A 72,089-nucleotide genomic window follows, 5' to 3' on the forward strand; every position below is an offset into this window, starting at 1 on the left:
GGTGGGAGGGAGGTCCAAGAGGGAGGGGATATATGTATACACATAGCTGATTCACTTCATTGTACAGCAGAAACTAACACACCACTGTAAAGCAACTATACTCCAATAAAAAATAAAATAAAGTAAAATAAAAATTTTTTTTAAAACATACCTGCTTGGAAAGAATGGGAAACATACAAGAGTCACAGATCCGGAGCAGTTCTGAAATCCTGCTGGGCAGACTTCAGGAAGCCTCCTGCTCTGGGTAACGGGGAATAAATGTCCTCTCAGAGCAACCAATGCTAATCCACTGTTCTCATGACCCCAGCCAGGGTCCCCCTTTTGGGAGCCATGACCTTCCTTAGACACTTATGAAGTATTAGGGATTTATGCCCTCCTGGGTGTTGTATCTTTTTCTTAGTCTACTTTCTGTTCGTGGAAGGTTGGCATCCCAAGGGTTGTTTTAAGCCTCAAAGGTTTTCTAGACCAGGCTCATGGTTTCTTTGGCATTGCATTTCACCCAGTAATATAATAGGGTTCTGATCTATTTCCACTGACCACAACCAAAGTTCTTTTTAAGATACAGTTCTCAAATCTGTCCTTTTCCTTGCTTTCTCATGCCTTGCTTCTCTGTCTCTCTTAAGCCAATGGCAGCTATCTTGAGACTATATGGGAAAATCAATGAGAAGTCTGCTCTTTTCATTTGATCTATGCCCTGCATCATTTTTCCAACTGACAGGTTTTGCTGGGCCTTTGCCACTTAAATCCTTATTGAATCCCATCTCTTATTGTGTGATGTCTAAAGCAGCATGCTATTCCACCCTCAAGGCCTCACATTTCTGGACTCTCTCTCCTTAATTTCTGCTTGCAATCCACCTTAGAATTTTCTGAGCTCATCTCATACTTATAATACCTTGCCAAATGCAGCCACGCTACCATCATTCTATTTTCCTACATCTTCCCTGGAATGACAAGTACACTAAGTGCAAGCTCTGCATTTTCAAGTCACCACAAGCAACAACTTTACAAATACCTTGTCACTGAATACTCTTACCTCCATCTTTCCAGTCTCCAATTCACCTTCCCATTACCTGTCCCCGATCACTAAGATATCATATATTTTATGTTTTTGTTATGGAGCACTCCACTTCTTACCAATTTCTGCATTAAAATAATTAACAGTAGCTGTCAAAACAGATAAATCCTAAAATTTCAGTGGATTAAAACAATAAAGGTTTATTTCTCATTCATTCAAAGCCCAAAGAAGATGCCCTTTTCCATCTTGGAGCTACAGAAGAGCCAATTGCTTCTAGACCCCAAGTGATGAGATTTTTAAAAGGCACTGAATGGTAAAGCCCAGTAGAACTTAGGTAGAACGATCAGATTAAAGGTGCGCTTCCTCTGGCGGTCAGCACACGGCAGCGCCTGGCGTGGGGCCGGGGACGACCTGGAGGGCGTCCGCGTGCTGAGTCACATCGCGGACGGAAGGCAACGCGCATGCTCCGCTGTCCTTTGCACCCAGCCTCCTCTCCTAGGTGTACTCCCCACGTGCTCAGAGAGAGGCTGCTTGAGCAGCCTGGGTCCTGGAATGAATATGACTTGGAGCAGTTGTTCTGGCCCACAGTGAACATAGAACGTGAGCAAATGACAAAGATTCTCTCCTCGGCCAACTCTATTCAGGCTCCTGGGAACTGTCTTCTCAAGTGGACTCTGACTTGAGCTTCAGTGTTCATCTTTGCATTGTCCAGTTTTTGCAAGAATCCTGCCAAGTCAGTTTAGCCAGAATCCTCCATCCTGCATATCTGATGGCTCTCAATATTCATTCAGGTCTTCATCCTCCACCACCACCCCCAGGTGAGGTGTGGTCACCCTGGCCTGCCTTCAGTGAGAATCCTGTTAGGTCCTATCAGCCAGAATCCCCCTTACTCCTGATATTTCTCCTTAGCAATTTTCCATCCACTGATCCCCACCCTGCTCCTTGGCTATAAATTCCCACTTGCCCATGCTGTATTTGGAGTTGAGTCCACTCTCTGCAAGGCCTTGTTGTGGTGGCCCCTACACCCATCGAAATACCACCACCCTCCTTGAATAAAGTCTCCTTACTATTCTTTTTTTTTTTTTTTTTTTTGAGGTACACAGGCCTCTCACTGTTGTGGCCTCTCCCATTGCAGAGCACAGGCTCCGGACGTGCAGGCTCAGCAGCCATGGCTCACGGGCCCAGCCGCTCCACGGCATGTGGGATCTTCCCGGACCGGGGCACGAACCCGTGTCCCCTGCATCGGCAGGCAGACTCTCAACCACTGCGCCACCAGGGAAGCCCTCCTTACTATTCTTTAACAAGGGTCATGAATAATTTTTTTTTCTTTAACAGTTAGAACATTATTTTTTCTTTACTATAAGAAATAACCATTTGTTCCTGAGAACGCCGGAGATCTTGGGATTGTTTATTACTACAGCGTAACTTAGCCTGTCCTGACTGGTAACACCAGTGAAGGAACTGAAGATCATGGTCCTGAAGAAGAGAGACCATATGGGAACACAGTCATTGTCATCAACAACCTGAAGAGCCCAGTGGAAAAGCAGCACCAGATTTGCTCATGTGATGCTCCCAAACTGAAAGTCGCGGGGAGGTGGCTCAGCCTAAAGAATAATATTCTGAGAGTTAGTACCAAGTGGTTGGTCTTTGCAGTTCACTGGAGGGTTGTAAGCAGAGGTGTGAGATGGGAGGATAGGAGACAGCACTGAGGCCTCTTCCAGGGCTGAGATGCTGTGGTTACAGGGAGAGTCTATATTGTAGGTGGCCTTATACCCCAGCATTTCCACCTGTCAGTGAGGAAAGCACAGAGACTTAGGACTATCCAGCACCTCAGGTAAGCCAAAGAACCCCTCCTCCCGGGAAGCCCAAAGAGCCAGGATGCAGTCCTTCTCAGGAAGTTTATATGGTTTTTTTTTCCATTAAACACAGCTATCCATTGGGTGTTTGTGTCACTCTTCCCCTTTCTCTCTTTGTCTCTGTCCCTATCTCTCTGCTTCTCTCTCTCACTGCCCTGGTTTCTATGTGCATCTGGATCTCCAGGGTGTGTTGTCTCTGTGTCTTTGTGTTTTTCTTTTACCTTTGTATGTTCCTGCCTCCACCTCAGTCTCTCTCTCTCGATTCCTGTGAATCTTTTCTCCTCTCTCCCAATCTTCACTCTATCTCTCCCCCACATACACTGTCTCCATCAATATACCACTCAGACATTTTCTGATGACCCCTTGAAATTAGTCCTTGGGCTTCTCTCCCAGCAGAACTGGGACTAAAACCATTTACTTGTTCAGCCACACCTTCTGCCTTTGATTCTCTTTTTATGACTTCCTTTTCATCCCTAGGTTGTAGCTCCTCCCCCAACCAGACATTACTCATCTCCAGCCCCAAAGGCTGAAAACTTGTGCTCAACCTCTCCCTTCTAAATTCCAAAATCATCTCTGGCCCTGGTTCCAGGGCAGTGCCTTGCCCTCCTTCCCTGCCCGAGCTCTCTGTCCAGTTCCAGAAACATTCCCCAGAAAGCCCGTGACGAGGGTGTGGCCACTGCGGACTTTCTTGGGGATGAAGGGTGGAGGTTTACAGACTCTACAGAGAATGTCCCTGACCACGGACACCCACCCCGGCCTCAGGAGCGGCCCAGCCCTCTGCTGTAGCCTCATTCCCGCCCCTCCTCCACACAGTCCTCTGGATGTGTCTCAGGGCTCCTGCCTCATGCCTTGGGGCTCACCCTGACCTCCACTGGCCACACCCTCCACACGCGGCAGTGTGACAGGATGGCAGAGGCAGCAGAGCACGTGCTAGGACCTTGGGGGTCTGGGTTCAACGTCAGCTCCAGCTTTACTGCTCACTTTTTGGGTAATTCTGAGCAAGCTGCATCACCCCTCCACTGTCTCTTTCCTACTTTTAAACATTGGAGTCCTAGTGCCTACCTGCCAGAGTTGTGTGAGAATCAAATAAGATCGTGTATAGGAAGTTCCTGATGCAGAGCTGGAATAAAGAAGGTGATGGGGAAACATTTACTCCTGTTCTACCTCGTCACCACCCAAACCCCAGGTCCCTCCTCGTCTCCCTGGCTGACCTGCCGCTGGTAGACCCCGGGACAGCAGTACTATTGATATTTGCCACCAGTGTCTACTCTGATGGATCAGCAGGCACGCAGTTCCAGTTGTTATTTACTTTGCATATCCCCACCCCACGATCACCACCACTCCTCCCCATTTTCCCCTTCCATCTCCATCCATGAAATCCACTTCAAAGGCCAAACCAAACCACCCCCCACTTATCTCTGAGCTTCCCTGGACTCCTCCAAACAGTGATAATCTGTCCCCACTTTGAGATCCCAGTCACTGGGCGCTGATGGCAAGGTGAAATGCATGATGCTCCCTCAACATTCATGTAGCATCTACACTCTGTCCTGAATTTGGGAGACTTGGCAAGGAAAAACACATAGTCTCTACCCTTAAGACATTCACAGGCTAGTGGGCGGGAGAGCTGTGTAGATGAACCATGACAATGAGGTGTGGTAAGGCTTCAGTAACTGAGGTGTGGGCTAGACATACTGAGAGGAGGGAGCTCTAACTTTGCCTGGGGCTACCACTGTGAACACAGCTGAGCCCGCTGCTCCTCTACGGCAAGATCCACTTGACGCAGTGCTGCACGAAGAGCCAATGCTGTCCGTGTTGAGAGAGAATAAGCCAAGGACAAAATAGTAATGGTGGTCAACCCCAGCTCTGGGTCACATCTGTGTATCCAGTTTCTGGTTGAGTTTGGGCCACAGAGTAGGTATCCGAGGAATCAGAGAATGCCCACAGCCACAGCCAGGCCTCACAACTTAGCAACATTCTTGATTGAATACTATAAAAGCCAGAGAAGGAAGAAAGAGTTCAAGGAAATAGTCTAGTTGTTTGGCCAAGACAACTCAGTTTCCATCTTGCCTGCTCCAAATTTGCTCCAACCCTCTCTTCACCCAAGCACTCTCCTCCCAACCAGAACATGTCATCTGTCCAGAGACAGCTCTCCACCATTTTCTTACCATAATCAAATGGTCAACAAATACACAATCATAACTCCAGGCCCTTTTAAAGGAATGCTGATTTAAGGAAAGACTTAACAATGGGACCAGGTTCAACAAGACTTCATTTATCTAGCAACACCAGCTGCTGGACCAGAATCAAGAACTAAGAAGAAATAAAAACATTCCTCTGTGAGGCCAAAACAGATACCTTGAAATCTATGTACTAACACCCATCCACATGATTCGTTGGAAAGTCTATTAGGACCACACGCAGCACCCACTGATTCTTATTTCTTGTCTATTTTTGCATCTCAAAAAGACAGAATTGGAATTGTCATAATCCCTGGATCATGTCACACACATCATGGTCCATGCTTGGACTGCCTTTTAATTAGTTAATTAATTAGTTATAACGTTGTAAATACCAATTAACCAATGATGTAAAATGAAAGCCAGGACCTTGAGGGGTATCATATGACACTATATGAAACCTCTTGCAGCCACCCATTAACTGCCCCAGCTCAGGTATCCATCATCCTGGGTCCTGTGTTCATCATTGCTTTATTCTCCTTTTTAATTAGTTGTATGTATTTCTGTGTGTGTACAGGCACATGCATGGTTTTTAACTTTATATAATCTTGCTGAATATAACCTCTTTATATAACCTTGCTGTATATAACCTTTCACTTTATATCATTTTGCTAAGATTCATCCATTTTGAGGCATGTTGCATTGTTCCTCCATTTGGAAGGCTGTATAATGCCCCATTGGGTGGCTTTGCCATACTTTATTCATCACCTTTCCTGGTGACATCCAGGTTTTTTCTACCGTGGTGACTGTTACGACAAAGGTCATTGTACGTACCTCCTGCTGAATGTGTGCAAGAGTTTCTCTTGAGCAGATGCCTAGGAGTGGACCAGTTGGCTCTAACCTGCTTGAGAATTTTGATAAGTCTAAAGGGCATAAAGATGTAAATGTAAGACTGGAAACCATACAATTCCTAGAGGAAAACATAGGCAGAACACTCTTTGACATAAAATAGTATCAATGTTTTTTTGGATCTGTCTCCTAAAGCAAAGGAAATAAAAGCAAAAATAAACAAATGGGACCTAATTAGACTTAAATCTTTTGCACAGCAAAGGAAACCACTGACTAAATGAAAGACAGTCTACTGAATGGGAGAAAATATTTGCAAATGTTATGACCAATAAAGGGTTAATATTCAAAATATATAAGTAGCTCATACAACTCAACATCAAAAAAAAACAAACAACCCAATTTAAAAATGGGTGGAAGGGACTTCCCTGGTGGTCCAGTGGTAAAGAATCTGCCTTCCAATGCAGGGGACGCGGGTTCGATGCCTGATCGTGGAACTAAGATCCCACATGCTGTGGGGCAACTAAGCCCGTGAGCCATGACTACTGAGCTCATGCGCCCTCAATGAGAGAGAGAAAACCCGCACGCCACAACTAGAGAGAAGCCCGTGTACCGCAACGAAAGATCCCACGTGCTGCAACTAAGACCCAACACAGCCAAGAAAATTAATTAATTAAATAAAAAATTTTTTTAATGGGCAGAAGACCTGAATAGACATTTCTCCAAAGAGGACATGCAGATGGCCAACAGGCACATGAAAAGATGCTCAACATCACTAACCATGAGGAAAATGCAAATCAAAAACACAATGAGATAGCACCTCTTACCTGTCATAAAGGCTATCATCAAAAAGAACACAAATAACAAATGTTGGCGAGGATTTAGAGAAAAGGGAACCTCGTACAGTGTTGGTGGAATGTAAATTGGTACAGCCACTGTGGAAAACAGTATGGAGGGCTTGCAAAAACCTAAAAATAGAACTACCATATGACCCATATGATATATACTCCTGGGTATATATCTGAAAAAAACAAAAACACTAATTTGAAAAGATACATGCACCCCAATGTTCAGAGCAGCATTATTTACAATTGCCAAGATATGAAAGCAACCCAAGAGTACATCAACAGATGAATGGATAAAGAAGATGTGGGGTATATATATATATATATATATATACACATACATACACACGCACACACACAGTGGAATAGTACTCAGCCAAAACAAACTAAAAAGAATGAAATTTTGCCACTTGTAACAACATGGATAGGCTTGGAGGGTATTACACTAAGTGAAATAAGTAAGACAGAAAGACAAGTACTGCGTGATATCACTTATATGTGGATCTTAAAAATACAACAAACTAGTGAACATAACAGAAAAGAAACAGACTCACAGATATAGAGAACAAACTCTTGGCTACCAGCGGGGAGAGGGAAAGGGGGAGGGGCAATATAGGGATGGGGAATCAAAAGCTACAAACTTATGTATAAAATAGACTACAAGGGTATATTGTACAACACAGGGAAGATAGCCAATATTTTGTAATGACTATAAACCTTTAAAAACTGTGAATCACTATATTGTACACTGTAACTTATATAATATTGTACATCAACTCTACTTCAATATAACTAAATAAATAAATAAATAATTTTTTTAAAAGAAGAAACATGATTTCATCAAATGACTCATTTCCCAACAGAACTGGAAAGGGGAGGCCCTGCAACCAGGAACACCATTCCAGGAAGGTGGAGCTGTGCTCTGGATTAGCAATCTCCCAGGAAGACTGTGGATGTTGCACAAGTCAAAACACACTTAGAGGTCAAGAAGTAATTCCTGAAAAATGACTTTTTCCCAATTTAGGAAGCAACAGGGGAACCTCGGCCTCCCTTTCCCAGCTGCCCATGCTGATCCCTCATTGCACATCGTGGGGAAATTGCCATGGTACAGTATGGACAAGGGTTACTTAGCAGACAAGGATGTGTAGAGATAGATGGGTGGGGGGAACAACCAGTGAGAAGATACAGAGAATCAGAGAGACCCTGAAAACGTTAATGCCAAAAGCACCTCAGCAATCACAAAGTTCAACTCCCTGTCCCCATTTTACAGGTGCAGAGAATGAGGCCTGAAGAGTAGAAATGATTTAGTCATCCTGTCTCAATGAGATCAAGAACTGTAAAAGACATCAACTCCAATCATCTCTCTAATGATTGAATTTCTCCTAAAATATCCCCCAATAAGTGGTTATTCAGGTCTTGTATTTACTCATAAGACAGACAGCTCCCACCTTTGGAAGCACCATGATTTATCATTGAAGAGTATTGACACAGGCTTAAAATTGAGCTGAAATATGCCTCTCAGTACCTTCCACTCATTCAACTCTGTGGATGCCACATAGAATGGTAAAATAAAAATAACAACAATGATAATAATACAAGTTCACAATCCAAAATCTAAAACTGTGAGACACAAATGTAAAACACTGTTATGATGCCTTTGGCAGCAAAGCTGACCTGAAAGGGTGAGTGTGTGTGTGTAGATAAATCCCACTCAGTATGAGTATGTTGGACTTACAGAAATACCTCCATGTTTGATTATAGAGTACTTTTCCAGACCTCACTGGGAGTGTTACATAATATAAGGCATTTGGAATGTACTTTTACAGTGAACCATATAAAATTATTATTATTGTAGGTCAAGAATAGTCAGATAACGGCAATTTCGTATTCAACTTAATGCTTTTCTAAAACCTGGTCCCGAGGATTTTGCATTAAGGACTTGAGGACCTGTGATTTAAAAAGGAGCCTCGGGCTTCCCTGGTGGCACAGTGGTTGAGAGTCTGCCTGCTGATGCAGGGGACACAGGTTCATGCCCGGTCCGGGAAGATCCCACATGCCGCGGAGTGGCTGGGCCCGGGAGCCACGGCTGCTGGGCCTGTGCGTTCGGAGCCTGTGCTCTGCAACGGAAGAGGCCACAACAGTGAGAGGCCCGCGTACAATCAATCAATCAATCAATCAATCAATAGGAGCCTCCATTTTTTTTTTTTTTTTTTTGCGGTACGCGGGCCTCTCACTGTTGTGGCCTCTCCCATTGCGGAGCACAGGCTCCGGACGTGCAGGCTCAGCGGCCATGGCTCACAGGCCCAGCCGCTCCGCGGCACGTGGGATCCTCCCGGACCGGGGCACGAACCCGTGTCCCCTGCATCAGCAGGCGGACTCTCAACCACTGCGCCACCAGGGAAGCCCCGAGGAGCCTCCATTTTAAAGCACTAACTATGTGATAGGTACTGCCTCAGAAGTGACTCCAAATTTAATATCTCCACCCAAGCCTCTCCCCAGGACCCCAGTCATCCAACTGCCTCCTCATCACGTCCTCTCCACTTGGTGTCTAAATCACCTTAAAGGATGCACATCTTGATCCGAGATCTTGAACTCCCTCCCCCCGTCTTCCTTGTCTCCATGAAAGGCATCTCCCTCCTTCCCATGTTCCAACCAAGAACTTGGACTCAGACGTTTCTCTTCTCTTTCCCGCTCATTCACGTTTAGCTCGATAAGAAATTGTATCTGCTCTACTCCAAACTATATCCTGAATCTGCCGTTTCTTGCGATCCTCCCCACCACCACCCTATCCAATCCACCATCACTCCTCACCTAGGAAACTGCAGTAGTTTCCAACATGGGCTCCCTGATGCCACCCTCCTGTCTTCAGGCTACTCTCAACAGAGCAACCAGGATCATCCTTCTGAATCTGAGATCGGAACCCGCCACCCTTCTGCACCACACCTTCCAAAGACTCCCCAACTCACTGAAGGAGAAGCCAAGTCCTACCCAACTCTCACCCCAGAAGCCCTGTGTGGTCACCCTCCTCCAACACTGCTCCAGCCATCCTGGCCACCTTGATGCTCCTTGAACACGCCTGCTTCAAGGCCAGGAGAAATCTTCTACCAGACACCCACAGGGCTTCCCCTCACTCCAGGTCTTCACTCAAATGTCCACTCTCAGGAAAGGTTGCCTCTTCTGACCACCCTATTTTATTTATTTATTTATTTATTATTTTTTTTTTTTTTTTTGCGGTATGCGGGCCTCTCGCTGTTGTGGCCTCTCCCGTTGAGGAGCACAGGCTCCAGACGCGCAGGCTCAGCGGCCATGGCTCACGGGCCCAGCCGCTCCGTGGCATGTGGGATCTTCCCGGACCGGGGCACGAACCCGTGTCCCCTGCATCCGCAGGCGGACTCTCAACCACTGCGCCACCAGGGAAGCCCCGACCACCCTATTTTAAATTGCAACTAAGGTAACTCCCTGGCTCTCTTTTCTGTTTTTTAATTTTTTTCTAAAGCACTAAGGCCATCTACTATACTATAAATGTAACTTATTTTTGCTGTCTACTGGCCATCTCTGCCCACTAGAATACGAGCTTCATGAAACCAGGGATTTTTATCCGTTTTCATCGCTGCTTTATCCCATCACCTAGAACACTATCTTGTACCCAATAGTAAGCACTCAAGTACAAGAGCTCATTATTTATCTGTAAGCTATTTACCTCTGCCTTAGAATCCACTGAGAATCAAGAAGGAAGGGAGAAGTACCTTGTAGCAGCCAAAACAGATGTCTGTATCACAAAAAAGGTTATACAGATGGCAAATTAGTGCATGAAAAGATGTTCAATGTTGTTAGCCACTAGGGAAATGCAAATTAAAACCACAGTGAGATATCACTATACACTTAACAAAATAGCTAAAATAAAAAATAGTAGTAACCCCAAATTCTGGAGAGAGGATGCAGAGAGGATGTTGGTCCTTTCACACATTGCTGCTGGGAAATAAAATGATACAACCACACTGGAAAAGAGTCTGGCGGTTACCTACAAACTAAATATGTGCCAACTGTATGACCCAGCAATTTCACTCTTGGGCATTTACACTAGAGAAATAAAAACATGTTCACACAAGAACCTGTACACCAGTATTCATAGCAGCTTTATTCATAGTAACTCTAAACTGGGAATAATCCAAATGTTTATCAGTGGGTAACTAGTTAAACAAACTGTGGTCCATCCATACCATGGAACACCATTCAGCAATTAAAAGATATGAAGTATTAATCATACAATAATTTGGATAGACCTCAAGGAAATGATGCTGAGCAGGGAAAAAAAGCCAGTCCCCAAAAGACACAGACCACATGATTCATTTATATTACATTGGCAAATAACGTAATTCCAAGTTGGAAAGTAGATTTGTGGTTGCCAGGAATTAAGGAAGGAAGAGGGGGAGGATGGCAGCTGCGACCATAAAATGCAGCACGAGGGATCTTTCTGATGGGAGATTTTCCATATCTTGACTATAGTGATGGTCACAGGATTCTATACATGTGATAAACATCACAGGACTAAATACATATACACAAAAAAGTGCATATAAAGCTGGTAGAATCTGAATATCAGTGTCAACTTCCTGGTCGTGGTATTATATCAATATTATACTTATGCAAGATGTTGTCTTTGGGGAAAGCAGAGTAAAGGGTATATAGAATCTCTCTGTATTTTTTCTTACAACTATATGTAAATCTACCTCTACAGTTATCTGAAATAAATGTCTGTAGGTCCATGCCCTAAAACTCTTACCGTCTTCCCATAGGAAGTTCCCCAGGCACAAACTCAGAATCCATTGACCCTTACTTTAAACAGAATTATAACAAGCTTAGTTACCACATTTTGCAGATAGCTAGATACATTAGAATGAGGAGAGTCTGCTAGAGTTCTCAAGGTCACACAATAAAGGGACTAAAGCCCAGGTCTCCAAATCCCCAGTCTGGTGTTTTTAGTATTCACCATCTTTTAAGGCCTTCTTATATTATGGATGATAATACATACCTCTTCATTTGAACCCATACATTTACCACTTTTGAGACCCTGGTTTGATCAAGCACACCAACTTTCTAAAAAAGAAATACAAGGGTAAGAACACATTTGTAAATCCCTTCAAGATGATTTGATGTTAAGTGTGATTTTGGGTTTAAAAGTTACAACAGCAAAGAGTTAGGTTAGTTTCAAGGAAAAGTTTCTTATTTGATTTGTTAAACCAAAAAAGGGTAACCACGGAACACAAAAAAAATCATCCTTTGCTGGAATTCTTTGAAAATATGTTAGATGCTTATTTCAACAGATGTTGGTTAAGAGTCTTCTGTGTGACAGTTACTGTGTTAGAAGCTACAGGGAAGGGTTGTGACTGCCCTCTTAGATTTGTTACCTTAATGAGGGTGATGAAAAACAACCAATCACAGTCTAGTATGAAGTAGTCAATCACAGAGGAAGAATGGGAAGCTATAAGAACACAGATGAGCATCTCATCCCATCTTGGAGGCAGGGAGATGCAGGAAAGTTTTCTACATGAAGTTGAAAAAAATATGGGAGCTTGGTGATATGAAAGGAAAGGAATGGAAGATTTCCCAGTGAAGGGAACAGCAGATATAACAGTGCAGCTAGCCCACAGTGCATCTGGAGAAACTGCAGCTTGGAACGTAGTAAGAGAAGAGCTGGATGCTGAGGAGGGATGATGGTGGGCAGGTCATGAAAGGCTTTTCCAAGTAGCCTGAAGGGTTTAGGCTATGATATAAGCAGAAATAGCCACTGAATGGAGGCACTAGTCAGACTGGTTTCCACCACATGCCGCAGGACATCCTTAAGCTTTCCTCTTTCTGTAACCCATCTTTTTGCAGGGCCCTCTATTCTTGTCCACTATCACCTCCCTAAGTTTCAAGACCTTGTTCCAATACCACCTCTTTCTCCAGGAAGCCTCCCAACCCCTAACTGGAAGGGATGACCTACTCCGGGTAGACTGGGTATGGGTATCTGTGTAGGTGCACTGTATAGCATCACATACAGTAGAGCATAATAATCAGGATGCTCTGGAACCAGCTTGCCCCAGTTCCAAGCCTGGCTTTACTGCGTACTCTCTACGCTCCAGTTTCCTGCTCCATTTTCCTTATCTGTCAGGTGGAAATAACAACATTCCTATGTCAAAAGATTATCTCAGGGTGGACTAATTTCATGGATACATTTCACTCACTCAGAAGAGTGACTGGCCCAAAGCCAGCGTTTAATCAGTCTTAGCCTTTGTTACATGTTGTGGCCCCCATACACACCCAACTGTAGGCTCAGTCAACTTTGGACTCATCGGAGGGTAGAAGTCAATGTCCTCCCCTTATGGACAGTCACCTCTATGACCTCATACTCCTTCCTCAGGCAATTGGTCAACACAGGCTAGAAATACGCTTTCCTTTCACAGGCAACCGTGTAGTAGAAGCAAGAACCTTAAACCATGATTTGGAAAAACTAGATCCTCTTCCTGGCTCCTCTGTCTTAATCCCTGGCTGACCTAGGGCAAGTGCCTTCTCCTTCCAGAACATCAGTAGTCCCATCTGTGCAATGGGAACGAGCTCCTAGGAGACTCAAAAAGACAGAGGGCTTGGCAGCACTTAGCAAACTGGTGATGCAAACGTGGTTTCCATCTCCCAGTCTGCAAGCCACACCACCCATACTCACTTTCACTTCCGGAAGAAGCACACTCCCCAGACTGGCACACTGGCAGGCCTCCAGCTCAGGGAGCAGGTATATTTTCACTGGCCCCTCCCACTGACTTCATGAATTCATTTTCTCCTCCTCCAGGGACTTTCCTAACTTCCTTCTGTAAAGGAAGGACGGTGCACATAAGCACACTGTATATATAAATATGCTTGGGAAAGCTTTCCTCTTCTTCTCTCCTTCTCTTTTTTTTTTTTTTTTTTTTTTTTCTTAAACCAAACTTGGTTTCTGTTGTAGGCGGTGCATTCCCTAGCAGGGTAGGGCGGGGCACAGTGCGCTGTGGAAAGTGGAGGGGGGAGGGCAGGGGGAGGAGTAGGCAGTGATTAATTCACCCACTGTGAGAGCTGGGCTTCTATTTAATGGGGGGTCTCTCTGTCCTGAAGGAGTTAGAGGCAACTCTAAGACCATCAGGGGCATGGCAGTGGATCTAGGGCCGGGCTTTGGGGAAACAGCCAGCGTTGAAATGCTGCCCGAGGACGGCGGCTGCAGGCCCAAGGCCAGAGCTGGGCTCGCATCCAGGAGCAACAGTGCACGCTGGGCTCTGACCTGCTGCCTCGTGTTGCTCCCCATCCTGGCAGGACTCACCGCCTACCTGCTCGTTGGCCAGCTCCGGGCCCAAGGAGAGGACTGTGTGTTCCAGGTAAGCAAGACTCCGCAGTGACCTGGGGGATCAGCAGACCCCCCTGGGGCCACCTGGCCGCTATCGCAGCTCTGGACAGAGCTTCTTGGCCCATCATGGTCCCTGCTTCCATATGCAAAGGAAAGGTAGAATGTGAAAAGTGGAGAACTCCAATTTGGTTTTTATTCTCAGTATTTCTGGGAGATGAATTGTGCCTTTTTAGATTTATATGAAAACAACCACAAGCCACTTATTTTAGTTAATTATTATCATAGTGCACTGATAATTTGGGAACATTTTCTTTTAAAAAAATGAAAAACTTAAAAAAAAAACACTAAATTACAAAACTAATACATAGTCATTGAAAAAAAGGTAGAAAACACAGATAAGGAAAAGAAGATAATTATCATTACCCATAACTGCATAGAGTGACCATTATTAACATTTGGCAATATATAATTCCATATTTTTTAATAAGATAGGATTATTTTGAGTCTCCTATTATGATTTTGTTTATTGTTAGTAAATTCACAGCAGCATGATGATATAGATGGTTGTACTGTATTCCTATGTACGTATATGCTATAATTTAATCAACTCCCCTTTCTTGGGTTTAGAAATATTCTTTTTCGAAGCTCAAGAAAGAATCTCCTACCTGATCATTTATCTCTCTGGTCTTGGTAGGGGTGCGGTGTCAGGGAGCTTAATCAAAAAAGAATACAGAGTCTAGGGAAAACAATGGTGCAATGGTGGGCAGGTGCTGACAGGTGATGGGGAAAACATAGTTCTAGACTAGGAACTTCAAAAACCTTAAAACCTGAAGAATATGTCATTCAAGGGATACCCTTTAAAAACAAAAACAAAAACAACTCTCCTACATAATCTCTGGTAGCCAATTTAACCTCGGTCCAAAGTATTAAATTCCAGAGGGGCAAACAGGTTTTTCAGTTGGTTTAATTGGAAACCTGTTTTCTAAGCACTGCTGGCAACTTCAAAGCAGAGACCACGAGCAAGCCATGGTTAATGTGTAACTTTCACCACCCATGAGGGTCAGCGAACAGACTGAGATTCAGACAGCAACATCCATGGCCACATGCCATCATTCAGGAAATGTAGAAATATGCAGACGACCGGAAATGCTGTTCATGTTACAGGAGAATGGGAGGGCATGGGGGTTCAGGCTGTGACGCCTAGACCGCCATGGGGCTGGTTCCAACAAAGTCAAACTGCAGCGTGCAGTCAGCATTCTGGACTCAGTCCCTCTTTAGCCAGAAAGAGATGGCTGTTCTTGAATGAGGCATTAAGTGGCTTCCAGTAACCTGAGCTCTCCTGCGTTCTGATGAAAAACACTCCCTCTGCCCCAAACGATGTCTGAGATTGCCCATGTTGTGTTGATCTAAAAGTCCATCAGGTGGGATGTCACGGTACAGCAGAGGCCAGTGATGTGCTTAGGAGGAGAGTGTGAAGCACAAGCTGGCAATGCCCAGGAAGCCCCTTGAGGGAAGGAGCTGCACGCCTGCCCTGTTGCAGGCACTCAAGAGATGCAAAGGCTGGGCTTCCCTGGTGGCGCAGTGGTTGAGAGTCCGCCTGCCGATGCAGGGGACACGGGTTTGTGCCCCGGTCCGGGAGGATCCCACATGCCGCGGAGCAGCGCGTCCAGAGCCTGTGCTCCGCAATGGGAGAGGCCACAACAGTGAGAGGCCCGCATACCGCAAAAAAAAAAAAAAAGAGAGAGAGAGCTGCAAAGGCCAATACCCCATTCTGTCATGGGGACCTTTGGAGCTGTGGTTTGGCCAGGCTATATAACTTACGTCAGAAGAAAAAGAAAGAGAAATGGGGCTAAGGCTGGGGCACATGCAGCAATCTGAGTACTGAAAAGAAACACCTGGCCCATTCAAAGAAGAGATTTAAGTAAGAATGCTTAAAGAGTTCAAAGAAAGGTCAATTTACTGAGTTGCAGACAGATGAGAACAGCAGGGCCGGAAGCATCCTGGGGTTACCAACAGTATGAAGCTGGTCACCACCGCTTGGCCTGAAGAGGCAAATAGAGGGAAAAGTTTTAGAGGAACCCAAGGAGACCTAAAACATAGGAGAGGGCCTGCCTGGAGGAGCTGAGAGCTGAGTTGAGGAAGGCCATCTGCCAAAGCAGCAGGGAGGGAACAGAAAGCAGGGAGGGAAAACTCTGACCAGTCTGCCCCCAGCCACTCATCCCCTTGGCCAGACTCAACTGGAAGCCGGGCTCAAAAGAGCCAAGGAGCAAGTGTGCCAGGAGGTCAGTGAGGGCTCAGGGCATAGAGTGGATCCGGAGGGGCTAACAGACAATAACCAGCTCAAAAGAGATGCAAGAAGATGGGATTCAAGTAGGAAAACCAGGTCACCGGGACAGCTTGAGGACATAACAATGAAATGTCAGGACTCTTAGTCACAGGAGTTTGACTCCCAGCTCCGTAACCTCCAGCTGTGTAAGTAAGCACGTGGTTTCTTTTCTTTTTTTTTTTTTTTGGAGTCTGTTTCTCTTTCTACCAAAAAAAGATACTAATATCAGTACTCTGGCAGCACTAATAAGGTACGTGCAGGAGCAGTTTATATGTTGGGCATGTGGAGAGAGCTACAAGTACGCGGTAACAGGACCCGACGGCACCATTTGTCACGCAGAGTTCATCCAAACTTCTCCTTGTAATTGAAGTGGCCATCTGTGTTAGGTAATTGGCTTTCTCCAGGGGAAAAACCAACTTCTAATTTCCTTATGGTAGTTTGGCAAATTGGAGCAAGGTGCCCACCTAAATTAGGCACCTGTCTTCCTACAGAAACTAGGAGATGGAGGCATTACCTCTCCTGATGTTCACATTTCGGAGAGATGTTCCCAGGTCACGGGGGCGGGGTGGGGGGGAAGAAAAGGCCTATCTGTTCTTCAAAAGGATTTATATACATTTCAAAGCAAGAAGAAAGTACTTACAAGTTTTCTAACCAAAATGCTCTAGGAAAAAGGAAGGGAAAGAAATCTCATCCCTTATTTTCAACAGGGGGAACTAAGCCTCTTATTTTTCATTTGCACTTGTCCTTATGATCTAGATCCCACCGTTAGTAAGACCTAGATCCAGAACTCAAACGCAGATCTGTCTCCCTCAAAGCCTGGAACATTCCACAAGCCCTGCAAATACAAAGCCCCACTGTGATCTGCCCGAGTGGACTCCCCCAGACTCACCCAGGGGCCAATAACCACCTTTGCCGCCGCCTACACCCGCTTCCCCTGTGTCCCAGCCTCGCTCCCTCCTCCTCTTCCCCTCCCGCACGCAGCCCCACAGTCCTCCTCCTCTGCCCACAGCCTTCATGAGATCCATGGAATCTGAGATTGTTTATGCAATGAGTTTTCCATTCCCGCAGTGGCCAGGCAAAAGGCAATTCAATCCTAACACAAGAGAAATTGAGAGAGGAGGGTCACACAGACCTTCAGATACATTCACAGGCCTGGAGAGCAGGCTCGGCAGCAGCAGAGGATAATAATGACAATAAAAACGACATGATATGAGCTCGCACCTCAGACCTGTAGGGAGCTCTCACAAGCAGGATCCTGCTGGATACTCCCACCAACCCAGAGATGCAGCAAGAGGGTGAGCAGTGGCATGTGGCAGACGAGGAATTTGGAGAGAGGGCGTCTGCGTGAGCACCCAAGGTCCCAGCCGGGGAGGGATGGGGCCAAGCCTCAGAGCTGGCAAATCCAGTTTCTCTTGGTTTCCCTGTTGCCTCCCTTCCACCTCCTCCCCAACCACAGTCAAGCTCTTGATCAACGAAAGTACTTTCCATCTGCCCTTTATGTGGATGAATGAGGGGATCACCCTCACGTGCTGAGGAGGATAGGGAACAGGAGTATTCTGCAAAACAAGAAATTCTGTAAAGATGGGCCTGGCCTTGATTCTCCATATAGGAGCCCAAATTATTCTCTGGAAGCTTTCGCTGCATTGTGTCACCTCTGTGGCTTCATCTTCTACCCCTTTGCCTTCTCTCCTGCCTCTGGCCTCTCAGCCACCCCGGCTTCCCTCAGTTCCCTCAGGACTCCAGTGCTCTCCTGTTCCCGGTCCTCACCGGGGCTGTTCCCTCTGCCAGGGCTACCCTAGGGACTTCCTCATTCCATCCTTGTAGCAACCAGAGGAGGCCAGCATCCCTGAGAATCTTTTCTACTCTAATTTAGAAGGGAGTTGAGGCTTGAGAAGAGAAGGCTCAAAAGGACTTGAAAGGAAGAGAGTGAGCAAAGTACAGAAGCTCCCCGAGTTTCAGTCTTCCCATAATACCCACCCTACTGAAGTGCAGTGAGGATTCTAAGGAATCTCTATAAAGCCCCTCACAAGTGCTTGCAATATGGGCACCAACTGGGTATTTGTCCCTTTCTTTCCCCTAAGTGGAAAAGCTCTTCACAGATTTATAGAAATTAAGAGATGGAAGTGCCCTTAGTCCCAGGGTCAGCAACTATGACCCACGGGCCAAATCTCACTCACTGCATGTTTTATAAATAAAGCTTTATTGAAACACAGCCACACCCATTTGCTTACGTACTGCCTTGGCTGTTTTCACACTGAACAGTGGAGTTAAGTATTTGTGACAGAGGCCATATGACTTGCAAAGTTAATATTTACTAGGTGGCCCTTTACAGGAAAAGTTTGCTGACCCTTGATCTAGTCTAATCTCCTCGTTTTATAGTTGAAGAAACCAAGGATCAGAGAAGGGAAGGAAAAGTTCAGGGTCACAGAGCAGGCTGGGGGCAGACCTAGAACTAGATACTATTTCTATGTTGCCTGGCCTCGTTCTACCAGAAAACAGGACCAACTCCTTTCTTGCTGGGTCCCTAGACCAGACTGTGGAAAAGCAACAGCAGCTTGTGAGTAATGTTCCAGGTTTTTATTAGCAGCAACAAAAACGGTCACCAGGACTGTTAAAAAATATTTTAAACTGGACTCTTCCTTCAGGGGGTGTGTAAGGAAAAAAGATTCAACACAACAAACTTATTATCCAGTAAGTTGCAGAGCAGAAATCAAAACTAGATTTGAGAAGGTTGGGTTAACTGCCTTTAGGTGAAGTGACCATAAATATAGCATCAATTAAATATATCATGGTCCTTTCATGCAATGGAAAATTAAAATGAAGCATCTCTATGTGTAAGGATGGGGAATTTCTTGAAGATGTATATTAAGTGAAAAAATCAAAGTACATAACAGCATATAGAATGTGAAACACTTCATTTTCTGAAAAAATAATGCACATTAATATATATGAATGTATTTATAAATGCATAGACTATCTCAGGAAGATGAACAAAGAGTCTGGTAACTCTGTTAGCATCCAGATGGGGAAACTGGGTGGCTGGGTAACAAGGGAAATGGGGACACATTTTCGAACCTATATCCTTTTGTACAAAATGTATATGTTACCTATACAAAAAAAATACATATATATATATATATATATATATATATATATAAAATAGAGAGACACAGTAAAATGTTTTAGGATCTTTAGACTCCTAGAGAATGTTAGATAGATGTGCAATGTGGAAAAACCATGGGTCAAAAGTTCAAACCCAGTTTGATTTCTGGCTTAGCCACTTCTTAGCCATGTTACCTAACCTTCCTGGCCTCAGCTTTTTAATGTACGTAATAGAGATAATTAGAAATAAAACCCTTAAAGTATCTGGCAGGGGGCGGAGGATTAGCAATTGTAACAGTTATGTCCTCGGAACTTCCCTGCTCATGGAAATTATGTCAAAAAGAACAAATTCTGCAGCTGCCCTGGAATCTGCCATCACCAGTCCAGAGAGCAGGTTCTGGCACTGGAGGGCTTTTCTTGGCCTCTGATATTTGTGAGCTATCTTCATGCCTCCTCCTCCACCCTGGTCTTGTACCCTCAACCCACGCTTCAATCCATCCTTTACCGGCTGCACTTGACATGGCCTGGCCCTTCTTTTGGTCCTTAGTGGCATCCATTGCCTTCAGGACAGGCCCATCGCCCCCGCTCTGGCCCACAGGTCCCCAGAGGCCAGGCCTTTGTCTTCCCCGAGCACTGCTCCAGAACACAGGACTCTATGCTCCAGGCATAACTGAATGCACCACACTGGCTCAGCCCACAGAACAGGCACTCAGCACTGTGCAACGAAGAGTCAGGGATGCCAAGGGAGGCACTGCTTCCCAGGGCTGCACCACTGTCAGTCTCTGTCTTTCCCTCCAAGTCCTACTTCTAAGAATCATCTGCACACATTTTCCTCACCTCTCTTTGGTCCCCTCCAATCTCATTTTCGACCCTTCCTGAAAATCCACGCAAGGCTCCTAGCCCTTGTTCCCTGCACTTCCTTTCTCCTACACATTCCCCTGAGACGCCCTGGTTTCCATCCAGACCAGCAGGACCCCATAGTGATGCCAGCTCAGGCTTCAGAGGTACACAGATTAGAAGGAAAGCCATGGCCCCACCACATCACAACTGTGACCTTATAATAATTTATTATATATCAGACTCCATTCTAAGCTTTTTCATATTTAGCCTTTTGAGAAGAGTACATGAGATCATGCTATAAAGTTCTTAATGTGAGGTCTGGCATATAACACGTGTACTACATGTTTACCATTGGTACTTCATGCATCATCTCAGTTAATCCTTGAAACTGCACAATGAAGAAAGTGCTACTGTTATCTCCGCTTTAAAGAAGATGAATCTGAGGCTTAGAAAATCGAAACCACATGTCCAAAGTCACACAGAGTGTGACACTGGGATTCAAACCCACGTGTATGTTCCTCATAACCACTACGCTAGTGTGCCTCTGCGTATAAACCCAGCAAATTATTCACTTTCTGGCGGTGGCCAGGGAGATTTAAAAATGATACCCTAGAAAATGCCTTTCACATAGTAAGTGCTCATAAATGCTAGTTCCCTTCCTCCCCTGGGGACGCCTAGCTATCCCTGGCATACAGAGGGCACTCACTAAGCATTCCCCGGTTGGAGAGAAGGCTGGAGAGATGCACGAGGTACCTGACCTCCCTAAGTCTTATACTCCCTGTCTACAAAATGGGGAGTGTAACACACTTTCTTCATAGCATTTTGCTGAGAATTCTGCAAGGAGAAGTCCGGAAAGCTACTGCCACAAGGTAGATGCTCCACAGACATTACTTCTCTACTGACTCCACATCTGAGCCTTTCATTTCACTCGAGCTATTCCCTCTGTTGGATGAGGACAGTAACGATAAGCCCCTTTGCAAAACACTGAGCACGCAGTGGCTGCCTCTGCTGTAGCCTCAGGGAGCCCTGGCACAGCTGGAGGAGAAGCCCAGCTCACTCCCAAGGTCAGGCCAGGGGCAAAGGGCAGAGAATCCAGGGAAGGTGAGGGTGCGCTGTCGAAATGAAAGGAAGGGAGGGCAAGCGAGCAGGGAGTGTGAATCCCACACCTCTGCTGCAGCTCCTGGCTGGTGATTCCACGATCCACTCATTCCCCCTTTAAAATCAACACGCACATTGCTCAACCCCAGCTTCCTCATCTAACAGACCACAGGCAGCCCAGCAGCCGCAGCACCGTGGCTGTAAGAGGTCATCTCCCAGCCTGGTGTCCTTAATGAGGCCCAGGAGCTGATAGCAGCAACAAGCGTGGAGTATGAACGGGGGGAGGGATATCCCATTCCCTAAACTCCTGTAGATGCTGAAACGGCAGGAGTCCAGAAGCAAACTGTGGACTGAGGAAGCCCCTCCTGTTGGGAGAAGGGGGAAGCCGTCCAGAGCTCCGAAATGATCTCTGCGCCGCTGGTCATAAAGAGACACACAGGTGGCGTGGTGGGACCAAGGGGAAGGTAAATGGAACCAAAAACACATACCACAGGATTGATTGAGCACAAACACAGAAGGAAAATGAACTGGCTATCCACTCTATGTGTCTGGTCTTTCTTAGCCATCACAACAGTCCTGGGAGGAAAGAATCATTGTTTACTTTTATTGATGAGGAAACTTGAGTCTTACTGAGGTTAAGTGACAACTAGGAAATAATAGAGCTGGGATTTCCACATTTGCTGGGCTGCGAACACCACATTCTTTGCTCTGTACCGCTCTAAGTGTTGCATGTAAAGCCCCGTCCAGTTAAAGACCTAAACGTAAGGCCAGACACTATAAAACTCTTCGATGAAAACGTAGGCAAAACACTCTATGACATAAATCACAGCAAGTTCCTTTTTGACCCACCTCCTAGAGTACGGAAATAAAAAGAAAAATAAACAAATGGGACCTTATAAAACAAAAGCTTTTGCTCAGCAAAGGAAACCATAAGCAAGACGAAAAGACAACCCTCAGAATGGGAGAAAATATTTGCAAATGAAGCAACTGACAAAGGATTAATCCCCAAAATATACAAGCAGCTCATGCAGCTCAATATCAAAAAACAAACAACCCAATCCAAAATGGGCAGAAGACCTAAATAGACATTTCTCCAAAGAAGATATACAGATTGCCAACAAACACATGAAAGGATGCTCAACATCATTAATCATTAGAGAAATGCAAACCAAAACCACAATGAGGTATCACCTCACACCAGTCAGAATGGACATAAAGGAAAAATCTACAAACAGTAAATGCTGGAGAGGGTGTGGAGAAAAGGGAACCCTCTTGCACTGTTGGTGGGAATGTAAATTGATACAGCCACTATGGAGAACAGTATGGAGGTTCCTTAGAAAACTAAAAATAGAACTACTATATGACCCAGCAATCCGACTACTGGGCATATACCCTGAGAAAACCATAATTCAAAAACAGTCATGTACCACAATGTTCACTGCAGCACTATTTACAATAGCCAAGACATGGAAGCAACCTAAGTGTCCATCGACAGATGAATGGATAAAGAAGATGTGGCACATATATACAATGGAATATTACTCAGCCATAAAAAGGAATGAAATTGGGTTATTTGTAGTGAGGTGGATGGACCTAGAGTCTGTCATACAGAGTGAAGTCAGGAAGATAAACAAATACCGTATGCTAACGTATATATGTGGAATCTATAAAAACGGTACTGATGAACCTAGTGGCAGGGCAGGAATAAAGACAGATGTAGAGAATGGACTTGAGGACATGGGGGGGAAGGGGAAGCTGGGATGAAGTGAGAGAGTAGCACTGGCATAAATACACTACCAAATGTAAAATGGATGGCTAGTGGAAGCTGCTGCATAGCACAGGGAGATCAACTAGATACTTTGTGATGACCTAGAGGGGTGGGATAGGGAGGGTGGGAGGGAGGCTCAAGAGGGAGGGGATATGGGGATATATGTATACATATAGCTGATTCACTTTGTTGTACAGCAGAAACTAACACAACATTGTAAAGCAATTATACTCCAATAAAGATGTGGGGAAAAAAAAACAACACCGTCCAGTGCACCTTAGAGGAGAATGAAATGAAACAACCTTGGAATCAAACATGTCCAGGCTGGATTTATCCTTGTGCAAGTACAAACAGGAAATTGCAAGAGGAAAAGGCAAAGGCACATGTCTGCATATTTCTCCTAGAAGTGCTGGGAGGATGTTATGGATCATAAAACATTTATGCCTTTGCAATTGTGGCATTTATGATGGCAAGAAATAGATATCTCTTCCTGTTTATGAATATACTAGAGAGTGAGTACAGAATATGGGAGAAAGGCTAAATGGGTCATTAGTTAAAATACGCTCAGGGGATTTTTCTGGGGAAATGCCAATAAGAGAATCTCAAAGACCACATCGCTTCAGGCTCATCCATTATGTAGTCAGCTAATGTTTATGGGGCTCCTCATATGTGCCAGTCTGTACTTGGTCTAAAGGTTTAGCTCCCAGGCCTTTCATGTACTCTTTGCCTTTGGCTTACAAAGACTATAATCAGGTGATAACCCCTTCTGAGAGCAGCTGGAGTACTTACTAGACAAGGAGCACACATAAACACCAGTAGGGCCTGGCACAGGGAAACCCTCAGCTAGACAGTAGTCTCCTCCTTCCCTCCTTCCTTCTTTGTTCCCTGTTGGAAGTATTAGAGAATTCCGAAAATGCTTAAAGTAATAGGTCATGGTTAGTTTGAGTTGGGGTTTACCAATCTATATGCAGCACCCCCCCCCACAAAAAAAAAGCAAGAAGAAAAAAGGAAATAAAATCAAGTGAGAGTGAAAATTCCCTGACCTATAAGAACTAAGGGGTGAAAAGCACCAGCTTACTTTGCTTGGGCTAATAAATACCAGGGTGGCAGGCAACCCACTCTCCCACTAATATGTATGCCCATCGGCAGACACATTTGCCTTTTCTGGCTCTGATCCCGGCCAACTGTCACAACTCTCAACAAACATTTCTAGAGCCATGGCTATGCCCCAAGTAGAGCCTGATGAAAAACTTTGGAGGCCCCAGTACTAAAAGATTATGGCTACCCACCTCTACATAATCAAGTTTTTTAATTTAAACAAAAACTCGAAACTTTGCATGTATTCTAAAATTAAAGGGTCTCTCTTTTCTAGTTTTTTTAATTGTAAAACTCTGGCTAAAGTCACTGAAGCTGAATTTTACTCCATCTTCTGCTCTGTTTTCTGCCTGTCTTACTGGTGCCTGAGCATCAGTGTATTTTGCCAAATGGATAATCCAGTGGGAGTGCCAGGCACTGTCTGAGGTGCTACAAATATAGTGGTGAGCAAGACAGGCAGAATTCTACAGGCAGCTGGAGTTCTGCTAGAGAGAGAAAATCAATAGCATACAAATAAGTAATATCACTTGAGGGAGTAATAAATGCTCCGAAGGGGAAATAAAATTGGACCGTGGTTCTCAGCCAGTGATTTGAGAAGGTATTTAAGGGGAAATAAATCACATTCTTCAGGGGTGTTCTTGGACTCCATGTCTATTCAGATTTGGAAGTTAATGTTGTAGTGACCAGCATCTCTCGGGAGACATCATCTCCTTGGTATCCCAGAATAATCAGAAGTGATGGAGATGAGTCAGAGTTGGAAGACAGTAAGCCATTTATTGACTTTTTTTAATAAGCAACCATCTTGAGAGCAGGCATTGAGCCAGCTCACATGCATAAACCTTTCCTCAAAGACCTACTAGTTCATCCTCTCAAATCTCCTCTTCATTCATTCCTGCTTCTTATCACAATAATCTTCCTCCCATAATAAACAGAGTGATTATTAAGAGAAACAGCAATGGAAGGCTTTAGACGTTCTTGGAAAGAGAGTCCCAGCTGATGTTCTTCTTGGAGACTCTTGGAATGTTGCGTTCTTCAAACCTACCAACAGGCACTATCGTAGCCTCCAGATGTTTAGTAGTATTCTGGGTGGGCCACTCAAAACCCACACACATCCATCCATATATGAAAATAAAATGTGTGTCCGAGTTACAGAAATCCAGCAGAGCAAATAAGGAAATGTGTTCACTCCCGAATTCTTGCTAATGACAATGGGACACTGAGCCAAAAGAAATGCTCCAGACTCTTAGCTGAGGGTCTGCTTAGACAAAAATAAGTAGGATGTTCAAGAAGGTTTCTCAGCAGAGGAAGAAATGATGTAGAAGGTGGCCAACCAAGGCAGCCATTTCTTACACAAGGGGATGCAACCAGGCTCTCCCAAATTCTTTCTGAGAGTTCACCTTCAGTTTTCTGCCTTGCCAAAGGATCGAGTCCTTTGTCAGCTCTGTCAATAGCAAGTAAGGAAACAGCCTACAGAATAAGGCCATTTCTAGGCTGCTTCTCCACCTCCCATCAAAGTTATTGATGCTGGATAAGTAGTCATGTCAATTGGGTTTAGGTTTTCAAGACTATGGTACTCATGACCCTATGCTAAAAGCATATAATATATTCACTTGGCAGCAGAAATACTTGCAGTTTCCCAACTGCTCCTGTGCTCTGTTGGGCCTCCTCACTCTTGCACAAGCTTTTAGCCTTGTCTGAAATGGTCATTATCTTTATTACCTGGTTAATACCTGTGAGTATTATATACCTGTGAGTATATATAAGACGCAGTTCAGGTTTAATTCCCCGATTCTCCCACTTCTGGGCCAGGTTCCTGTTTTCTGGTTTCTGTGTTTCCCCCACTGTCACAGTGCATGGAACCACTAGTACTTATCCATCCACCTCAGCAGATGAGGGGCTTGCCTGGAAGTTATAAGGAGCAATGGCTGAGGGCTTGGGATTCTGGAGTCAGTTGACCTGAGCTAAAATCCTGCTCCTCCACTTTCCAGGTATAAGACACTGGGCCAGTTTCTTAATGTCCTAAGCCTAATTTTCAGTATGAGGATATAAATACCACCCACCGTAGAGAGTCACTGCCAGGCTGAAGGAGATAATGCATGTGAAGGGCTTATCACAGCCCAGTGCCACTACTCAGCGAATAAACGGTAGCTACATTTACTGCCTTTTTCATGTCCCTTAAATCATTCACTGCGGTTGCCTCTTATGGCTGGAGTACAGAGAACTTGGAGAAGGATAAATAGTAGGTAACAAGACTGGGATGGCAGTTGGCACTTTGAATGCCAATATAAGTATTTGGGACTGTGTTAAAGGTTATGGGGAGCCATTGAAGGTTTATGAACAGAGAGGCGTCTCCAAGTGATGCTTTAGAAAAAGCCCTCTGAAGGCAGGCTAAGAGATGGGTTCAAGAAAAGGAGGAACCAGGTGGAGGAAGCTCTGTTAGGAGCCTATGGGAAGAATCCAGGAGAGCAGCGTGCTGAGGCCTGGAGTAGAGACATGAATGAGAAAAACTCCAAAATAGAAATGACAGCTTGGGTTTGTGGAAGAAGAAAGAAATTTCAGGCTTGGTAACTGAGGAGAGGCAGTAGTGTTGCCATCAACAGAATTGGGAAGTGGAAAAAAGAGCACTGGAAAGGGGAGAAAGTCAGTCAGTCATTCAAAGACAAGATCTCCGCCTTCAAGAGGGCTTCCAATAGAGGTTGGGTAACATGTCTTGGAGTAAAAAGAGCCTGGTGGTCTGGGCTCTAATAAGATCACTGTTATCACAGGACTGCTCACAGACCTAGACTCACCAATGACACAGCTGCATCCACACAACCACACATGCGTGTAAAGAATCCATGCACACAACACCAGACCATAGACACATGTAGACACACAGATGCAAAAACACACTGACTCATACCCTCTTCCACTGATGAAGCTGTCTTCTCTCATACTCACATGGACATACAATTTCTCATTCACAAGTACACACACACACACACACACACTCACACAAACACACATGAATTTTAAGTTGTAAAATTGACAAGTGTTCATGGTGACATGAGGATCAGTGGTCTTGGGGACTGTGTAGTTATGAGGATCAAATCAGAGGACTCTGGGTTGAGTCAAAATTGTATCAGAGAAGAGAACATTGGAAAATGTAAGAGAGTGATGTCATTCCTAAACTAAGAGCTTAGTTTTGCTCCTGAGTTTATATGCAGGTCTTGTGAATGGTGGTTCTTCATTTTCCATGCATTCTTTTTATTGACTCATACATTTTCTTCATCTCAAATCTGGGAGTTATCTATCGCTGGGGTTGTTATTATTCCCATTCTTCAAATGAAGACACCAAAACTCAGAGCAGAAGTGTCTTGTTCAAGATTATATTGTTAATAAATGCTGGAACCAGGATTCAAATTCAGGTCTGTCTACCCCCAAAGCAGTTACTCTTTAACTACCATGTGGTATCTGAAATGGCTCACAAACTAGGGCTGCAAGAATAAAAACGTCTTCATATATTGCACAGAAACAAGGCAGAATTGTGGAGGTTGATGAGAAAGAGAGCATAGTCATTTCTTTTTTGGTATCACTTTTTGCAACAGTTCCAATTTTTAAATTGTGCTGAAGAAAAGAAAATAAAGCAAGTGAAGCTATTTGTTCAAATAATAGAAGCAATGATAAGATGACAGAGTGCCCTAGAATGGAACAGGAAAAGCTCTCAGGACAAAACTTTAAAGTTGAGCTTCAGAGACAAGCATAGGAGAGAGAAAGGTCATTGGGGTGCTGGAAGATGAAAGAAGAGAGCTTGGGTGCAAGATTCCCATCAACCCAATATTCTCATTCCCATTTCCCTTATCTCTGAGTACCAAGGCTGGGTAGCAGCAACATCTTAAACACGCCCATAACATGGGCAGCTGCATGGGTATGGGGTCAAAAGGACCACAAGATAATATGAACCATATCTTTCTTTCCCAATAGACTCCAAAAGGACAGGAGCTTGGACCTTCACATCAGCGATCATGTAAGTGTGTTCATATTTTATGCCTTTTCTTGTGGGGAACAAGAACATTTCTCATAGTCTGATACATGGGAAGTTAAGATGCAGACCCAGAGGAAAAGAAAGGCTCCTCCCCAGTCACTAAGGAGGCAAAATGGTACCATGGCCAAGTGCATGGCCTGTGGAGTTGACAGCCTTTAGGCAAATAATTTCACCTTTCTCTGTCTCAGCTTACTCACCAATAAAAGTGGTTATAATAGTACTTACCTCCCAGGGTTAGTGTGGGTTAAATTAGTTAATTCCTTTAAAGATATTAGAACAATACCTAGCACATCAAAAGTATGCAATAACTTCTCCTTTTATCATCAATAACATCATCTTTATCACCGTAGTCAGAACACACTTGTCCAGTATAGTCATCTCTGAGAACCAAAAGGAAATGCTGAGGCCTTCTGGAGAACTGATAGGGAAACAGAGGTCCAGAGAGGGAAAGGGATTTGCCAAGGTCATATAGCTACAGAGTAGTCCCCACCTAGTTCTGTTAGGACATCCAGATGGCTCAGTGGATATGGTTAAAGGGACTATGAAGAAGGCAAAAGGCCAACCAGCTCCTATAGAACCAATAGAAGCAAAGGAGAGGCAAGGTGAGCTCTGCTGAACACCAAGCATGTGCCAGGAATCATTCTGAGCACCCATCATCCATGGTAGGAATTGATGTACCCATGTTAGAGACGAGAAAACAGAGTCTCAGACAGGATGGATAACTTGTCCAAATTCATGGGGCCAAGGTTCATTTGTGTTCAAGATTATTTCTCCTGAGGCTGCCTTGTCCCTGCCCCTCCCAAAAAAAAGACCTGGACCAAACTGGAGGAGAGGAATGTTTCTCTCCAGCTGCAGGCACCACGCAGATCACCAAAGGCTGTCTTCACTCCAGTCACCCTCTGACTCACAGAAAGCATTTTTCTCCTTTCCTTACAGACGCACCTCCTGGAGCCGGTGGGGATAAGCCAAGGGCACACCTGACAGGTAATTTTTCCGGGTGTGTTTTCCAGGAGACTATGGGCCCTGGGCCTGAGGTTTCTTTCAGTGTTTGCCAAAACTCATGCTTGTAGCTTTAAACTAGAAACCACACCCTTTGGTAACAGGCTCCTCCTCTCAGTCAGGGTCTTCAGATGTCTTCCTCCCTTGAAGTGTCCAAAGCCCCATGTTTCTTGGGTATTTTCTTCCAGATTCTATCATCTCTCTTCCGTATCTACTGTTTCTCTCTTTCATTCTCACACTCAGTCATTCAGAAATGGCTTTCCTCAGATTCAGAGATTCATGTAATTTTGAATCTAGTCAAAGATGAAAGCTCCCCTAAGCCAATTTATTGAGTCCATTCAAGAAGTTATTGGACACTTACATTCAGGTAGGTATTTCTGAAGAATTTTCATTGATGTAAAGAGATTAAGAGCAATCTCTTAACATCACCAGTTGGCCAGATTCCCAAGTCTAGTGACAAAATTCCTGACACCTCATATCTGGAGTCACATATACCTCTACGACTCCAGAGAAAAGAGCAAGACAGTGCAGAAATACGTGTTAAAAATCCATTGATACTACATATAAAATAGATAACTAATGAGAACCTACTGTATAGCTCAGGGAACTCTACTCAGTGCTCTGTGGTGACCTAAATGGGAAGGAATCCAACAAAGAGGGGATATATGTATACATATAGCTGATTCACTTTGCTATACAGTAGAAACTAACACAATATTGTAAAGCAACTATACACCAATACAAATTTTTAAATAAATAAATAAACTTTGCTGATTTTTCAAAAAAAATCCATTGAAAAACTAGAAAGTTAAAAAACAAGCATATTCTTCTGATCTGTAAGAAAACTTGCAACCCACAAGGGGATATCCTTGTGGCCCACAGCATCTGTCTTAACGTTTGACCAAGAGGGAACTGTGGTGAGTCCTGAGTGAGGATTAGGACCAGGGAGATGCCAGTCACTATCACTTACCACTTGCCTATAAGAATGGGAGTTATTGAACAGGCTGGGCAGGAAAATCCTAGAAACTGAGTATGGAGATGCCAATCCTCTTCCTATTGAATGGGGAGAGTGGAAATTGGGAAAGGAATCTAGGTTCTACTGAGCTTTTAATATGCACCAAGCACTGTGGTAGGCAGTTTACATCCAGGATCTCTTTTAATCTGCATATCAGCCCAACAGGATGGGGAAACTGAGGCTCAGACAACTAGATTCACTTGTCCCAAGTCACAGGACTAGGATGGTTGAGATTTGAGACTGACTCCAACTGTTTCCATTACAAATACTTCCTACCCAAACTCCTACTTGCTGCTGTGTTGGCCTAATTGCATACCAAGTTAGTAGAACTTGCTTTGTCTAGAAAATACATGATTTTGCTTTTAATCATCTGAGATGAATTTTTAAAATCTATTGCATCACCCACAAAGAAGGAGTAGAGACTGTAAGAGGTGACTAATAAAAATGCCCTTTACAGATTTTGCAAAGAAGCAACAGAGCTCTCCAGGGGCCACTTAGTGCAGGGGCCAGGGGAGACACACACATTCTGAACATGTGTCATAACTGCAAAAGAAGCCATAGTCTAGTCAGCAATGGGAAAGACACTTTAGAAAATCCAGGAACCAGGTTTTTGGTCAATTACCAGGTGAGAAGTTTGCTAAACACTTACTTACATATGACCTATCACAAAACTATGGCCAGCGGTGCCTAATGGTAATTGCTATGGATTTCAAAAGCGGTTGTAGGAAATTAAAATATGTTTTAATTTTTTCTGAAAAGTATTAGTTTTATTGCAGGTTATCTTATTTGAAATCAATGGTTTGAATCAATGGTGTCATTCTGTTCATTTTTTTCTGCTATAGATATAACCTCATAAAAAGCATTCATTCATATGTTCTATATAACATATACTTGTAAATAATGCAAACATAAAAACATATAAAAATATATAAAATGAAACAGGCTTATTTTTTAATCTGTCAAAATGAAAGATGTTAGTTTATTTGAGGAAAGAAAATAAATATGTATTGAGTAACACTGTATCCAGCCATCATGATAAATATTTCCATGTCTCTTTCACTCATTTGCTCTTCAGAACAAGACTATAAGGGAGCTTTGTCTCCAGTTCACAGACAGGAAAATGAGACTCAGAGAGAAGAACCTACATGATACAGAGTCAGGACTGGAACTGGGCCTACGTGGCCCCGAGCCCCAGTCCCTTTCACTCCACAACTCAATTATATTTTGTCTTACATTTTGGCCCTGTTGATGTGGGAGAAGCATTTGCAAAATCTTCTGGATCTCTGGTGTTCTGCATGCTAATTTTTTATTAATTACTGCCTGTGTTTCATGTGGCTTTGGACCATGCATTGGAAGGGAGTAACAAGGAGCATGAATCTCTCTCTCTGCAATGCCCTCTTTCTGTAGCAGAGCATTTCTGAAACCAGAAGGCTAATAAAAGTAAATGTAGTTTAGAGGATATTCCTAATTCCACATTAAAAAAAAAATTAACCATCTCTTAATCCTTTCCACAGGCATTATTATCTCCTTTTCCTTTCCTTTTTTTTTTTTCTTATTTGTTTGTTTTTTAAGGAAAGGTACGTCAAAAAAGCAAATCTTCCGCTTAGTAAAGAAATACTTTAAGCAGAAGGATTATCACAGGGTGGAGAGGGAGGGGAGGGAGGGGCTACTGCAGTCAGGAGAACCTCTGACCATAAAGTCTACAAGTGTCTCAAGAGTTAGGCTAAAAGGGTTTTTCTTTTATAGAGAGGAGGACACAAAGCTGAAAAGAACCAGATGTGGGGAAGTGGGATGAAAGGTTGGCTTGATAGGCTCAGAGAATGTTTTACCCCTGAGGCCAGCCTATTTTCAGGAGGCTGGTTCAGGTTGAGGGTCAGGTTGAGGGTGGGCCGAAGTTCAGGGGCCTGGAGGAAGGAGAGAAACTTAACTAAAGTTTGGTTTAAAAACATTTTGGGGCTTCCCTGGTGGCGCAGTGGTTGAGAGTCCACCTGCCGATGCAGGGGACACAGGTTCGTGCCCCAGTCCGGGAAGATCCCACCTGCCATGGAGCGGCTGGGCCCGTGAGCCATGGCCGCTGGGCCTGCGCGTCCGGAGCCTGTGCTCCGCAACGGGAGAGGCCACAGCAGTGAGAGGCCCGCGTACCGCAAAAAAAAAAAAAAAAAAAAAAAAAAATTTTGTTCTGATGAATCAGTGAGGATAAAACAGTCCAGCTAATCACTTATGAAGCAAAGAATGGGAATTGGGAGGGTCTGGTGTCTGGCCTTGGCACAGGTTAACAAGGGAAGTCATCCATCAGTTTTATCTAAGTCACTGGGGAAGAGTAGTTCTTTGTTGTAAGCTGTTTTCCAAAGCACAAAGGAGTAAGGAGATTTTTTAACCTTAACTCTTTTCCAGGATCACAGGGCTCAGGAAAAAATTCAAAATTTTCAAATAAGAAAACTCAGGCTCAGAGAGGCAAAGCAATTTGCTTGAGGTCACCTACCTAAGATGCTACTCTCTGAACAGATGTGTATGTCCACTCACACAGCCTCTACTCATTCCTCCTCAAGGAACTTGTTAGCTGTTGGTTTTATCCAATCTCTTTACTCTTTGAAAATGATTTAAGACTCTTTTTAGCAAATTCCACAGGTCCTGACACAAGCGAATGAAACCTCCCTCTTGTCTTTGCAGTTGTGAGACAAACTCCCACACAGTCCTTGAAAAATCAGTTCCCAGCTCTGCATTGGGAACATGAACTTGGCTTGGCCTTCACCAAGAACCGGATGAACTACACCAACACATTCCTGGTGATCCCAGAGTCGGGAGACTACTTTGTTTACTCCCAGGTCACATTCCGAGGAACCACGTCCGAGTGTGGGGAAATCAGCCAAGGGAGCCGACTAAACAAGCCAGACTCCATCATCGTGGTCATCACCAAGGTAACCGACAGCTACCCTGAGCCGACCCAGCTCCTAATGGGGACCAAGTCAGTGTGTGAAATAGGCAGCAACTGGTTCCAACCCATCTACCTAGGGGCCATGTTCTTCTTGAATGAAGGGGACAAGCTGATGGTGAACGTCAGTGACATCTCTTTGGTGGATTACACAAAAGAAGATAAAACCTTCTTCGGAGCCTTCTTGCTATAGTAGCAAGGCAGATGTCATTGTGTGAAGGTCCTCTACCTCTTAGCTCCTAATTTTTCTCATTCATATGTAATTATAACTAGAAGGTTTTTTTGGAACATCCATAGAGACAGTGGTTAAGAAATGAAATTTAGGGGCCCAAAGTTCACACTTTATGTGCCTTACTGATGAGAATCCTAATTGGAAAAAGGCATAAGAGAACAGACCTATTATCATGGTTGCTTGGAAGAGTGGTGAGTTTCTAAATATTAAAACACTGATCATCAGATGAATGGAACATTTCCATGCCTTCCTACTACACATTTGTCACCAGAGGGCCCAGATACTGTTCAAGTTTATTATGAAGCATTTGCTTCAGTTCAGGAGCCTTAAAAACAAAATCTAACGCCCTAGAAAACAGTGTAAACCCTTCAGAGGCAAAATCCTAGGTCAGTTCCTCTAAACACATACTTTAATGCCTTGCCTAAAAAAATGAAAAGAGAGCTGATATTTCACACAAATGTTCTCAAAAAAAGAAACTGATTTTCACGCCATCTATGGCAAGTGAGAAAAACTACCTTTCTCTTTACTATGTACACATGCATCAAAACAAGCAAGTGTGAGTTCCACATGTATATGTCGAAATACATACAACAATAGCATCTATTCAGAACAGTGTTCTTGAGCGCCTTTTATGTGTGTGCTACCTTAACCCAAAAGACGCTATGAAGACTGAGACAGACTCTACCCAAATGTATATGAATACCACTAGATGGCTTCTGGTCAAATATTACTCAACATATTCCAAGGACTAATTCTAAGTCCTAACAAGTCAGACACTGTTACAGAAGATTTCTGAAGCTCTCCTGACTATGTAATATAACCAGCTGATTAGGTCACTCAAAAAACTTGAAGACAGAGTTCTAGCTAACAGACCAATTATATAACAAACTTGACTGATGCCAAGAGACAATGGACTTATTCCCTGGGGGGAAAAATCAGTCACCAAATCTGGAGATGTTAACCAAGATCTGCTTTGAGGTTTGATTCACAACTTTATACGCAGAGTGTTATATGGGTATTTTTCTCTTAAAATATTCAAAGGGATTTAAATGTGGAATTGGCTAATCAGCCCAGCCAAGGCATCTTTCCTGAAGAAGAGGCTGAACATTGAGAAGGTCCTTGCATTGCTTCAATGAGTTCATATCCTCTAATCTGTATGAGTTTCCTGTACTCATATGTCAAGGGTTGGAGAGGCATTTCTGCTCTCTTAGCCTCTGTTGACTTGTCTGTAAAGGAGGAATCCACCAATCTGTTTCCCAGGATCAAGTGAGCTCATGGGGATGAAACATGCTAACTTCGAGCATTCTGGGAAGTCTGAGAGCATGTCAGTGTGACATGCGGAGTGACCTCCAGCACCTTGGCCTCTATAATAAATGTTCTCTATAATTATATTTTTATATATTTTATATTATAATTAAATAAAAATTAATTTCTAATTTCTGAGTTGGGGGGTTAAGGTTCTAAAGCCCTCAGCTTCTCAAAACAGTCAGCACAGGCCCAGCATGAGCACACAGCAGGGTACGGTCACCTCCACCTGGTTCAGAAGTGACTTCACAACGGAAGTGAAGCCTGAGTGACTCCTGAAAGGAGGTAGGCAGGCAGCGGATGGCCTCAGGGAAAGGGCATCTCAGACAGACTAATTACCCTTTACTTAAAGCAGAAAGGAAAGGTTTCTCAGTAACTACAAACCCAGCTTGATGAGAGAATGTTTCCTCAACCGACTCCTAGAACAATATTTACTGATAAATCAGGAATGCTTTATCAATGACTCTAGTCTGGCTCCAAGATCAGAACACACACCCTATTAGGGAAGTAAAATGCTCTGCATGAGCACACCCAGCAACTTGGGATATGGCAAAGGATCTGCAGGCATAGAAGAGTCCAGAGGGGCCTGCTCAGCTTCCCCTCCACTGAAAGGAACCCCTATACCAAGGGCCCTCAAACCTTCCCTCTGTTCCACAGGGAATCTGGTGAATTTGGAAGTTTATCCAACAAATAGGAATTTCCTACTATCCTAGAGGACTTGAGGCTTTGGAAAAATCCCTGCCACATATTTGTTTTGCTCCTGTCATAAGCTTGTTTATTGAAGATTGTATTGTGCTCAAGTCTTCACTGCTGAATTTGTTAAATTCTCTCTGATATTTCTTTTACTGTTCAGATAGGCCCAGCCAGACGTTCCTAGTGGAACTCAAGTCAGAACTTCTGTTTCCTAGGCATTATGTCCATAGCAAAAATTAGCATACTAGTTGGGAGAATGAGGTGGGAGAATGCTTTTTAAGAATGTGATGGTCCCCTAAAAGGAGTAAATGGGGTACATCCAAAGATTTGGAAGGGAAAAAGGAGCATGTTCACGTGCTTTAGAAAATAATTTAGGGAGAAAATGTTTTACCGATTCAATGTCTCTGAAAAGGCTGAATTCAAATCAATTCCACAAACACTTACTGAGTACCTACTTGCCCTGGGGATACAAAGATAAATTATTTTAGTATCAGACGTATTCATTCTAACTGCTTAGCACCTCCATTGTCTGCAGATCCTTTAATTTATTTTGGTTGTATTAGCTAATTAATTAGCTAACTTTAGACACATGGATATTTTCTCATTACGAAAATGGGTGCCATTTGATGAAGGATGATCATTAACAAAATGACTTGTGTTTACTCTAAGTGGTTTTTTAAATAGCTATTCAAGGATAGTTCTCCATAAATAAAAGGGGAGAAAATAAAGATACTTTTTATGCTAAAATCCATTATTTAAGCCACATGTAGAGAAAGGTTTATTATCTCCTGGACTAGAGTTTGGCCATCAACACCCATGTAAATATTAGAACTTTATGGATAACCCAGATGTTTTGAAAAGCCTGTGTTTCTCAGCCAATACAGGAGCCATGATCAAAATGCATGGGGTCACTAGTATTTTGACCCTGGTTTAGATCTATTTGGAACAAAATTGCTTAAGCTACTAAAATTCCTAGATTTTTTTGACTAACATACTGTAGAATGTGAAAAAGTACACTTTCACATCCTGAAAGGTGTCTGGTTCAGTTCAATAACTAGGCATGCCAGAGCCCTTGGCTCTATTTCAGTTTAGGCTATGTCACCCCAGAGGAAATTCCACCTCTGTGATCGTCAATAACCCCTCTGGATTATAAAAGTTCAAGTAGCTCACTGTGCACACGGCAGGTCTGTTGCCAAGTTTCTCTTGCAAGGTATTTTCCCAAGTCCTCTCCCTGTCGTGTTTCCATGATTGTGACATTGGGAATTAATTCTTCAGCACAGGACTCTCTACACGCTACACCTTGCAAAACACATGCAGAAGCCACTCGCCTCAAGACTTCTTACTCTCCAAGGACCCAGAGTCCTGGAAGTATTCTGCCATTTTTAGAAGAAATTTTTTAAACGATGTACCGCTGTCCTGGATACTGAGAGCTATTGCATCACACTGGCAGCTGGGCCTGGGAAGAATTCAGTGGACTATTAACCCCTGAATGCTTTTGCTCCAGCAGTGAGAGAGTGAGGGTCAGAGTAGTCACATCTATGCCCTGATCCACTCTGTCAGCCATATTTACAACTTTCCAAGCTCTGAGACACATTTGCCCCCTGCCATCCTTTCCATCACCCATTTTAAGAAGAAAATACCATACCAGCTCAGACAGAACTTACTTGTTCAGGACCACACAATGAGTTAATGGTGATCTAGAGCTAGGATACTATTCCCCTGAATCATAATCTTAGGCTCACCCAATTACCTTCTGCTCTTATTAAATAGTAATAAATAATAACTGGAGGAGAAATTGGAGGAAGACATGAGAAATATTATCAAATATCTATGGGGTGATGTAGAAAGGGGGAAGAAATTTCTTCCATGTCTCCCTAGAGGAAAAAGCTAGGGCTAATAAGTTGAAGTTACAGGGTTACCATTTCTGGCTTGATATCCAAATGAACTTTCCATCCCAAAATAGAATGTCCCCAGATAGTGATTGCTCAGTCCCAGGAGACATTCAAGCAAAGGGCTCATTTCAAGGCTTTTGTAGAAACCATTCCTTCACTGAGGTGAGAGAAAGGATTGAGCCAAAGGATTTCTGAGGTCTTTTCCAAATCTTTGATTACATGGTCATTTTTCAATTGACTTCTGTGTGTTCTATTTGATCATTAAGAAGCTGGCAGGTCTTGTCAAGAGTTCAGGACTTCTAGCCTAGAAGTGGTTGCCATTTCCCACTTGTTCAGAGATTGTCCAACACAAGTGACTCTGAGATGTTGACCGATAGAGCACGTCATGGAATTTTAGAGCTGACGGGATCTGCAGAGCTTATCTGCTCCAAGTTACATCATTTTAAGGATGAAGGAAGCAAGGCTCAGAAAGGTGATGTAAATGGCCCAATGCCAGACAGTAGCTAGTAGCAGTGTGAGGCTAGAATGCATATCTCCTGACACCCAGCCCAGCAATCTTTCCATGTCATCCATGACTCAGTTATTTTCTTGAGCATATGTCACATGGCAGCATTTACCTAGATGCTGGAGAGCCAAGGCAAGAGGGAGTATGACAGGCAAGTCCCACTATCATGTTGCATATGCGTTCAGGAGGAAGGAGACACAAAATGTTGAGTAAATAAAGTAGCTGAACTTAATCAGATGACTTTATTTGTAAAGTCATTAAAATATGTAACTTCCCCCCTTTTGTTTCAGGGGTGAAAAGATTAAACAAGTATAGGTGTTTATATGGTTTTAATGATAAGCCCCATGTGCTTTTATTGATTTTATGTTTTATGTTAAAACATCACAAACCCAAGGTAAATTGCATATTGTATGTTGTTGGATATGTATTTAACTGATATGCGTGCCCTGTCTTCCAGCACTACTGTGTGAATTCCAATCACTGTGAATGAAATGTTGTACATGTTTAAAGTATTTAATAGATGTAACTTAATAAATTGGCATTGAAAGCTGCAGAATTTTAATAATTAGATCCATTCTTTTGTCCATCTGTTCATTTATTTTTCTTTCTAGATTAAGGTCTAAGGATAACCTCTTGGGGTTTTAAAATGCCTCTAGTTCTCCATGTATTTGAATTCAAAATGGCAACTGATTTTCACAGGTTATAATAAATCCTATGACAAACTGACTATGAAACCCCACAGATTGTGCCACTCTGGTCAGATGAGGGAAAGGAAGAGAAGGAGGGAATATACTTAGTTCTTTTTATGAATTAGGAGACTCTGTGGGTAAGTGGCTTAAACTCATACCAAACAACCCTAAGAAAAGAGAAAGAAAGGCCAGAGAGAGTCATATTAGGACCTGATGGAGCCAGAATTGGGACCCAGGTCTCTCTGAAACTATACATGCTGCCACTCATGAAATGGCAGTCAGGAAGAATTGAAAGGGTTCAACTCATCCATCTCTTTCCATTTCCCAGAGCAGTAGTTGGAGTCACCATTGATGCTCAGCCAGTAATAAGGTGGGACCATATTAAATTGCCATTTCTGTGGGTCAAAAAGGGTCACATTGAAATTTCATTTGTTTCCAGCTAATAGCTGTAGGTAAAATGAGACATGGATTAAGGGAGAAGAGGGTAACGCTCTCCTCCAAAAACTCAGTCTCAAAATTTCCCCTCCCAGTGGGAAATCTAAGCATGTAATAGTGTCCTTCTGAAATTCAGTTCTCACATTTAGCTTGTACCCAACTCCTGGGAGTGATAAGAACAAAACATTTTTTTACCCGTATGTAAAGAAATGAATTATTTGCCCTGAATTTATTAAAAGTCAAATGTCTACAAAAGTCATAATGCCCGTTCTCCAGATGAAAAAGATTGTTCTAATCCAGCTCACCAAACACAACTTTTGCACTCAGTTCTCAAAGAGACTCTACATCCCTAGGAACTTCAGATCAAGGAGACAAAACTGACCAATTGTTAGATCATTTGACTATCTTTATTTACCATCCCTGTTCACATTGCTTCCACTCACCCACATGTACACACCAAAATAATAGTAATAACAATAATAATAATGCTCCAGGGTGGAACTGTAGAAAACACAGTGGATTGGAGTCAACAGATCTTTGTTCCAAGCCCAGGTCTGCCAGCTGGCAAATTCTGAGGCCTTGGGCCAACCACTTCATTCCTACGAATCTCAATGTCCCCCTGTGAGAATCATGAGTAGCAGTGGATAAAGTGAGCTAAAGCCCCTTCCGTTTGTAGTTTAGAAACTGGTCTCGATATTCTATGCTTATAATGCTTGACTTTCAAACGAGCTTCCCTTTTTCAGTGTGTGAGGGGAGAGGAGAGGGTTTCTGCAAGAGAAAGCAAAATTCCCCATGTGCTGTACACTTCGTGTACCTTACACTTGGCACACAGGGACTTTTTATCCCTTCGGATCATGAAATGGAAAGGTAGCTGGAATTGAGACCTCAACTCCAGGGTAGGTGAATGCTGTTCCGTGCTGACAACACTCTCCATGCCCCTCTGCCCCGCCCCACCCCGATTCTCCACCGGACATGGCAGCCCACTCACCATTCCACATAACAGGGATGGCCCCTCACGGGCTGAGATTGGACTTTAACACTAGTGCTTAGAGTAGGCATTTTTTGTGTTCTTACCTTATGGCACACATTGAACTCAACTCATCAGACAGTTCATCTTACTTCCCAGTGTGATGAGATTGCACTATTATCCCATTTTACATATGAGGGAAATGGAGCCTAAAAGATTAAGTTTACCTGCCCAGAATTACTCAGCTAAGTCAACATTTGAACCCAGGCAGGATAAAAGTGCCCAACTCTCGGGGTTTATTGTTAGCAGTAAATAACAAGCACTGACATTTAGTGGGCACTGAGATAAGCACTGCATCATCTTATTTAATCCTCAGTCAGAGGCTGATTTCCTAGTCTCAAATCAGTAAAACACATCTGCCCCCACAGAGATTGGCATTCCCAGGAACGGACCTCCAAATCCTCCAAAGGTGACTTGGTCTTCCGTTCAGTGTAATACCACCGACTGAACAACCACTCTAAGCTGAGAAAGGATCCAAGGATGCCCTCCCTTCCTGAATACCACGTCCCCCTTGATGTCCTAATCCTGGTACCTGGAATAGGAACACTGGCAGCACCACTGTCCTGTCAGCCCAAACTCACCCCGGCTGGGACGCCCTAAATCTGGCCACACTCATCCCTCACACCAGCTCCAGCTCACTTGATTTCCTTCTCTACTGGCCCCAGGGTCTTGGCAATATCATCACCTACCACTAGAGCCCCATTTTGCCTTTGTCTTGATTCTCCATTCTGCTTTTGTCAACCCCAGAAAGATCTGAGCACCTACCCAGGGCCAAGCACGATGCTAAGCATGTTGCAAACACAATTTCCTTTTAGCATCACAAAACACTAGAGAGTAGATACGATTACCAGTATGGCTAGTTTGTAAATGAGGAATCTGAGGCTCAGGGAAGCACAGTGACTTTCTCAAAGGCACACAGCCAGAGTGATAAATCTGGATTTGGATCCATCAGTCAGTCTACTCCCAACCTCTTATCCACTGTCATGTTCTGCTTCTCTGTTTTGCCCACGTCTCTACCTCTTACCCACTGCGGGGCCTTGGGCAAGCCATCTAACATCTCTGGGCCACAACGTGAATTTCTAAGTTCGCTTCCAGACTAAGATTCTCAGTATCCCAACTGAGCAATGCCAGAATTGTCATCATCCCCACATTATAGATGAGTAAGATCAGGTCTTGCTTTTTAAGGGGACATCCTACCCAGAGCCCTCTCCTCTCCAGGTTGTGCGTTCATCCCAGGGGACCATGATGAACCGTCATCAAAGCCTTTCCCCGGGGGCTCTGCCCCCAAGCAAAGCAGCTTGTCTGGCTGTATGTTTATCTCATGCTTTTCAGGGCAATAGTTCTCAATTTTGACTACTACACTTTGGCCAGAGCTGGGGTGGGGCATGGGGCTAGATTAACAAAACCTGATGTCCAGGCACTACCCCAGACTGATTACATCAGAATCTCCAACAATGCAAGACAAGCGACTGTATTTTTTTAACCCCTAGGTAATTCCAAGGTGCAGCCAGAGTTGAACCAGAATTTTTGAAGCACTGGCGTATGAAGTGAAAAGCAAGGCCCTGAAGCTAGACAGATGTGCCTTATGTTCTCAACTCCACCCTACTCCAGCTGTGAGACCTCAGACAGATTAGTTAGTCTAGCTGAGCCTGACTTTCCTCATCTGCAAAATGAGAATGATGATAGTGCATGCCTCAGGTGCCCTTGTGAAGATAAAATGAGATATTGCCCATGAGGGTGCATGGCCCCTGGTCAGAGCTCAATAAATGGCAGCTGTCATTCTGTCAGAAAATGACCTGGAGATTCTGCTCCCTGTATTTCTTTTCTTCCTCATTTTAGGAAGCAAAACCAAATTACGGAAATTATAAGATTATAATGAAATGGGGTAGGGTAGATGATGAGCTGCAGATTTGGTTATTCATTCATTCAACTGATGTTTAATAAGCACCCTCCATGTGTTAGGCTCCTGCAGGGAGTTGTGAGTGAAATCGACATGGCTATTGAGCTCACCAAGCTTCTAAGCTATTGAGTTGAAATTGTGAGGGGGGTACAATAAAGGAATTAAAAAATAATAACACATTCTGATAAGCCATCATCTAAAGGAAACAAACAGGGTGCGAAGACAGAGAACAAGAGGGACCCACATAGGTGATTCAGTGTGTCTGATTTAGTAACATTTGGACTGATGACTCCACAACACAATTACTGACTGATAGCAAGCATGACTCACCCAGCGGGCATTGCTAATTACTAGGACTTTCAGGGGCAAAGAACAAGATGACTGAGCACTGGCCAGCTGCCAGCTGTCCCTGAGCCAAAAGCAAATGAGCTGCACCTTGGACTCTTCTGGCACGGCAGCAATCCCTGGAGCTCCATTCCATGCTCTCAGATGGGAAACATGTCTCCTGTACCACTGCGTGGGGATCGAGAACACTTCTTGGCACTCTCTGTGGTTTTTTAGAAGTGACACCCAACTGGACTTTGCTTCCTGTGCTAGGGAACTCTCCCAGTTATTGCCCTGGCACTAAGAAACACAATCTGACACCATAAAAAAGAATTAGTGGCATGTATCCCTTCTCCCAAGAGTTCCATGCAGAGGAGAATAGGGTCTGGATGACAGTAACCATTTTATAGAGAAGTAAACTGAGGCCTAGAGAGGAAACCATCAGGCCCAAGGATTCATAGGAATAAAGGGAGCCATGTCTGATCAACACCAATACAGTGTTCCCAGCCCCTATAGTGCCTCCCTAGAGGGTGTGGTCCCCGAGCAAAAGGGCCAGACATGTCCCACTCTGGAAGTCTACACAGCAAAATTAAATCCCTGTAAGTGCTTGCAGACATGATGCAGGCAGGAACAGAGGAGTAAGGACCAACACACTGGGACCTTCTCACATCTCCACGACCTTGTCCAGTATTTTCACTGTGAGCATTTTTGCCATAGACATCTTTGCTGCAAGCATTTTTGCCACATAGCCAATTGGTTGTAAGGCAATTTTGCCATAAAAGATAAAATAATAAAAAATGAGGGACATTGAAAAGGACATGGCATGTATACACTGATGTGTATAAAATGTATGACTAATAAGAACCTGCTGTATAAAAAAAAAAATAAAATTCAGAAATTTTAAAAAAAACAAAAAAAAAACCTAAAAAGAAAAAAAAAAGGACATAATGACTTATTTACAAAACAGAAACAGACTCACAGACTTAGAGAACGTATTTACGGTTACCAGGGAGGAAGGGTGGGGGGCAGGGAGGTAGATTGGGAGTTTGGGATTGACATGTACACACTGCTATATTTAAAAAGGATAACCAACAAGGACCTACTGTATAGCACACGGAACTCTGCTCAATATTCTGTAATAACCTAAATGCGTAAAGAATTTTAAAAAGAACAGATACATGTATATGTATAACTGAACCACTCTGATGCACACCTGAAACTAACAGAGCATTGTTAATCAACTATCCTCCAATATAAAATAAAAATTTCAAAAACACTCAAATCTTAAAGAAAGGACATAATGAAACATGAAAAATGAATAATAAAGTTAAAGACTTTATTGCAAAATACAAAATATTTGAATACATTTAAAATGTGCATAGATTCATGGCAATACTGCACAAAGAACTGATTTTATTTTGTGGGTTGTACCTAAGCACTTGTCTTCCAAGTCTTTCTTTCACAGTAATATACATTTTTTGGCTTACTGATTCGTCTCCTCGTTCAGCACATCATACATTTTCCTTTTTGCTAAAATTTCTGTCATTAAGAGAGATTTCCAAATACTAGGATGCATATTTGTAACCGAGCTCTGTATTGCATGGTGAAAGCCTGCTGCTTATTCTTGACATACTGGCATATGTCTGTTGATAGACATCTCATGGGAAAGGTGGGTTCAACTCCATGCCTTCAAAGCCCTTGGCCCATTTCACCTCCAATGTAGTGGGTTTCAAAATAAGAAACCAACTCTTGAGGCAAACCATCATGCTCTGTCAACTTGATAAAGCCATCAATAACGTTGCTAACTGGGAAGAACGCTATTCATTCCAACCATTTGAAAACAAACTGTCAAAACAAACTGTCAACCAGTTATCTTTCACAGCAAAATTACCTTACCATCAATTTGTTATGCGGCAAAAATATTTTTGGCAAAAAGGCTCATGGCAAAGATGTTTATGGCAAAGAAGCTCACAGCAAAAATACCTAGAACCCCCTAGGATATTCTCCCCGTCCATATATTCATGAGCCCTAGCACTTCAGAGGCACGGCCATCCTCCACCAAGTGTCCAAAAGAAGAAAGAAGGAAGGTCAGGGGAGGGGGAAGGGGAGGGGAGGGAAAGGGAGGGATATCTGCCATTACTGAGCACCTCCCCTGAGGCAGGCGTGACACAAGGTGCTTTACACTTGTTAACTCATTTAACCTTACCTAGAACATAGGTATTAATATTCCCATTTTACACATGAAGGAACTGAGGCTTAAAAAGCTGTAAGAAAATTGACCACTGCTGTTCACTTCTTAAGCAATAGAACTCAGCTTTCAGAGGCCTTCTTCCTTCCAGGGTTTACATTTCTGACCTGACGCAATCTTCTAACCGGACTTCCCCCTCAGTCACTCTGAGGAAATGGCTTAAATAGAAACTGATGGCTCAGCGTTAACTCGAAAGAGTGTGAGCCAGTCAATAGTTGCTCCAGATGGACCAGGCTAATCATTAGGATTATTCAAGAAGACAGAAAAGTAGCCCCTGATTGAATCAGACAGATGCTCTAAGCAATGTTCCATGGCTTTGGTAAATGAAGAAGGAAGCTATGAAGAGAGTACTGAAAAACACTGGACATTTGCCTGTGCTTCCCCCATAGTCCGCCAAAGTGAATCCTGAAAGGTTAAAAGTGGTTTCATCACAAGTGTGGTTGTCAATTTCATAAAACGGGGAAGAAAAAGTCATTCGTGGGGAACTTAAGCCTTCTTTCTGCAAAGGTGAACACTGGGCCCCCATTCATAACCATAGAGAGAAGAAAATGAAGTCCCTTACAGTACAGCATAGAAAAGCAAGAGCGAGAGGCTAGAGACATGGGGTCCCTGTAATGCTCCACCGCATGCTGTTATCCAGGTCACTTAACAAAATTATTGTGCACTCATTCAACAAACATTAGCACCTAGTTCTAAGCACTACCCTGAGAGAACAAAGATAAAGAAGACATTGGGACTTCCAGTTCTAGCCATGCAGAGTAATGACTAAAAGACTTCCTGTCATAACAGCTGTAAAACTGGACTAAGCATATGAAGCAACTGCTTTTGGGCACTGGATAACAGACAACATAAGGCTGTGATCTTGAGAGAAAGGAAATATGTGAGATGTGCTCCACATTCATCTCAGCTTCCTGCCTGTACAGTTTACAAACAGTGACCCAGGGAAGTGGTGCCTAAAGAGAAAGCAGCAGTCTTACAAGGCAGAGGAAACAGCAGGTTTGGGGACAACTAGAATTTGTGTGGAAGGATACAGGAAAGAAGGATGTGTAGAGAAGCTGCAGAAATCTTCATGCAGGTCCCTTTAGTTGAATATTAAACTGTGCAAATGCAGAAGCATCACAGCAAACAGCTACAGGGAGCTTAAGAGCTGAATAGAGATTACAGAAGTCACACACTATTGTGATATGATGGAATTCTGACCAACCAGAGTAGAGACAGATGACTATAAGTCCAGGCATTCAGCGGAGACCCTATAAAGACCACATTTAGGAATAGAATAAATGTTAGTAGACATTACTCTCATCCTAACAAGCCCTTTGAACATGCCTTGACAGGATCAAGACTTCCAGAAACAAAACAAAACAAAACAAACAAAAGAAAACACAAAAAAGCTCAACATTTTTCAAAGTAAGATAACAAAAATACAGGCTCTCAACAACCTAGCATCCATAATATCCATACAATACAAATTACCAGACATGGGCAAAAGTCAGGAAAAATGTGACTTGCAGCCAGAAAGAAAAAAAAATCACTGAAACATACCCAGAGATGGCAGAGCTGTTGGGAATAGGGGACAATATCTATTTGATATTATATATATGGTCATTGTTTTAAATCAAAAGATGGACATGACAAGTAAAGATCTGGACTCTCAGTAAATAACTGGAAACTATAAAAACAATCAAAAGAAGATTCTAGCACTGAAAAATACCACATCATAAATTTCAAAATTTGCTGGATGGCTTTTAACAGCTTAATAGACATTGCAGAAAAAAAAAATATTGGTGAACTCAAAGACAGGTTAATAGAAATTAACCAAATTAAGACAGAAGAAGAAAAACTACTGAAAATATTAACAGAAACCCAGTGACCTGAGAGATAAAATCAGGTCCAATATATGTTTAATGAGAGTCCCCAAAAAGAGAGAAGAAAATTCATTGAAGCAGAAAATATACATGAAATAATAGCATAATTTTTCCAAATTTAATGGGAAAAAAACAACACATGAACCAAAGAAACTTAAAGCCAACAGGATATGTTTTTTAAAAAGAAAGAAAGAACACCAAACAAAGGTTATCATATTCAAATGAATGGAGAAGAGAAAAATCTTAAAGCAGTCAGAGAAAAATACACGTTACATTCAGGGAAACAATGATAGGAATGACATCCGATTTCTCAACAGAAACAGGACAGTGGAATAACATCTTTAAATTGCTGAAGGAAAAAATATATCAACACACAATTCTGTATTCAGTGAAACTCTGCTTCAGAAATGAAGGCAAAATAGAGATTAGATTGCAGCATGGGAGACCCAAGAGAATTGCAGTAGTCTAGGTTTGTCTGTGGATGAAATGAATCATGACCCTCAAGCTCTTAGGTTAAAATCTCAGGGGATGAAAGAGATGATGATAACTTTACTGACCCACGATCAGAAGGGCAATTTCTTCTAGTTGTTCACCCAGAAATAGCTTTTGACTACCAAAATTTTTTGAAAACTTTTTCTATGGAAAAAGATTCTTTGGGAACCTTAACAAAAGCAACAAAAAGGCACATTGCTTGGGGGACAATGAATGAAGAGCGACTGCATGGGAAACTTCTCATCATTCAGTGTTCCAGTTTATGGTACAGAGAAAATCTGGACAGGGTTTTTTTCATGGAAACAATGCAGTAAATGTGATACTGCCTCTGTGATCAGAAAGCATTGTGTGAACTGAGTAACTAGGATTCCCTTTTTAAAATACCCCAGAGAATTTCACTAGGTAATTGTCCTGTGATTGACAACATATCAACAGAAAGCACCTATGGGCTGGATATCATTTTAGGAGGCCAATGCATTCAGCTCATTCACCCAGTATTTGTTGAGTGCTTACCTTGTACCAGACAGTGTTCTATGTGTCATGACTATAACCATTAACAACATAGGCATGGTCTCCGCTCTCAAGAAGCTAACATTCTAGTAGGGTGGGAGTGGAGAATCTTTTAAAAACACAATTTGGATAGTACACATGTTCTGTATGGGCAATAGGAGCCATGGAGAGAGTGATGGAGTTGGGGACAGAGATCATAAAAAAGGAGATGATGATGATGATTCCGGGGGTCGGGGAGAGGGACAGATTGGGAGTTTGGGACTGACATGAACACACTGCTATATTTAGAATAGATAACCAACAAGGACCTACTGTATAAAAAATAAATTAAAATTTTTAAACAAAACCAAAAAATAAATAAAATAAATTTTAAAAATCTATCAAATGGAATGGAGGTTAATTGCAAAGATTTAAGTGTACTCCTAGAAGTCATCAAGTCTCTCAACTGAAGTAGTTGAGCATCTGGGCCCCAGTACTAATCCCCCAGATGAACTGTGGCCTCTTCCTAATTCTATAGGTAATAAAGCCCTAGTTGAAGGATTTTCAAATGCTGAAACACAGAATCTGGACACCTGGAACAAGTTGATCTGGACTTTTTATAGTTGACAGTCTTGGTATTCAGGTACCAGTGGACTCTTCAGAAGCTACCCTAGGTCTTTTGGACCACAGTTCCCAGCAGCAGCTCTTTCAGGGCACTGATGAACTAACATTTCAGCAGGTAATACAGCTCAGCTGTAGCAATAGGCAATAGCTCCAGTTCAGTAGCAACACATAGGAACACTTCGAAGACTGAACGAAAGGAAACTAGATTCCATATGGCTACAGGTAACCTGAAATGAATCTACTGTTCTCTCAGATGGCCCACAGAGACCATCCCTCTCACCCATGTTTTTATCAGTCATTATTCAAAGTCGTCCAATTCATTGATTACCTCCTTAGTGAAGAGTTCCCTGAAACTCTACATGTAGCCCTGCATCTCTTTTGTTTCCTTCATGTCACCTTGCATAGTTTATTTCTAAGTGCTTATAAGGCAGAATATCTGCCGTTTCACTGAAGAATCCCAGCAGTTAACACAGTGCCCTAACTATAGTGACTACGTAACAAAAGTGCTGAATGAATACTCAACTGGAAAATAGCTTACTGAAAGGCAGAAATGCAGATATCATACATCTTTAAATATTTACACTAAGTAGTTTTATAGTTTTTAATTACAGCCAGTCTGTAAGATAAAATTTTAAGTTGAAATTCAAGTATAAAGGTATAAACATACTACAAAGAATGTTAATTCTATTCCTGAGGTATATGAAAACTATGAAACATATAAAAATATTTCAGCTTAAACTTAATCACCAAAAAAACTCTTGAAAGCCACAATATAGCTGCACTTTCTTCTCCTTAATGGAGAGTTCCATATGCTGAATTTTAAGCACACATGAATTTTATTTTGGTAACCTTAAGAATTTGAATTTTCATCTAACTGAATAACTTCAATTGGTTGATAGTTTAAAAAAGAGTCAAATTGAGAGCAGAGGAATATAATATTTTGGAATTAAAGCAGACCTTAGCTTTCACGAAGCCTTGATGGAGACAACTGAGCGGGTGTAACACAGAAGATCCAGAAAAGAGGAACTCCAGATTTTCTTGACATTTGTAAACTTGTGGGTAGAGGACCAAAACATGCATGCACATACCACACACATACACCTATTTACACACACCTCTTGAGATGTGCATTATCACATAAACAAATGTACCAGCATCATGTTAGATCTAAAGAAAGGAGAAAAATGTATCTAATAAGCAGTGTGAATGCTAATTGGAAATTAATAGTATTGGATATTTTGATGGCCAAGACAGAATATAAATGAGTGATTACATAATAGAACTACAAATTGCTTCTAATTTCCTTAAAATGTTATTAATATTGTCATTATTTGGTGTACTGTTTTTTTCTTTTGTCTTTGTGAAAATAAAAATACTTAAAAGGGCATAATGGGGACTTCCCTGGCAGTCCAGTGGTTGAGACTTCACCTTCCAGTGTGGGGACAGGGCAGGAAGGTCGATCCCAGGTCAGGGAGCTGGGATTCCACCTGCCTCACACCCAAGGAACCAAGGCATGGAACAGGAGCGGTACTGTAACAAATTCAGTAGAGACTGTAAAAATGGTCCACATCAAAAAAAAAGGGGGTGGGGGGGATAATGAAGGCAAAATAAACCATTTAAAATATAGAGAAACTGAGAATTTATCAGTAGTAGATCTGCACTGAAAGAAATATTAAAGGAATTTCTTCAGGTCTGTGGGAGATGAAACCACAGGAAACAAAGATTTATGCAAAGAAATGAAAACACCAGAAATGGCAAATATAAGAGAGAATATAAAAGAAATTTTCCCTTATTTGTTAATTTTTTTAAAGACCATTGACAGCTCCGTGTTCTGTGATGGTCTAGTTGGGTAGGATGGGGAGGGGAGGGAGGTCTAAGAGGGAGGGGATGTGTGTATGCATATGGCTGATTCACTTCCCTGTGAGGCAGAAACTAACACAACATTGTAAAGCAATTATACGCCAAAAAAAAAAAAAGACAGTTGACTTTAAAGCAGAGCTCGTCAAGCTACAACAAGCAGGTCATATCTGGCTTGCTGTCTAATTTTGTACAGCCCACAAGGTACAACGGCTTGTTAAAGATAAAAAATTTTTAATGTTGCATGGCTGAAAATAAATCAACAGAGAAATAACATTTCACAACATGTGGGAAATTAAATGAAATTCAAATTTCACTGTCCATAAAAACACTCACTGCATAGAACACAGCTATGCTCATTTGCTTAGGCAGCATCTATGGCTGCTTTTGCACAATAATGGCACAGTAGACCAACAGAACCGGTATTTGCCACTCCCATCACCTCTCACTGCTATGTAGTAAACTGTAAATCACAGTAATGCGGTCATAACTTAAGAGCATTTTGAGTTTCATACTTATACCTATTATGCAACTTTTCTTAATATTACCAATGCAAATCTGTCATGTTAAAAAAAAAAAAAAAAGTGGACTTCCGAGGTCTCGCTTTAAGGTACACTGGAGTGTGGATTATTTTTTTGCCAAATAGATGGCAATATAGTGCGTTTATTATGCAATGGCACTATAACTGTATGAAAAGAATACAATATATGTCAACATTACCAGACTAAGCATTTGTTACAATATTCCCCATTCGTGAGCTAGCAATGGTCAGAAGAACTAGAAAATTTAGAAATAACAAATGTCCTCACAGCACAATCTCCGCACAAAAATAAGAAACGGAAATGAAGCCACAATAAAAGTAAGTTCCAAGTGGCTCATATGTTAGCCAAGCAAGGACAAATCACTCACCAATGGTGAGTTAATTTTTTTTATTACTTAGAAAGCAATTTTATTTATTTTTAATATCTTTTAGTATAATTGCTTTACAATGGTGTGTTACTTTCTGCTTTATAAAAAAGTGAATCAGCTATACAAATACATATATCCCCATATCTCCTCCCTCTTGCGTCTCCCTCTCACACTCCCTATCACACCCTGCTAGGTGGTCACAAAGCACCCAGCTGATCTCCCTGTGCTATGCCGCTGCTTCCCACTAGCTATCTATTTTACATGTGGTAGTGTATATATGTCCATGCCACTCTCTCACTTTGTCCCAGCTTACCCTTCCCCCACCCCGTATCCTCAAGGCCATTCTCTACGACTGCGTCTTTATTCCTGTGCTGCCCCTAGGTTCTTCAGGACCACTTTTTTTTTTTTTTTTTTTTTTAGATTCCATATGTATGTGTTAGCATACAGTATTTGTTTTTCTCCTTCTGACTTACTTCACTCTGTATGACAGACTCTAGGTCCATCCACCTCACTGCAAATAACTCAATTTCGTTTCCTTTTATGGCTGAGTAATATTCCATTGTACACATGTACCACACCTCCTTTATCCATCCGTCAATGGACACCTAGGTTGCTTCCATGTCCTGGCTATTGTAAATAGAGCTGCAATGAACACTGTGGTACAAGACTCTTTTTGAATTATGGTTTTCTCAGGGTATGTGCCCAGTAGTGGGATGACTGGGTTGTATGGTAGTTCTATTTTTAGTTCTTTAAGGAACCTCCATACTCTTCTCCAGAGTGGCTATATCAATTTACATTCCCACCAACAGTGCAAGAGGGTTTCCTTTTCTCCACACCCACTCCAGCATTTATTGTTTGTAGACTTTTTGATGATGGCCATTCTGACTGGTGTGAGGTGATACCTCACTGTAGATTTGATTTGCATTTCTCTAATGATTAGTAATGTTGAGCATCCTTTCAGGTGTTTGTTAGCAATCTGTATATCTTCTTTGGAGAAATGTCTATTTAGGTCTTCTGCCCATTTTTGGATTGGGTTATTTGTTTTTTTTGATACTGAGCTGCATGAGCTGCTTGTATATTTTGGAGATGAATCCTTTGTCAGTTGCTTCATTTGCAAATATTTTCTCCCATTCTGAGGGTTGTCTTTTCGTCTTGTTTATGGTTTCCTTTGCTGTGCAAAAGCTTTGAAGTTTCATTAGGTCCCATTTATTTATTCTTGTTTTCATTTCCATTTCTCTAGGAGGTGGGTCAAATAGGATCTTGCTGTGATTTATGTCATAGAGTGTTCTGTCTACGTTTTCCTCTAAGAGTTTTATAGTGTTTGGCCTTACATTTAGGTCTTTAATCCATTTTGAGTGGATTTTTGTGTATGGTGCTAGGGAGTGTTCTAATTTCATTCTTTTACATGTAGCTGTCCAGTTTTCCCAGCGCCACTTATTGAAGAGGCTGTCTTTTCTCCATTGTATGCTCTTGCCTCCTTTATCAAAAATAAGCTGACCATAAGTGTGTGGGTTTATCTCTGGGCTTTCTATCCTGTTCCATTGATCTATATTTCTGTTTTTGTACCAGTACCATACTGTCTTGATTACTGTAGCTTTGTAGTATAGTCTAAAGTCAGGGAGCCTGATTTCTCCAGCTCTCTTTTTCTTTCTCAAGATTGCTTTGACTATTCAGGGTCTTTTGTGTTTCCACACAAATTGTGAAATTTTTTGCTCTAGTTCTGCCAAAAATGCCATTGATAGTTTGAGAGGGATAGCATTAAATCTGTAGATTGCTTTAGGTAGTATAGTCATTTTCACAATATTTATTCTTCCAATCCAAGAACAAGGTATATCTCTCCACCTGCTTGTGTCATCTTTAATTTCTTTCATCAGTGTCTAATAGTTTTCTGCATACAGGTCTTTTGTCTCCTTAGGTAGGTTTTTTCCTAGGTATTTTATTCTTTTTGTTGCAATGGTAAATGAGAGTGTTTCCTTAATTTCCCTTTCAGATTTTTCATCATTAGTGTATAGGAATGCAAGAGATTTCTGTGCATTAATTTTGTATCCTGCTACTTTACCAAATTCATTGATTAGCACTGGTAGTTTTCTAGTAGCATCTTTAGGATTCTCTATGTATAGTATCATGTCATCTGCAAACAGTGACAGCTTTACTTCTTCTTTTCCGATTTGGTTTCCTTTTATTTCTTTTTCTTCTTTGATTGCTGTGGCTAAAGCTTCCAAAACTATGTTGAATAATAGTGGTGAGAGGGGACATCCTTGTCTTGTTCCTGATCTTAGAGGAAATGGTTTCAGTTTTTCACCACTGAGAACGATGTTGGCTGTGGCTTTGTCAAATATGGCCTTTAATATGGTGAGGTAAGTTCCCTCTATACCTACTTTCTGGACGGCTTTTATCATAAATGGGTGTTGAATTTTGTCGAAAGCTTTTTCTGCATCTATTGAGATAATCATATGGTTTTTCTCCTTCAATTTGTTAATATGGTTTATCACATTGATTGATTTGCGTATACTGAAGAATCCTTGCATTCCTGGGATAAATCCCACTTGACCATGTTGTATGATCCTTTTAATGTGCTGTTGGATTCTGCATGCTATTTTGTTGAGAATTTTTGCATTTATGTTCATCAGTGATACTTGCCTGGAGTTTTCTTTCTTTGTGACATCTTTGTCTGGTTTTGGTATCAGGGTGATGGTGGCCTTGTAGAATGAGTTTGGGAGTGTTCCTCCCTCTGCTATGTTTGGAACAGTTTGAGAAGGATAGGTGTTAGCTCTTCTCTAAGTGTTTGATAGAATTGCCTGTGAAGCCATCTGGTCCTGGGATTTTGTTTGTTGGAAGATTTTGAATCACAGTCTCAATATCAGTGCTTGTGATTGGTCTGTTTATATTTTCTATTTCTTCCTGGTTCAGTCTCGGAAGGCTGTGCTTTTCTAAGAATTTCTCCATTTTTTTCCAGGTTGTCCATTTTATTGGCATATAGTTGCTTGTAGTAATCTCTCATGATCCTTTGTATTTCTGCAGTGTCAGTTGTTTCTTTTTTTCCTTTTTTTTTTTTTTTTTGTGGTACATGGGCCTCTCACTGTTTTGGCCTCTCCCGTTGCGGAGCACAAGCTCCGGACGCACAGGCTCGGCGGCCATGGCTCACGGGCCCAGCCGCTCCGCGGCATGTGGGATCTTCCCGGACCGGGACACAAACCCGTGTCCCCTGCATCGGCAGGCGGACTCTCAACCACTGCACCACCAGGGAAGCCCTTCTCCCTATCTTTTCTTGATGAGTCTGGCTAATGGTTTATGGATTTTGTTTATCTTCTCAAAGCACCAGCTTTTAGTTTTATTAATCCTTGCTATTGTTTCCTTCATTCCTTTTTCATTTATTTCTGATCTCATCTTTATGATATCTTTCCTTCCGATAACTTTGGGTTTTTTATGTTCTTCTTTCTCTAATTGCTTTAGGTGTAAGGTTAGGTTGTTTATTTGAGATGTTTCTGGAGGTAGGATTGTATTGCTATAAACTTCCCTCATAGAACTTCTTTTGCTGCATCTCACAGGTTTTGCGTCGTCGTGTTTTCATTGTCATTTGTTTCTAGGTATTTTTTGATTTCCTCTTTGATTTCTTCAGTGATCTCTTGGTTATTTAGTAGTGTATTGTTTAGCCTCCATGTGTTTGTATTTTTTACAGATTTTTTTCCTGTAATTGATACCTAGTCTCATAGCGTTGTGGTCGGAAAAGATACTTGATATGATTTCAGTTTTTTTAAATTTACTGAGGCTTGATTTGTGACCCATGATATGATCTATCCTGGAGAATGTTCCATGAGCACTTGAGAAGAAAGTGTATTCTGTTGTTCCTGGATGGAATGTCCTATAAATATCAATTAAGTCCATCTTGTTTAATGTATCATTTAAAGCTTGTGTTTCCTTATTTATTTTCATTTTGGGTGATCTGTCCATTGGTGAAAGTGGGGTGTTAAAGTCCCCTACTATGATTGTGTTACTGTTGATTTCCCCGATTATGGCTGTTAATGTTTGTCTTATGTATTGAGGTACTCCTAGGTTGGGTCCATAAATATTTACAATTGTTATATCTTCTTCTTGGATTGATCCCTTGATCATTATGTAGGGTCCTTCTTTGTCTCTTGTAATAGTCTTTATTTTAAAGTCTATTTTGTCCGATATGAGAATTGCTACTCCATCTTTCTTTTGATTTCCATTTGCATGGAATATCTTTTTCCATCCCCTCACTTTCAGTCTGTATGTGCCCCTAGGTCTGAAGTGGGTCTCCTGTAGACAGCATATATATCAGTCTTGTTTTTGTATCCATTCAGCCAGTCTATGTCTTTTGGTTGGAGCATTTAATCCATTTACATTTAAGGTAGTTTTCAATATGTATGTTCTTATTACCATTTTCTTAATTGTTTTGGGTTTGTTATTGTAGGTCTTTTTCTTCTCTTGTGTTTCCTGCCTAGTGAAGTTCCTTTAGCATTTGTTGTAAAGCTGGTTTGCTGGTGCTGAATTCTCTTAGCTTTTGCTTGTCTGTAAAGGTTTAAATTTCTCCACTGAATCTGCATGAGATCCTTGCTCAGTAGAGTAATCTTGGTTGTAGATTTTTCCCTTTCATCACTTTAAATATGTCCTGCCACTCCCATCTGGCTAGCAGAGTTTCTGCTGAAAGATCAGCTGTTAACCTTACGGGGATTCCCTTGTATGTTATTTGTTGTTTTTCCCTTGCTGCTTTTCATATTTTTTTTGTATTTAATTTTTGATTCTTTGATTAATATGTGTCTTGGCGTGTTTCTCCTTGGATTTATCCTGTATGGGACTCTGCTCTTCCTGGACTTGATTGACTATTTCCTTTCCCATATTAGGGAAGTTTCCAACTATAATCTCTTCAAATATTTTTTCAGTCTCTTTCTTTTTGCTCTTCTTCTTCTGGGACCCCTATAATTCGAATGTTGGTGCATTTAATGTTGTCCCAGAGGTCTCTGAAACTGTCCTGAAGTCTTTCCGTTCTTTTTTCTTTCTTCTGCTCTGCAGTAGTTATTTCCACTATTTTATCTTCCAGGTCACTTATCCGTTCTTCTGCTCGTTTATTCTGCTATTGATTCCTTCTAGAGAATTTTTAACTGCATTTATTGTGTTGTTCATCGTTGTTTGCTCTTTAGTTCTTCTAGGTCCTTGTTGAACGTTTCTTGTATTTTCCTCATTCTATGTCCAAGATTTTGGATCATCTTTACAATCATTACTCTGAATTCTTTTTCAGGTAGACTGCCTATTTCCTCTTCATTTGTTTGGTTTGGTGGGTTTTGACCTTGCTCCTTCATCTGCTGTGTATTTCTCTGTCTTCTCATTTTGCTTAACTTACTGTGTTTTGGGGTCTCCTTTTTGCAGGCTGCAGGTTCGTAGTTCCCGTTGTTTTTGGTGTCTGTCCCCAGTGGCTAAGGTTGGTTCAGTGGGTTGTGTAGGCTTCCTGGTGGAGGGGTCTGGTGCCTGTGTTCTGGTGGATGAGGATGGATCTTGTCTTTCTGGTGGGCAGAACCACATCCGGTGGTGTGTTTTGGGGTGTCTGTGACCTTATTATGATTTTAGGCAGCCCCTCTGGTAATGGGTGGGGTTGTGTTCCTGTCTTGCTAGTTGTTTGGCATAGGGTGTCCAGCACTGTAGCTTGCTGGTCATTGCGAGGAGCTGGTCTTAGCGTTGAGATGGAGATCTCTGGGAGAGCTTTTGCTGTTTGATATTACTTGGAGCCAGGAGGTCTCTGGTGGCCCAATGTCCTGAACTCGGCTCTCCGACCTCAGAGACACAGGGCTGACAACTGACCGGAGCACCAAGACCCTGTCAGTCACACGGCTTCCATTCTAAGTGCTTGGCTCATGGATGAGAGCCTCCAAAACTCTGGGGGTTCACTGATCCCTATAGATAGTGCCCTTGGTCAAGAAATCGATTTCAGGAACTGTCTGCAGGCTCCAATGGCTGTTCCACCAGGCAGACAAGTTCCCATAGGACCTGCAGGTCTTGGAGGGTCTCCTGGGGAGGTGGGGGTGGCTGTGACTCACTGTGGGGACAAAGACACTAGTGGCAGAAGCTCCAGAGAATATTCCTCCACATGAGGTCTCCTGGAGGCTGCCATTTTCTTCCTTGTAGCTTACTTTATACCTAATAGTTTGTTCCTCTTAACCCCTTACCTCTATATTGCCCCTTCCCCCTTCCTTCTCCCCACCGGTAACCACTAGTTTGTTCTCTATATCTGTGAATCTGCTTCTTTTTCATTATGCTCACTAGTTTGTTGTGTTTTTTAGATTCCACATATAAGTGATATCATACCATGTCTGTCTTTTCTGTCTGACTTATTTCACTTAGCATAACATCCTCCAAGTCCATCCATGTCAGCGCAAATAGCAAAATTTTACTACTTTTATGGCTGAATAGTGTTCTACTATGCATGTATATACATATACATACACACACACACACCACATCTTCTTTATCCATTCATCTGTCAGTGGTCACTTAGGTTACTTCCTTATCTTAGCAATTATAAATAACACTGCTATGAACATTGGGGTGCATGTATCTTTTTGAATTAGTGTTTGTTTGTTTTTTTTAATATATACTCAGGAGTGGAATTGCTGGGTCATATGTTCTATTTTTAGTTTAGTTTTTTTTTTTTTTTTTTTGTGGTACATGGGCCTCTCACTGCTGTGGCCTCTCCCGTTGCGGAGCACAGGCTCTGGACGCGCAGGCTCAGCGGCCATGGCTCACGGGCCTAGCCGCTCCGCAGCATGTGTGATCCTCCCAGATCAGGGCATGAATCCGTGTCCCCTGCATCAGCAGGCGGATTCTCAACCACTGCGCCACCAGGGAAGCCCTATTTTTAGTTTTTTTGAGAAACCTCCATACTGTTTTCCCCAGTGGCTACACTAATTTACATTCCCAGCAACAATGTACAAGGGTTCCTTTTTCTCCACATCTTCACCAATGTTTATTATTTGTGTTCTTTTTGATGATAGCCATTCTGACAGGTGTGAGCTGATATCTCATTGTGGTTTTATCTTGCATCTCTGATTAACGATGTTGAGCATCTTTTCATGTGCCTGTTGGCCATCTGCATGTCCTCTTTGGAAAAATGTCTATTCAGTTCTCCTGCCCATTTCTTAATTGGGTTTAAAAACAAACAAACATGATTTTGGATAGTGGCACATGCTCTGTATGGACAACAGGAACAACGGAGAGAGTGATGGGAGCAGGGGTAGGGTTCAGGCTTGCTACAGTTGGGGGAAGCCTCTCCAAGAAGGTGACATTTGAGCTGAGACTGATAGGAAGGAGTGAGGCACAAAAAATTCTGGGAAGAACATTATGAGCACAAGGACAGCCAGTGCAAAGTCCCTGAGAATCCCTGGAGGAGAGTGGTTAAAGGCAGGTGGGGTCCTGTTATGCAGGGCCTTGTAGATCACAGTCAGCAAATCGCCACAGTGGACATTTAATTCTAATTGCAATGGGAAGCCATTGGAAGGTTTTAAGCAAGGGAATGGGATCATTCATTATTTGCTTGCTGCATCAGCTTATTCCCCTGCAGAAGGAAGGATTAGATCAGAGATTCTGAATCACCTCACATAGAAATATTTAAAGTAATACTTATCCAGGCCCAATCTTAGAGATTCTGATTTATAAGGCTTTTGAAAATTGGAATGTTGAGCCTTTCCTGGTGTTTCTGCTGTGCAACTTCTCCATATGATCCCCTTTTGCCTCAAGTGTTTACAAGTAGGGAAATTAAGATCATAGGTTATTAATGATATATTTCCCTGCTTGGATGGGAATGAAGCTTACAATTAAATAAATGCAAAAGAGTGGTTAAATTTAGAAAAGGTAGCAGAAACTTAAAACCACTACCATGTTTTGTTGAGTAACTGCTATATTTCAGGTACTGGGCTAGTGCTTTATGCACCTTATCACATCTATACCTTGTAAGAAGCATGTGAGACAGCAGATAAAGTCCCAGGTCCTATGGCCAGAATATGTTTGGCTGAGCCTCCAGGTGAGAATAGAATTTTTGCAAAGATGGGCCATCAGACAGGACTAGATGGTTCCTTACCCTTGCACACAGAGGGACCCATCATTTCCCCAATGGATTTAAGACTTATCTCATACATTCCTTAGCACTTATCAAATAGAAAAAAGTCTCTTTCTATTTTTAGATGATCTGAATTGATATTGGTGTATGGTTTTAGAATTTCCAAGCCCTAAACCTTGTAGATTTCATTTCCAAGGCTGAGCTGCCTTCATTAGTGGTAAGGGGGATTAGTATGTTCACCCAAAAATCCTTTAAAATTTTTAGTTTTTGTAATGCTCTTGGCCACTTCTTTAACATTTTTAATGGGGGAAGTATAGTGACTGAGCTCCCAAAGGCACAGAAGTCCCTGAAATACAGTTTCACTCTTCTTCCTGAATTGGCCCCAGGTAAAGAGCATCTTCTCCTTGGTTCTTAAAGATATCATTGCTAGGGCTTCCCTGGTGGCGCAGTGGTTGAGAGTCTGCCTGCCGATGCAGGGGACACGGGTTCGTGCCCCGGTCTGGGAGGATCCCACATGCCGCGGAGCGGCTGGGCCCGTGAGCCATGGCTGCTGAGCCTGCGCGTCCGGAGCCTGTGCTCCTCAACGGGAGAGGCCACAGCAGTGAGAGGCCCACGTACCGCAAAAAAAAAAAAAAAAAAAAGATATCGTTGCTAACTGTGAGACTCTGCTCTTGTGAGCTAAGTAAATGAAGGTTTCCAAATCACTTGCCAAAGAATTATTTCCTTGATTTTTCAATGTTGTCCCTTTTAGAGCCTCGATTTCAGTCCATCTTACATGGAAATTCTACCCCTGTTCCACCAGGTAGAACTTCTTGCTCCTCTTAGGTTACTTCCGGAGCTCTGCCCTTCATGCGCATCGACTCCAAAGTCCTTGCCATGGTCTTCGAGGCCCCGACCCATCTCTCTCTCCTTCCCCACTGCTCTGACCTGCCCAGTCCCCTCCAGGTCCAGGTCCAGCCACACTGTCTTCCTTGCTGTTCCTGGAAGATGTTAAGCTTCTTCCCTCCTTGGGACATTTGTACCTGTTGTTGCCTCTGCTTGGCATGCTCTTCCCTCTGATCTTTACCTGGCTGGCTCCTTCCCTTCATTCAGATCTCAGTTCCAACATCATCTTCTCAAAAAAACCTCTGCCCACATGAGCCAAACAACATCCTCACTGAAGGTGAGCAAACAATGATAAACTATTACTCTTTATCAGATTATTTTAATTTTTTTCCTCCATGGACATATCATTATGTAAAAATTATTCTGATTGTTTCTTATTTGCCTGTGTTCCTGCCCAAGAATGTAAGCTCCATGAGGGATGGAATTTTGCCATTTTTGTGCCCTGCTAATTTCCCCAGTGCCTAGAACAGTGCTGGGTTCAATAAACGTTTATTCAGAGAAAGAATCTAATGTAATTGTTTTCAAACTATTTCCCCCCCTCCACCCCCCGCCATGTTCTGTATCAAATGTTAGACAGAATGTCAAAATATAAAGCAAGTCAAAGTGAAGTGTCCCACCAGAGACAGTGGCAGGGCACCCCACACCCAGTTAGTGCAGTGTGCCCTCCTGCTTCATAGGGGCCAAGGAAGTGCTCTGTGGCCACTGAGGGATCCATGGAACTCAGTGTGAGAACCAGTGCTCAGCCCAACCCTTTGATTGTGCAGAAAGGAAAGCTAAGACTCAGGCAGGAGATGGGACTTGCCGAGGTTCGAACAGTAAATTCACGACCTAGAGAACACTGGAACCCTGGATTTTTTATTGCTATAGACCAGGACTTTCTATAGTGTTCTTCATTTCCTGACAGTGCTATTCACTTCATTCATCCATTTACTCATTTATTAAATGCATTTTAGGTCCTAGGCATCAAAAAGGGATTTAATTATTTAAGATTTAAGCCAAAGGGATGTCTTCAGATGATGCCACTTAGAGTTTCCAAGTCTCAAGCCCGGAGATCCTCATGTTTTTCGATCCAAACATATCAGAACAAAGTTTGCCAGAAAGTGGTCATGCACCATGCTCTGCGTTTCTTGTTAACCTCTGTGAATAACAAGATGCACATTCCATAAATGTGCAGTGGGTCCCTGCCATGTGAAAGACACGGGGACACAGAGGTGAAACAAGCAGAGTCCCTGCCCTCACAGGGCTCACCGTCCAGGGAAAGAGGCCAAATCAATGCAAATGACACAGCAGAGTGGGCAAGTGTTATGGGTGACCTAAGCCCCGCTAGGAAGAAAAGAGGGAAAAGCTGACCCAGTGGCACATGTGGAGTCAACAAAGGCTTCCTGAAAGAGGAGACATTTCATCTGGGTCCCAAACAATGAGTAAGAGTGAGCCAGAGGAGACTGAGGGAGGGGAGAGGGCTGAAGATGGGAAAAGGCTTTCCAGACCTTTGCAATATCCCGTGCAAAGCATTCAGTTACCAAGGAGCTTTTCAGGGAGCTTATAGTGGCTCAGAGTGGCCAAATGTTCTGGGAACAGAGTACACTGGGCACTTTGGGAAGAAAGACTGTGCACTTTCATTCTAACCCTTAGTTCTATCAATATTATATCAGAATTGATATGGCCGAGGACAATGATCCTTAGATCCAACTTTCAAATTAGTTTTACTCCTTCACATGATTGGCACCACCCAATAGCATCCTTTGAACCCCCAAAGCAAGGGCAAAAGCAACAAGACTGATAAGGTGGGGCTTTCTTGCTCCCTCTCTAAATGTAGAGGACGGTGAGGCCACTGGTGTGGAGGACTGGTCCTCTATGAGGAAGAGCAAAGGGATCCTCAGTCTGTGTGTGTGTGTGTGTGTATACATGCAAGTGTAAATGTGTGTGAGAATATATGTGTATGTGTGTGTGCAAGCATAGGGGACCAATGCGTGTGTGTGTGTTGTGTGTCTGCAACTGGACTGAGACTGAGGGAGGGCTGGGAGCTAACACAATGAAACAGTGATGAATATCTTTTCTGAGGTGTCACTTTGTTTCAGAAGCTAAGGGGTTAATACTGATTTCACAGAACAGTAGCTTTGTCTGGAGAAGCACCTGGCAGCTTATCTCACTCTCTGGAGGATTCCTGCTTCACTCTTGTAGGACCATTCTGAAGTCCAATTTATTACTTTTTCTTTATGGTTAGTGTTTCCTGTGCCCTGTCTAAAAGATCTTGCCTGCCCCAAGGTAGGGAAGATATGTTCCTTTACTTTCAGGTTTTATATTTAGGCCTATGACTTATTTCCAGTAATTCTCTGGTGCATGGTGTGCGTTACTATCTTTCATATACACATCTAGTTGTTACTGCATCATTTGTAGAAAAGACTTTCCTTTCCCCTTTAAGTTATTTGGCCCTTCATAAAAAATCAATAGAAGGTATAAATATAGGAGTATTTTGGACTCTATTCTATTCCATTGATCTATCTTTGTATCCTTGTCTTGATTACCATAGCTTTATCATAAGTCAAAATCAGAAAGGATAAATCCTCCAACTATTTTCTTTCAGAGGATTGCATTGAATATTCTAAGTCGTTTGCAATTCCTTATGCATTAGAATCAATCTATCAATTTCTATTTAAAAAAACCCATGGGATTTTAATTGGGATTATATTGGATTTATCAATCAATTATAGGGAGAAATGACATCTTTTTTTAATTAATTAATTTTATTTTATTTATTTTTGGTTGTGTTGGGTCTTTGTGGGCTTTCTTTAGTTGCGGCAAGCAGGGGCTACTCTTCCTTGCAGTACGCAGGCTTCTCATTGCGGTGGCTTCTCTCGTCGCGAAGCACGGGCTCTAGGCACACGGGCTTCAGTAGTTGTGGCACATGGGCTCAAGAACGCAGGCTCAGTAGTTGTGGCGCACGGGCTTAGTTGCTCTGCGGCATGTGGGATCTTCCCGGACCAGGGCTTGAACCCATGTCCCCTGCATTGGCAGGCGGATTCTTAACCACTGTGCCACCAGGGAAGTCCCTGACATCTTAATAATATTGAGTTTTATGATCCAAGAAGTGGTAATTCTCTCTACTTTTTAAGGTCTTCTAAACATTGTTTACTAGTTTTCAGTGTAGAGCAGAAGTTGGCGAACTTTTTTGGTAAAGGGCAAGATACTAAATATTTTAGACTCTGTGAGCCAACAGGCAAAATCAGATATTATATAAGTTCTCATATAACAAAAAAGAAAAGAAATTTCAACAAATTTTTATTGACAAAATTATAAATATTGAGTACAATTTTTTCTGTAATATAGGTCTACTAACGAGAAGAATGGAATTCTTTTTTTGAGGGATAACATTTCGCCTAACTGGAGTTCAGAGTTAGTATTCTGTATCATCAAATTCAATTGCAAATGTTCATCTGTGAATCCTGATCTGTAATGAGATTTTATGTATTTTATTTCTGAAAAATGTTTTAATCACACAGGTGGCACTGGGAATACCAACACCAAATTGTTAGCATATGACTATAATTGAACATATTCACCACTCACCACCTAGAAGACATTTAAAAATTTTACTCGATTCTTCTCTTGATATTTTCCTTTTAGCATGTCATTACAATGCAGATTAACCACTTTCAATTGAAATTTAGGGGGAATCTCCTCAACTGCCCACTTTAATGGATTTTGAAAATGAACATTTTGTTTGCACTTGCATTAGGGTGAAAAACAATGCTGGAACTGTAGTTTGAGCTCAGAAAATATGTATGTTGTAAACTTGCCTGAGAAGAGAGATTTTTCTTCTTGTTTTAAGTTTTGACAGCATGGGTTGCACCAAGCAGCTTGACATTATTTGTGACTCAAATAATGTTAGCTGTAGTCAAATGACTTTGTTGCAGGACATGATCCACAAATACATGCTATGTTGTCTTGTAATTTTCAGGTGAATTCAGTAAGAAACATGACAGAGTCTGCAGTAAAAGCTAATTTCCTGTCTTTCAAAGGTTGGTTAACAGTAGTTTAGGGAAGTTCTTCTCATTCAGAAAAATTTCAATCTCATCCCTGAGCTTAAAAAGGAAACTGCAATAAATGTTTACCACTACTAAGCCATCAGACTGCTATGTGGTAGGGCAAGTAAAGATACTCACTTTTATTGCTGACAAAAATTCATAGAACTAATATGAACTTCATTCACTCCCATATAAACTCACCATTAACACTACTGGTTTAATAACACATGAAAGATTTAAATATTTTCAGCAAAGTACCTACTGATGAATAACATAATGAATAAACCATTGGTCTCAAACACCTCACATTTTCACAACCTTTGTAAATTTGCACAACTAAGAGTTTTTCTTCACACACATTTTTACCACCATCAGTTGTAACACATCTTATCAGATCCCGCTTCAAGTTGTACTGAACTCGAGTTTTCTCAACCTCTTTGAAAATGTTCTTACCTGTAGTTTTTCCACAAAGACTATTCATAGAGGCTGATTCTTTAGTCATTTCAAATGGCAGTGACTTCTAGAATAAACAACAACTGAGCAGTATTGGTAACACCTGTCAACTCATCAACAGCCAAGGAAAATAGCTGAAATCATTTGCCTTTTTTTTTTAATTGACTATTGATGTTGCTCCCAATGTCCTCAGCTTTTCAAGCAACTCTTCTTGCCAAAAGGTTAATAGTCTTAATTAAGTTTATTTCCTCTGGACACATTTCTTTAGCTGCTGTAAACATGATTTAATTAACTCACCATGAGAGACCTTAAAGATGGCAGAGGAGTAACACATGGAGATCACCTTCCTCCCCACAAATACACCAGAAATACATCTACACGTGGAACTGCTCTTACAGAACACCCACTGAACGCTGACAGAAGACCTCAGACTTCCCAAAAGGCAAGAAACTCCCCACATACCTGGCTAGGGCAAAAGAAAAAAGAATAAACAGAGACAAAAGGATAGGGACGGGACCTGCACCAGTGGGAGGGAGCTGTGAAGGAGGAAAGGTTTCCACACACTAGGAAGACCCTTCACTGTTGGACACAGTGGGTGGCGGGGGAAGCTTTGGATTCACGGAGAAGAGCGCAGCAACAGGGGTGCGGACGGCAAAGCGGAGAGATTCCCCCACAGAGGATCGGTGCCGACCAGCACTCACCAGCCCGAGAGGCTTGTCTGCTCACCTGCCGGGGCGGGCGGGGGCTGGGAGCTGAGGCTTGGGCTTCGGAGGTCAGATCCCAGGGAGAGGACTGGGGTTGGCGGCGTGAACACAGCCTGAAGGGGCCTAGTGCACCACAGCTAGCCCTGAGGGAGTCCGGGAAAAAGCCTGGAGCTGCCGAAGAGGCAAGAGACAATTGTTTCCGGGTGCACAAGGAGAGAGGGTTCAGAGCACCGCCTAAACGAGCTTCAGAGATGGGCGTGAGCCACGGCTATCAGCGCAGACCCCGGAAACGGGCATGAGACGCTAAGGCTGCTGCTGCAGCCACCAAGAAGGCTGTGTGCGAGCACAGGTCACTATCCACACACCCCCTCCCGCGAGAATGTGCAGCCCGTCACTGCCAGGGTCCCGTGATCCAGGGACAACTTCCCCGGGACAACACACGGCGCGCCTCAGGCTGGTGCAACATCACGCCGGCCTCTGCCACCGCAGGCTCGCCCCGCATCCATACCCCTCCCTCCCCCACGCCTGAGTGAGCCAGAGCCCCCGGAGCAGCTGCTGCTTTAACCCCGTCCTGTCTGAGAGAAGAACAGATGCCCTCAGGGGACCTACACGCAGAGGCGAGGCCAAATCCAAAGCTGAACCCTGGGAGCTGTGCGAACAAAGAATAGAAAGGGAAATCTCTCCCAGGGCCTCAGGAGCAGCAGATTAAATCTCCACAATCAACTTGATGTACCTGCATCTGTGGAATACCTGAACAGACAACGAATCATCCCAAAATTGAGGTGGTGGACTTTGGGAGCAACTGTACACTTGGGGTTTGCTTCCTGCATCTAATTTGTTTCTGGTTTTATGATTATCTTAGTTTAGTATTTAGAGATTATAATCATTGGTAGATTTGTTTATTGATTTGGTTGCTCTTCCTCTTTTTTTATACATATATGTATTTTCTTTTCCTTTTTCTCTTTTTGTGAGTGTGTACGTGTATGCTTCTTTGTGTGATTTTCTCTGGATATATTTGCTTTTACCATTTGTCCTAGGTTTCTGTCTGTCCGTTTATTTTTTGGGTTTTTTTTAGTATAGTTTTTAGTGCTTGTTATCATTGGTGAATTTCTTTTTTGGATAGCCTGCTCTCTTCTTTCTTTCTTTTTTATTTATTACCTTTTAATTTTCTTATTTTTAATAATTTTTTTATTCTAATAACTTCATTTTACTTCATTTTAGTTTCTCTTTCATTCTTTTTTTCTCCCTTTTCTTCTGAGCTGTGTGACTGACAGGGTCTGGGTGCTCAGGCTGGGTGTCAGGCCTGTGTCTCTGAGGTCGGAGAGCCAAGTTCAGGACATTGGTCCACCAGAGACCTCCCAGCTCCAAGTAAAATCAAATGGCAAAAGCTCTCCCAGAGATCTCCATCTCAACACTAAGACCCAGCTCCACTCAATGACCAGCAAGCTACAGTGCTGGACACCCTATGCCAAACAACTAGCAAGACAGGAACACAATGCCACCCATTATCAGAGGGGCTGCCTAAAATCATAATAAGGTCACAGACACCGAAAACATACCACGGGACGTGGTTCTGCCCACCAGAAAGACAAGATCCATCCTCATCCACCAGAACACAGGCACCAGACCCCTCCACCAGGAAGCCTACACAACCCACTGAACCAACCTTAGCCACTGGAGACAGACACCAAAAACAACAGGAACTACGAACCTGCAGCCTGCGAGAAGGAGACCCCAAACACAGTAAGTAAAGCAAAATGAGAAGACAGAGAAATACACAGCAGATGAAGGAGCAAGGTCAAAACTCACCAAACCAAACAAATGAAGAGGAAATAGGCAGTCTACCTAAAAAAGAATTCAGAGTAATGAGAGTAAAGATGATCCAAAATCTTGGACATAGAATGAGGAAAATACAAGAAACGTTCAACAAGGACCTAGAAGAACTAAAGAGCAAACAAACAATGATGAACAACACAATACATGAAATTAAAAATTCTCTAGAAGGAATCAATAGCAGAATAACTGAGGCAGAAGAACGGATAAGTGACCTGGAAGATAAAATAGTCAAAATAACTACCACAGAGCACAAGAAAGAAAAAAGACTTGAGGACAGTCTCAGAGACCTCTGGGACAACATTAAATGCACCAACATTCGAATTATAGGGGTCCCAGAAGAAGAAGACAAAAAGAAAGGGACTGAGAAAATATTTGAAGAGATTATAGTTGGAAACTTCCCTAATATGAGAAAGGAAATAGTCAATCAAGTCCAGGAAGCGCAGAGAGTCCCATACAGGATAAATCCAAGGAGAAACACGCCAAGACACATATTAATCAAAGAATCAAAAATTCAATACAAAGAAAAATATGAAAAGCAGCAAGGGAAAAACAACAAATAACATACAAGGGAATCCCCGTAAGGTTAACAGCTGATCTTTCAGCAGAAACTCTGCTAGCCAGAAGGGAGTGGCAGGACATATTTAAAGTGATGAAAGGGAAAAACGTACAACCAAGATTACTCTACCCAGCAAGGATCTCATGCAGATTCAATGGAGAAATTAAAAGCTTTACAGACAAGCAAAAGCTAACTGAATTCAGCACCAGCAAACCAGCTTTACAACAAATGCTAAAAGAGCTTCTCTAGACAGGAAACACAAGAGAAGGAAAAGACGTACAATAACAAACCCAAAACAATTAAGAAAATGGTAATAGGAACATACATATCAAGAACTACCTTAAATGTAAATGGATTAAGTGCTCCAACCAAAAGACATAGACTGGCTGAGTGGATACAAAAACAAGACCCATATATATGCTTTCTACAAGAGACCCACTTCAGACCTAGGGACACATACAGACTGAAAGTGAGGGGATGGAAAAAGATATTCCATGCAAATGGAAATCAAAAGAAAGATGGAGTAGCAATTCTCATATCGGACAAAATAGACTTTAAAATAAAGACTATTGACACCCCTGGAAAGGATCGAAAAGCCGACCAGGTCATGAAGAAAGAAGGCAGCACAGCGAATTCCGCTCGCCCTTCGGGGGGAAGAAAGCTCAGCGGCAGTTTTTCAGAGAAGAAAAGAGGCAGGGGAGTGGGCGCGCGGGCTGAAGTGGCCAAGCGGTCCCTGCGGCCGCAGCCCCTACCCCAACGCTGGGTGGCGTGCGTGAGCCACCCTCCGTCCTTCCCAGTACCCCAAAGTAGCGCTGCAATAAACTACATTTCTCCCCCGGCTCGCGCGCTAAGCACCCTCGGGGGCTCGAAGGAACCAGGTGACAGCCTCTCCCCACCCTCGTCCCCTCCAGGCCGCCGCTCTCTGGCTCACCGCCGCCCCGATCCCCCTGCCCCCACCCTAGATTTTTTTTTTCTTTCTTTCTCCCAAACCTCCAAACAGGAAATAGCTTGAGTCACAATAATACACAGGAGCAGCGGCCGAGGCCACTCGCGCCCGCCCATTCGCTGGGCCGCCTCCAGCACTCCGGCTCCGCGAGGCGCCGCCGGCGACGCGCGCGGGGAGCGCAGTGAACACCAGCCCAGCAGCCGGCGCCGCCTCGGAGGCTCCCAGGCGCCGGTCAGAGCCGCCTTCGCCCTGCCCCCGACTCCGCCGACTGCGGCCGCCACCCGCCTCCAGGGTGCGAAGTACCACATTATTATCATCTCCCTGTGAGTGGGATTGGTACCCCAGCTGCACCTCCTGGCACAAGTGCTCCAGGAAACACAGACTAGTGCCGGTTGACAGCCTGCTTTACCAGGTCCTGGGTTCCCAACGTCTCCTGTGTGTCTTTTACGGGCGCGAGTCGCGGCTAAAAGCGCGGAGCCCAGAGACGGGCGTGGGACGCTGGGGCTGCTGCTGCCGCCGCCAAGAAGCCTGTGTGCGAGCGCAAGTCACTGTCCACACCGCCCTTCCGGGAGCCTGTTCAGGCCACCACTGCCGGGGTCCCGGGATCCAGGGGCGGCTTCCCTGGGAGAACGCACGGCGCGCCTCGGGCTAGTGCAACGTCACGCCGACCTCTGCCACTGCAGGCTCGCCCCGCACTCCGTGCCCCTCCCTCCCGCCCGGCCTGAGGGAGCCAGAGTCCCCGAAGAGGCTGCTCCTTTAACCCTGTCCTGTCTGAGCGAAGAACAGACGCCCTCCGGCGACCTACACGCAGAGGCGGGGCCAAATCCAAAGCTGAGACCCAGGTGCTGTGAGAACAAAGAAGAGAAAGGGAAACCTCTCTCAGCAGCCTCAGAAGCAGCGGATTAAAGCTCCACAATCAACTTGATGTACTCTGCATCTGTGGAATACATGAATAGACAACAAATCATCCCAAATTGAGGAGCCAGGAGTCAGTGCTGTGCCTCTGAGGTGGGAGAGCCAACTTCAGGACACTGGTCCACAAGAGACCTCCCAGCTCCACATAATATCGAACGGCGAAAATCTTCCAGAGATCTCCATCTCAACACCAGCACCCAGCTTCACTCAACGACCAGCAAGCTACAGTGCTGGACACCCTATGCCAAACAACTAGCAAGACAGGAACACAACGCCACCCATTAGCAGAGAGGTGGCCTAAAATCATAAAAAGTCCGCAGACACCCCAAAACACACCACCAGACGTGGACCTGCCCACCAGAAAGACAAGATCCAGCCTCATCCACCACAACACAGGCACTAGTCCCCACCACCAGGAAGCCTACACAACCCACTAAACCAACCTTAGCCACTGGGGACAGACACCAAAAACAACAGGAACTACGAACCTGCAGCCTGCAAAAAGGAGACCCCAAACACAGTAACATAAGCAAAATGAGAAGACAGAAAAACACACAGCAGGAGAAGGAGCAAGATAAAAACCCACCAGACCTAACAAATGAAGAGGTAATAGGCAGTCTACCTGAAAAAGAATTCAGAATAATGATGGTAAAGATGATCCAAGATTCTATTTCCCAGATCCATAATCTTGGAAATAGAATAGACAAAATGCAAGAAACAGTTAACAAGGACCTAGAAGAACTAAAGATGAATCAAGCATCGATTAAAAACACAATAAATGAAATAAAAAATACTCTAGATGGGATCAATAGCAGAATAACTGAGGCAGAAGAACGGATAAGTGAGGTGGAAGATAAAATAGAGGAAATAACTGCTGCAGAGCAAAATAAAGAAAAAAGAATGAAAAGAACAGAGGACAGTCTCAGAGACCTCTGGAACAACATTAAACGCACAAACATTCGAATTATAGGGGTTCCAGAAGAAGAAGAGAAAAAGAAAGGGACTGAGAAAATATTTGAAGAGATTATAGTTGAAAACTTCCCTAATATGGGAAAGGAAATAGTTAATCAAGTCCAGGAGGCACAGAGAGTCCCATACAGAATCAATCCAAGGAGAAATACGCCAAGACACATATTAATCAAACTGTCAAAAATTAAACACAAAGAAATCATATTAAAAGCAGCAAGGCAAAAACAACAAATAACACACAAGGGAATCCCCATCAGGATAACAGCTGATCTCTCAGCAGAAACTCTACAAGCCAGAAGGGAGTGGCAGGACATAATTAAAGTGATGAAAGAGAAAAACCTGCAACCAAGATTACTCTACCCAGCAAGGATCTCATTCAGATTTGATGGAGAAATTAAAACGTTTACAGACAAGCAAAAGCTGAGAGAGTTCAGCACCACCAAACCAGCTTTACAACAAATGCTAAAGGAACTTCTCTAGGCAAGAAACACAACAGAAGGAAAAGACCTACAATAACGAACCCAAAACAATTAAGAAAATGGGAATAGGAACATACATATCGATAATTACCTTAAATGTAAATGGACTAAATGCTCCCACCAAAAGACACAGATTGGCTGAATGGATACAAAAACAAGACCCATATATATGCTGTCTACAAGAGACCCACTTCAGACCTAGAGACACATATAGACTGAAAGTAAGGGGATGGAAAAAGATATTCCATGCAAATGGAAACCAAAAGAAAGCTGGAGTAGCAATTCTCATATCAGACAAAATAGACTTTAAAATAAAGACTACTAGAAGAGACAAAGAAGGACACTACATAATGATCAAGGGATCGATCCAAGAAGAAGATATAACAATTGTAAATATTTATGCACCAAACGTAGGAGCACCTCAATACATAAGGCAAATACTAACAGCCATAAAAGGAGAAATCGACAGTAACACAATCATAGTAGGGGACTTTAACACCCCACTTTCACCAATGGACAGATCATCCAAAATGAAAATAAATAAGGAAACACAAGCTTTAAATGATACATTAAACAAGATGGACTTAATTGATATTTATATGACATTCCATCCAAAAACAACAGAATACACATTTTTCTCAAGTGCTCATGGAACATTCTCCAGGATAGATCATATCTTGGGTCACAAATCAAGCCTTGGTAAATTTAAGAAAATTGAAATTGTATCAAGTATCTTTTCTGACCACAATGCTATGAGACTAGATATCAATTACAGGAAAAGAGCTGTAAAAAATACAAACACATGGAGGCTAAACAATACACTACTTAATAACGAAGTGATCACTGAAGAAATCAAAGAGGAAATTAAAAAATACCTAGAAACAAATGACAATGGAGATACGACGACCCAAAACCTATGGGATGCAGCAAAAGCAGTTCTAAGAGGGAAGTTTATAGCAATACAATCCCACCTTAAGAAACAGGAAACATCTCGAATAAACAACCTAACCTTGCACCTAAAGCAATTAGAGAAAGAAGAACAAAAGCATCCCAAAGTTAGCAGAAGGAAAGAAATCATAAAAATCAGATCAGAAATAAATGAAAAAGAAATGAAGGAAACGATAGCAAAGATCAATAAAACTAAAAGCTGGTTCTTTGAGAAAATAAACAAAATTGATAAACCATTAGCCAGACTCATCAAGAAAAAAAGGGAGAAGACTCAAATCAATAGAATTAGAAATGAAAAAGGAGAAGTAACAACTGACACTGCAGAAATACAAAAGATCATGAGAGATTATTACAAGCAACTCTATGCCAATAAAATGGACAACCTGGAAGAAATGGACAAATTCTTAGAAATGCACAACCTGCCAAGACTGAATCAGGAAGAAATAGAAAATATGAACAGACCAATCACAAGCACTGAAATTGAAACTGTGATTAAAAATCTTCCAACAAACAAAAGCCCAGGACCAGAT

The 72,089-nt window shown here is 42.7% G+C and overlaps 1 protein-coding gene across 1 annotated transcript; it reads left to right on the forward strand.

Annotated features, from left to right (window-relative positions):
* Positions 1 to 13,274: 13,274 nt before the first annotated feature.
* On the forward strand, positions 13,275 to 33,482 carry TNFSF15 (TNF superfamily member 15; the record flags this gene model as incomplete). The annotated part of the gene is made up of 4 exons (XM_079706103.1): positions 13,275 to 14,121; positions 28,283 to 28,325; positions 29,280 to 29,327; positions 33,028 to 33,482. The coding sequence occupies exons 1-4, from the start codon at positions 13,897 to 13,899 to the stop codon at positions 33,480 to 33,482; spliced, it is 771 nt and encodes a 256-aa protein (XP_079562229.1). The 5' UTR covers positions 13,275 to 13,896.
* Between the last annotated feature and the right edge of the window lie 38,607 nt (positions 33,483 to 72,089).

The sequence above is a fragment of the Hyperoodon ampullatus genome (assembly GCF_949752795.1).
Source record: "Hyperoodon ampullatus genome assembly, chromosome: 6".
Taxonomy (NCBI): Eukaryota; Metazoa; Chordata; class Mammalia; order Artiodactyla; family Ziphiidae; genus Hyperoodon; species Hyperoodon ampullatus.